The sequence below is a fragment of the Lutra lutra genome, chromosome 2 (assembly GCF_902655055.1).
Source record: "Lutra lutra chromosome 2, mLutLut1.2, whole genome shotgun sequence".
Lineage (NCBI taxonomy): Eukaryota > Metazoa > Chordata > Mammalia > Carnivora > Mustelidae > Lutra > Lutra lutra.
This window is the reverse complement of record NC_062279.1, coordinates 110,328,527-110,399,925: the sequence shown is the minus strand read 5'-3', so window position 1 is coordinate 110,399,925 and position 71,399 is coordinate 110,328,527. Positions and strand designations below refer to the sequence as shown.

At 44.9% G+C, this 71,399-nt stretch overlaps 1 protein-coding gene and 1 long non-coding RNA gene across 4 annotated transcripts; both read left to right on the top strand.

The window, feature by feature from the left end:
* The first annotated feature begins 40,055 nt into the window (after window positions 1–40,055).
* Window positions 40,056–59,918, top strand: PITX2 (paired like homeodomain 2). Of its 3 annotated transcripts, XM_047718221.1 has the most exons (5): window positions 40,056–40,309; window positions 44,091–44,146; window positions 44,631–44,768; window positions 55,986–56,191; window positions 58,665–59,918. In XM_047718221.1, exons 2-5 carry the CDS (start codon window positions 44,101–44,103, stop codon window positions 59,226–59,228), a joined length of 954 nt encoding a protein of 317 aa, XP_047574177.1. In that variant the 5' UTR covers window positions 40,056–40,309; window positions 44,091–44,100; the 3' UTR covers window positions 59,229–59,918. The 3 variants fall into 3 exon arrangements, with proteins under 3 accessions (XP_047574177.1, XP_047574178.1, XP_047574176.1); XM_047718222.1 differs by lacking the exon at window positions 44,631–44,768 and having other exon boundaries at window positions 40,057–40,309; XM_047718220.1 differs by lacking the exons at window positions 40,056–40,309; window positions 44,091–44,146; window positions 44,631–44,768 and adding an exon at window positions 53,937–55,124.
* A 1,382-nt stretch (window positions 59,919–61,300) lies between these two features.
* LOC125093286 (uncharacterized) lies at window positions 61,301–69,469 on the top strand. Its single transcript, XR_007125197.1, has 3 exons — window positions 61,301–61,441; window positions 61,555–62,026; window positions 64,977–69,469. It is a non-coding gene; the product is annotated as an uncharacterized LOC125093286 (long non-coding RNA).
* The last annotated feature ends 1,930 nt before the right edge of the window (window positions 69,470–71,399 follow it).

Sequence of the window (71,399 nt, the reverse complement as noted above, 5' to 3'; positions counted from 1 at the left end):
CACGGCTTAAAAATTGCTTACAAAGACCCTGTTCCAAAGTGACTAGCCTCACGAATATGTTACTGATGTTTTTTTAGTGCTTGCCCTTAAGGCAGTCTAAGAATTAATTTGTAACCAAAAGAAGTATGATCTGATGGGGCGCCTGGGTGGCTCAGTAGGTTAAGCCGCTTCCTTCGGCTCAGGTCATGATCCCAGGTCCTGGGTTCAAGCCCCACATCGGGCTTTCCGCTCAGCGGGGAGCCTGCTTCCTCCTCTCTCTCTGCCTGCCTCTCTGCCTACTTGTGATTTCTCTCTGTCAAATAAATAAATAAAATCTTTAAAAAAAAAAAAGAAGTATGATCTGCTTGGATGTGTGAGCAATCTGGTTGCGACATCTGTCATCCCACTGATGGCTAGGGTTGATTCGGCAGATCTGGTAGGCTAGGCAGGTGTCCCCTTCCTTCCTCACCACTCCATGTGCGTCCCTTCAGAAGCTTCGCACTGGGTGGGTGAGGACAAATTTCCCCCATAGAAGAGAGTATATCAGGAGCTGTGCTCTCCTGTTAGAACCTCCAAACAAGGTCTCAGGGTCCATTTGTAGGAGAACATAGCGTAGTCAAGCTTCCAAGACTGCAGACACATCCAAATGAGGCTTTGCCTGGGGTAGTCTGCCTTTAAAAAAAATAAACCCTTAATAGGGCATATCAATCCATGAGAAATAAATGGTCTCTGCCCCCTCTTAGAGAAATCATGTACTGTTTGGCATGTTAAGAACATCATATCCCTTTAACACTTTAGATATGAAAAAAATGAAGGAAGTGTTAGCAGCTCTTTTAATGCTAGTTTTAAAGTGAGGGTTAAAACACATTTCTTCAATTCTCTGTCCATTTAACTATCGCAATAGGTCACTACCTTCATAAAGGGAGAGAGCCCCAAATCCGGGGTTAAAATGAATCGTGCCTAGTTCCAATCAAAATTGTGTTGAATGGGGGCACCTGTGTGGCTCAGTGGGTTAAGCCACTGCCTTTGGCTCAGGTCATGATCTCAGGGTCCTGGGATCAGGCTCTCTGCTCAGCGGGGAGCCTGCTTTCCCCCTCTCTCTGCCTGCCTCTCTGCCTATTTGTGATCTCTCTCTCTCTCTCTCTGTCAAATAAATTTTAAAAAAAGAAAAAAAATTGTGTTGAATGCATGTATGGAATGTATTTGAATTAATATTACTCACAGAAAAAATACCAAAGATACCATGTGACAGGAAATCTGAGGTTCTCACCAGTGTCCGAAGATGTATACATACCCTCCCGGTAGTTAGGTTACATTGTCAGGGTGCTGTCAAACATCTTGTATGGCAACATTAAATATGGGTCTGGAAGCCAGTAAGAAAATTCCTAAACCGAGTTTGAGAGCTTAACAATATAAATTGCAGAAGAAGAGAGGATCTCCTAGAGAAACTTCTCTACAATATAACACTACGAACAGCCATGCAGAAACATATTCCATCAACTGAGTAAAGATCCCCTTGGCAGGCCATCTCCCAGTGTAAGCTACAAACACCTGTAACGTCTCCAACTCTGGGAGAAAGATGGCATTCTTTGAATCCTGGAGGAACTGTGTTTTCCCCTTAGGACAGAAAACACCATCCTACAGCCCTGTCAGCTTTTTACCACTGCCGGACCCCGCCTTCTCCCTTCCTCCAAATACACTGTCACATTCATACACACACATACACACCCACACAGCAATCACCATGAAGGCAGAATTTCTTTTTCTTTTTTGAAAGCATAATTTTTAATAAGACAATTATATTACTCATTAGTGCTTTTTGGAGTCAAGTAATTAAGGTTATCTGATCACTGGGGTGATGAGACGGTTCACCATTTATCTTTCCACTGGAAAAGGAACAAAACATCGTGATAAAGCCCAGCAGCTGCTTAACCTTGATGTCCTCCTTGGGAACAGAACTCTGATTTTACGTGGGTGTATCATCCCCCCCAAATAACAGATTATGTTTCCCAGCCTCCTTTCAGCTAGTTGTGATCACGGATCATGGACCAAAGTTCTGCCCAATGAGAGGGTCAATGGATGATGTCCAACATGGCTTTTGAAAGGACCTGACTCAGATAGGAGAGCGCTTTGTCCTTCTACTTACCCTCCTCCTGATTTGCAAAATGGATATGATAACTGGGACTGTCATATACAGATGGCTCAAGTGGCCATCTTAGACCAAGAGGTGGGTCTGAGAATGGAAATCAGCCCTTGGATGATACCTTAGGTAAAGTAGGCTAAACTGCTGTAACGATGAAAATCCAAACTTGGTGATTTGGGAGAGAGATGATTTCTCTCTTGTATAAAGTGAGGGCTCCCACAATGGGCAGGTTTGCTCCAGTCATTCAAGGACTTAGGCTCATAGTGACTTTATCATCTCTGTTGTGTGGCTTCCACGGCCACTCTAGCTATTACCATCTAGCCAAAGTCAAAATGGGGAAAGAGTGGAAAGCCAGGCTCAGAGATCTCCTCTTAGGCAAACGAGGAGGAAGCTGCTTACATAATTTCTCCTCATATCCCATTGGCAAGAGCCAAATCCAGTTAGGAGGGAGACTGGGAAATTCAGTGAGCCCAACTGGAGAGCCACATCTCGGCTACAATTCCATTACTAAGGGAAAAGAGAAGAAATGGATTTTAATAAACAGATACCAGTCTCCAGACAGAAAGTAAGGTGGGATGATGATCGGAGTCTGGGCCCTGAAGATCCCAGGGGTATGTGCTCCATACTGACCACATCAACATTCCTTTTAGCTGAAAGAAAAATCAATGTGTATGTTGTCAAGCCACTTTTATTTTGAAGGGTATTTTTCCCTTCTTTAGAGCCAAACATAATCCTAAATGGTACAAATTATCAGATTTTATTTTTAAACATAGGAACATTTTGGTTTATGAGTACAAAATGCATATGGTCCAGTTAAACAATTACTGAATTTAAACTATAAAGGAATACTCTAATGAGACATTGGAGATGATGGCCGCAATTTTGAGTTAGCATTTAAAGTGGAACTTTTTCTTATCTTCCCCCATATTACTTGTCCTTTTACATTGTAATACACCCTGTGATTTCTCTGTGGCTAAATATTAATGATATTGATATAACAACTGATTCATTTTTATGTTTTTGTGATTTCAGAGTGAGGTACATATATTTGTTCTAACCATATTTTGCAAGAGAGCACATGCACCCATAAAACTTGCACTTGGGGGATAATGAGCCTCATAAATAAAAAATTCAGTCAGATTTTCCTCAATGCCTCAGTCAGTGTGTTAACCGTTTTAAGTGATCGGAACTGCATTTAGCGCCCGTCACCACAACAGAAAATTAAAATGACTTAGAAAATCAGTTCAATGGAGATTTTTAGGTACAAGAACCAGAAGATATGGGTTCAGGTCTTACTTACTAGAACTCCAATTTCTGAGCTTAAGCCAGTCCCTTACATGCTTTTGATCTCATTTTCTCCAAATTGTTAAAAAGCACTTTCAAATTCAACCATCTCTATAATCTTGCTCTACTTTACTAATTATTCTCCCAGTTTGACCCTGTGATGACAAGGCCAAGCTTGTAGCAGGGACAGCAAATGGCATAACCTCACACTAAAAATCCTTAGGAACTTGGGAGTAGCCCACGTATTAGTCAGAAATGGTTACACGATTGTGTAAGTCATAAGGCTATGTTTTCCACCCTCCATGACAACTTTTAGTAACACTGGTAGTTACCTTTTACTGGGAGTTTATGATTTGTCAGACATTGTGCCAAGTGAATTACACATATCTCATTTAATCCTCCTGACAATCCCATGAGGGCATTGATATTGTCCCCATTGCAGAGATGAGGAATCAGAGGCTTAGAGTGATGAAATAATCTGCCCAAGCTACGCTGAGGGTTGACTAGAACTCAGGGCTCCTGGATCCCGAACACCGGCCCTCCAGCCCTGTGGGAGATGTCTCAGGAGGTCAGGTGGTCCTGGAAACTATTCTCCTGACCCCACTCCTAGGCATGCCATTTGGGTCACTCATATTTAATGACACCACAAAAGTCTCCACAGTAAACATTCTTTGTGTCCCTCTGGACTCCATTCCCTTACTTCTCCTAATAATAGATGCGAACATTAATTAAGCACTTGCCACAGAGCTCTGTTCTTTAAATAGATTGTCTCATTTCTCTTCACAACAATCCTCTGAGGTAGACACTATCATTTCCTCCATTTCACAGGGAAGGACACTGAGGTACAGAAAAGTTAAGTATGTTGCCCAAGCTACCCAGTGAATAAGTGAGAAATAAATGTGTTTGAACCTGGTTCTAATTATTAAGTAAATAAAAATTGATATGTTCTGGTAATAATTTAAAATAACATACATTGAGCCTTAACAGTGTGCTGGGCCCTGTGCTAATGATTCACATAGACCATCACATTTAATCCTGTAAGGGGGCATTACCTGATGTGAAAGATAACGAAACCCAGACAGTCTTGGGTAAGTCATGAGAGAAAGTCAAGCAGAGGCTGTAGAGCAAAATAAGATCAGGCTTTCCACATCAAACAGACAGCTGGTTGGAACTACCCCTCTTGGGGTGCCTGGATGGCTCAGTGGGTTAAGCCTCTGCCTCAGCTCAGGTCATGATCTCAGGGTCTTTGGATCGAGCCCCTCATCATCAGGCTCTCTGCTCAGCAGAGAGCTTGCTTCCTCCTCTCTCTCTCTCTCTGCCTGCCTCTCTGCCTACTTGTGATCTCTGTCTGTCAAATAAATAAATAAAATCTTAAAAAAAAAAACAGAAGTACCCCTTGTGTGCTCTCAACGAACTACTTAATTTTACTCTGTTAATTTTACTCTGCCTCGGTTTCCCCATACGTGAAATGGATGTGTTAGGAGGATGAAATGTGTTCATATATGTCAAGCTTTTGAAACAGTCTCTGCCACAGAGTAAGGACCACATGACTCTGAAGGCAAAAATCAGTAAAAGCCCAGAAATTGCTTTTTGCTACCAAAGTTGCTTTGTTTTTCTGTGCCCAGGTCTTGCCATTCGCCAAATAGGAGCAATACCGGGACTGACCTCGCAGTGTTATTCCGAGGAGGAAATGAGTAAATGTGTCCAGAGAGTAAATGAGTAGATACGTATTAGAACAGTGTCTGGCACTTAAATGTTCTTTTGTAGTGGCTGTTATTAGGATTATGGCGCGATTCCCATTTTGATCCTTTTCTCAGTCTCTCACACATACACACACACACACACACACACACGCACAAATCCTCCTCTGGTTCCGCAGGGATGAAGTCGGCCCCACCTGAACTCTTTTTTCCTCCAGGGAACAGAAGTGATGCCTCTGGCGGCCAGCAACTTGAGTCCTTTCAGATGAGCAATTACATGCTGGTCACAGAGCGTCTTTGTCCATAGCGCTCGTCCCAGGAGGACAAGAATGACTCTAAGTACCCGGGCATGAATGGTACTCCGCACATCATGCCAGTAAGCACATAATTATACCCTGCCCTGAAATGTTTTCTAAGAACGTGCCTGACCTGCAGGACGGCGAGTCTCTCGGGCTCCTGCCGCACCCAGCTGTAGTCCCAAGTATTGACTGTTTACTGGGTTGGCTAATTGATACAGAGCCCGGCCGTCCGGCTGCTCGGGGGAGATTGCAGGTGGCCTTGCTCCACAGAGGCGGGACTACGACTGCCTGAGTTCGAGACCTGCCTCTTCCGCTTTCGGAACTTAGGTAATTTATTTCACTTCTTTGTGCCTTCCAAATCTCTAAAATAGGAATCACACTAGTCTCTATTGGGAGGATTGGCTGAATTCATCCTGAAAGGATTTAAAAAGGTGTGTGGGTATAGTAAGTGCTCAGAACGTGTTAGCATTATTGCTGGGCCGGCTCGACCAACTTGAAGGAGTCTGGGTTGTCCAGTTACCTCACAGTCACATGGTGTGTCCCCTATCTGAACACAGAATGGAAGGGACCTTCCCTCCTTTTGTGGGTATAGGCTGTCCGTCCGGCAGGGAGAAACTTCCACAGCAGCTGTGCCCTGCCCGTCACTCCAGCCCCGGATGTGTGCCAAGCGTGCATACCTCCATGAATCATTTTGGCTGTTAAGAATCATTCACCAACATGACCTTCTCTTTTCTTCTTGAGCCATGCTAATAAGGCTATATCACTTACCACCCACACTTACATACACATGCAAAATAAAATTTAATCTTGCAACAATTATGTCATATAGACTTGTCCTTGGGCACTAAGAGTAAGATTTGTTCTATCTCTCCCTTCTTCTGTCCATAAACATTTACTCAGTCTCCCACTGCCTAGACACAGGACTAGGCACTATAATTATACCAGTAAAAATCGTTTGGGACCAGAGTTTATAATCTGGAAGGACGAGACACAGAGGAGTTGGAGTCTAAAGAGAAGTAAATAAGCAAACAGAAAACCATGTGACAAGAAAGCATAGAGTTTCAGGCAGGGTATGAGGGCAGGGGTGAGGGGGATGGCAAGGGGAGTTAAATCAGGCATTAAACTAAAAATCAGGATTTCAAAGAAGTCTTCCCCAAAGAAAATGGCATCTGAGCTGGGCCTTAAGCCAAGGTATGTTAATTTTCATAAGTATTCCATTATATAGGTAGAAAAACTGAGGCAGGCAGACACCAAACTACAGTTGTGAAAATGCCCAAGAGTCTTTAGGAATAAAACATGGTCTTGAAGACAAGGAGTTCTTTACATCCACCACCACACCGTGCTCCCTCCCTCCAAAAGATCTAAACATTTTAAGTTTATGAGTCTGACAACTTCAATGGCATTCCTTACTCAGGCTATAAAATTCTAGCCCTGCCACCACAGAGCTGTTTTTTTCTGAATTTCACAAACTTAGAGATAACGCTGACTCTCGTTTTCTGGCTAGCAACAGTAATGGAGCCCAGGAGCTCGGTTTATATTGGAAGACTAACTTTACAACTGGGGCGGGGGGGGGGGAAGCTGCTGCCTGTGAAATTCAGGCCAGGGGGTGAGGGTTGAGGAAGGAGCTTTCTCTGAAATTCCCTGCTTTGGGAAAGCTAGACCTTTCTACTTACTTTTGTAAATCTTGAATTTCCCTTCAAAGTTGTGTTTTTGAAGATTTTTGTTGCTTTGGAAAATATCATGTCATAGCAATATTGACAAAAATAGTAGTGAAATACTGTCTCTTTTCAAAAATAAATACTCCGTGTGAAAAAAATTAAGTAATGACAATGTAATTATTTCTCATGGATATTGACTATACAGTTAAAATAAAGAGGTTGGATCAAGAGGTCGGCTTTGCACAAAGCCATCAACACATAACCCTCTTCATAAAATAGAGTTTATAAGTACTTTTATAAGTAAGATTTTCCCTATATTTCACACGTATGCCTGTGTCCATCCTCTTGGCTCTGGTGACTTTGTACGGACGTTCGTTGATGGAGAAACTTTATGTGCATAGTAAAAATGGTTCAACCAAAATAGTTAATGAAGATCCTTTGCCAAGCATGTGAAAGCTATTGCTTTTAGAGCCAAATCTGGTTGACTTCCACTCTTACAATCATGTAATTCGACACATGAGATATCCTTGTTCCCACCCAATCCATTCCATCAGACTGACTCTGCTGGATCAGTCCAAGTGTATAAAGAAACAGAGAAATTATTATCAGAAGAGAGAAGGCCGTTATTTTGGCATAATTATAATCAGTAACCTGAGGCGTGCCAAAGTTAAGTCAATAAAGGTTATTTATAAAGCATGAGGTACCATAGTACTGTTAGGAATAAATAGAACCCAGGACTTCAATCCCTAACTTCAGCTAACAACTTTCTCAACTGAAAGAAAGAATTGTCTCTGAAGTTCTAGAAAAGGAATAATGGGAAGAATAACAGTGAGATCTATCTTTTGCATTCTTTGTTGAAAGAATATTTTAGAAATGAAATGTGATGGTTATAATCAGATGCTCGCTTCTCGGGGAAAAATGGATTCCGCTCAACTTTTGCTTTCATCACCTGGTAGTAAACACTCGGCCTGTAGAGCTGAATATAGACCTACATGCATGGGAAGCACAGAGAGAGCTGAAAGCTAGAAAAGCATTGTTCACTTAGGGGAGTTCTTCTCTTTACTGAACACTTTACAGTTCGCAAAGTTTGTTTTAATTTTGCCAAAACTCATCAGGTGTCTTCTGCATGCTGGCATTGTTCTAGGCCTTCTGTTGTCAGGGGCCAACAAGGAAAGCAAAGTCCTGTCCCGGCTGTCTTATTTAATCCTTGAAACAAACTCACAAGAGGGAGACATCACCCCTATTTTATGGTTAAGAAAAGTGAAATTGAACAGGATTAAGTGATTTTCCTAAAATCACAGAGCCATCAAGATTGAGAAAGTGGTTAAGAATCTAAACACCAGTCATTTGATTCCCAGGCCAAAAAATCAATCCACCTCCAGGGGGTGCCCTTGAGCCCTCTTGTGGCCATTCTTGGAGCTTTTTCTGTTCAGACCACTTTTTGTCTGGAGGACAGCTCTAGCGTCAGCCAATTGACCTTTGAACAAAAGGTTGGACCAAAAGAAGAAAGCTCAGAAACTGGAGAGGAGGGTAGGGTGGAAGGAGGTAATGTAAAGAAAGGTGGGGTGAGACTCCAGTCTCAACCCATCTCTCGTCCCCATTCCTGAATTAAGGGAAAATTATTATTTTCCTAAAGTAGCTATTAATTGTGATATTAATGTGTTAACATCTATTTTTAAAGTAAATTTGGCTTCCACCAAATTTGACAGTTGCTCAAAAAGCATTTAGCTGCATATGTACAGAATGCAAAAGTTACTCCTAGACTCAAAATAATTTCATATTCAGCCAAAAATCATCCAATAACAAATCCGATACTAGTGATTAATCTTTAGGCTGAACATTAGACTGGAGAGTTTTCAAGCATTACCAAATCCCTAGGACCTTCCACAGCCTAATTAAATTGGAAGTTCTGGGGATGGAGCCCCAGCCTAAGTTTGTTCAAAACTCTCCACATGATTCTGCTGGACAGAGATGGTTGATAACCTCAGCCTTTCAGTGGTTCTCAAAGTGTGGTCCTGGAGGCCAGCAGCAGCTGGAGCAACATTACTCAAGAACTTGTTAGAGATGCAAATTCTCAGGCCGCTAAATCCAAAAGTTAAAACTCTGAGGGTGAGGCCTTGCAAGATGCTTTACAGAGCTCCCAGGTGATTCTGACACACATTCAAGTTTGAGAACCGGTACCTTAAAATATTTTGTTAGTCAAGAACTATATGATCGATTCAGCCGACATCCAAAGCACCTCCTAAGCCATTTCATTTCCTAACATTAGAAGCAATGAACTACTTGGAAAAAAACATACTTCGCTTTTGAAAAAATGAAGGCCATAGTAAATAAATTTAAGCTAACTGATATAGGAAAAAATATATATATTAATTTTTTCTGAGTTTTTCTCATATCTTTCATTGATTTTCTTTTCCTTCTGTGTCTAGTGATCAGATGCTAAAGCTTCCAGAGTGCTGGCCTCATGTAAATGAGTTCCCTTTCTCTTTAATTGCATGAGACACATGTGAGCACAGAAATATGAGTTACAGATTTCTATGTACTAATCTTTGTGAGAGCAGCATTCTCTGAGGATCATGCAAGCCTCACGTGACAGTGCTGGGTGCCACAGGCAGGCATGAGTTGTTTACATTAGCAAATACATTTCTACAAAAACATATGTTGGCAGTTAGCACTCTCGCAGCTCCTCACACAAGCCATTCTGTGGGGAGCTAGACTTGGGTAGAAGAATGCAAAAAGTCCCTTTTTTATATTTGGTTCCTAACAACCATCTGAAGATCTCAAAGCATTTTGGATAGGCCAGATTCTCAATTCTCTGTAAATACAAATGGCTCACATGCCTGATCCAAAACCGTAGAGCAAAGTCAGAAACTGAGAGGTCTGCAGGCTATGCTCTGAATGAACATCTTAATACAAATGCTTTTGGAGAAAAGGCGTGAGGGTAACTTCTCATTCAGAAGCCAACAAAAACAGCCCATGCTGTGGAAAGGGGGACACAAATAGTCTAGTTAAGTGCAATTCTAAAGAGTTGAAGAATGTCGTTAAAGTGATGTAGGATGAGAACAAGCAAGCCATTTCCATAGACAGGACGAATACTCAGCCTGTGGGGTCAACCTGTTGGTCCAGGATGCAAATACTTCCATATTGATTGGTAAAGGGTTAATACCCTGAGCCCCCATAATTTTGTTTCACGGCCATGGCCAGCCCTAGTGCTTCCTCTCCTTCCTGGACACTCCTGCCTTCCCCACCCCAAACTTGCAGCTGCAGAGTTTCAGGTGATGTAACGTATCACTATTTTAACTTCACACCATGTGTCTCTGTACTTGTATGAAATCCCCATAAGCATATATACATTTTTTGAAGTGGGGGTCGATTCCGGCACAAGGGGCCCTGTTCCTAACAGTAGCACTGGCATCATCGGCAGTGTTCACGGTGGTCATCGCGGTGGCAGTCACAGTCACAGTTGCTCTGACATCCCACCTGCGTTGGCTTCTCCCGTTGTGCACATCTTCTAACCAGAGAGCGCCGTGGGCCACCAAACACCGAGAAAGGCTGTTCTCCCATCAGACCAAGCATATAAAGGGGCACACGATGGCTGGGGGAGAAAAATGCAACAAAATCTCAAACTTGAGAGCTTGAATGTGAAAACTCTTTTTTTTGCCTTTCATTTCAAACCATTCATTTCTGCTATATTGTCAGGAAAGGTCTCCCCAAGGGAGGGTCCCAGAAGGCTGTGGGTGAGCTGTGTTGCAGAGTCGCAAACCAGGAGGGGCCTCCTGACTGACCATCCCTGCCCTTCTCTTTCAAGACTTTTTGGCTACTCAAGAGAGAGGGGAAGGCAGGAAGAAACACGTGATACAGTGCAATCCAGCACAGAGTATAAACTCCTGCTTGACAGGACCTATCTGTCTGAAGCAGGCTCAGACACAGTCATGTAGCCTCAAAAACGTTTTTAAGCCCCCACCTCCCAAACCTGCTCATTCAGTTTTGCCTGTTGCCTGATCCACGCCCAGCATTTCTTTCCAGCTCTCCGTTTTCATTCTCTGCCAGCTCCCTTACCTGGAGGGAACTTCACCATTTCCCTTACTTCCCCTTTCCACGCTTGACCCCACTGCCCTGTGGCTTCGTGTTCTCGGGACAGTTGGTCTACACACGCAGTCATCAAAGTTCCTGGAAGCCCAGCCTGAGTCAAGCCCCCAGACCTGCTTGCTGGGCAGGGGAGTGAAGAAACCTGGTTTTGTCTGTGTCACTATGACATTTTCACGGGAGGAGTGGCTGACCACAGGATCACTCACTCCCCTCCACTTTGTGGTGTCTTGTAGTGGACCAACCACCTCTAAGTGCCAACTCTTTGCAAGTTACCTTCTCAGAGCTGTGAAATACACGCCTTACCAGGGCCTAAATCATTCATGACAGTACTGGTGAGTCAGAATAAACATAAAAGAAAAGAGATATTTTAAGATCTAAGCAGGAAAAAGTTACTATTTAAATAAATGTAAGTATCCGTGGTTTTCAGCATGGAAAAAGTCCACTTTACATACCTCTTTCTTCCATAGCTGTTAATAAAGAATTTCTGGTCAAAAGAAGCCTTGGGACGCCTGGGTGGCTCAGTTGGTTAAGCAGCTGCCTTCGGCTCAGGTCATGATCCCAGCGTCCTGGGATCGAGTCCCACATCGGGCTCCTTACTCGTCAGGGAGCCTGCTTCTCCCTCTGCCTCTGCTTGCCATTCTGTCTGCCTGTGCTTGCTCTCTCTCCCTCTCTCTCTCTGACAAATAAATAAATAAAATCTTTAAAAAGAAAAAAAAAGAAGAAGAAGAAGCCTCAAAGGCATGTATCCTATGGAAACTTCTCTTTCTCTTTTTCAGGCTACTCATTTATGAGAAATTCTAGGAAACAATATTAATTTAGTGCCCAAGACTTTAGTTTAGACTTAAGTCTTCTCATCTGAATTCTGATGAGGTTTATTGTGTAAAGGGGATTAACTTTAATATTTAATTTAAGTGCTCTAAGGACTATATTATCCATAAATCTCAGTAAATAAGTATTATCTTTCTCCTTTGGTATACAAGATGCAACACTCCTGTACACTTGTTTTCCAATAACAGCTAGCAAGTTTGGTGTGGGGTTGGGGTTTTTTAAGAAATTGGTGTGGAGGGACGCCTGGGTGGCTCAGTGGGTTAAGCAGCTGCCTTCAGCTCAGGTCATGATCCCAGTGTCCTGGGATCGAGTCCCACATCGGGCTCCTTGCTCGTCAGGGAGCCTGCTTCTGCCTGCCATTCTGTCTGCCTGTGCTCGCTCTCTCTCCCTCTCTCTCTCTGACAAATAAATAAAATCTTTAAAAAAAAAAAAAAAAAGAAAAGAAATTGGTGTGGAACCCACAATGTAGGTCTTAGATGTATCTGGCACTTAAATTCTTTTATTGTCAGGGGCTCCTGGGTGGCTCGGTGGGTTATATACCCTCTGCTTTCGGCTCAGGTCATGATCCCAGGGTCCTGGGATTGAGCCCCACGTCAAGCTCTCTGCTCCTTGGAGAGCCTGCTTCCTCCTCTCTCTCCCTGCCTGCCTCTCTTGCCTACTTGTAATCTTTGTCTGTCAAATAAATAAATAAAATATTTTTTTTAAATTCTTTTATTGTCTCCTATTTATTCTAGGCTTATATAATCTTTGGGTTTTAGTAATCGACCCCATAGTGATATCACTAATGTTTCTCAGAAGTAGGCATTTATGTCCTCTAGATTTTAGTATTTCAAATACCTTCTTTTTCAAAATCCCTGCTGATGAGAAACACTAATTAGATCTACATGACCAGCAGGAACATCTAAAAAATGTTGCTTATCAGTTTATTTACCATGAATATTTTCTTTTTGCTTCTTCCTAACTTTACTATCACATTGCCTGTTGTTACAACTCAGCTAACAGATCTGATTATAAATTCATTAAAACTAGTGCTTTCAAGAAATTTCCTGGGGTGCCTGGGTGGCTCAGGAGGTTAAGCAGCTGCCTTCAGCCCAGGTAATGATCCTACAGTCCTGGGACGGAGTCCTGCATCGGGCTCTCTGCTCAGTGGGGAGCCTGCTTCTCCCTCTGCCTGCTGTTCGCCCTGCTTGTGCTCTCTCTCTCTCTCTCTCTCTCTCTGTGTGCCAAAAAAAATAAATAAAACCTTTTTTTAAAATTCCAATAAAATCACTATCTCCAACCACTGTCCTAAATCTCACCTCCACCAAAATTATTAGGAAACCATTTGATTTCCAATATCATCCAAAATTCTTATTTTCTTTGTCAATTATTTCATTGTGGAGTTCTAGTATGATATAAACATCAAGGGTTTACTTCACTTATGAAACATTTGCAGAATCTCCTGGAACATTATGTAGAAGTATATTTAGGGCACCTGGGTGGCTCAGTGAGTTAAGGCTCTACCTTCAGCTCAGGTCATGATCTCAGGGTCCTAGGATCAAGTTCCCCCATCAGGCTCTCTGCTCAGCAGGGAAACTGCTCCCCTTCTCTCTGTCTACTGTGATCTCTCTGTGTCAAATAAATAAAATATTTTTTAAAAAGTATATTTATAAAATAAGATGACACATTAAAGATGTTACAAGGCAAAGAACTGGAATACCTAAAAACAAAAGAAGAGAGAGAAGAAATAACCGGTGCTTACTTGGTTTCTAACCAAAACTTCACTTTTGAAAACAGTAAAACATAAAGACCTGCTTTTTCATGGATTATCTTTACAACTGAAATTGAGGGACTCCTGCGTGGCTCAGTGGGTTAAAACTTCTGCCTTCGGCTCAAGTCATGAGCCCTGGGTCCTGGGATCCGGCTCTACATCAGGGTCTCTGCTCAGTGGGGAGCCTGCTTCTCCCTCTCTCTCTGCCCTTCCCCCTGTTTGTGTGCTCTCATCCTCTCTCTCTCTCTCTCTCTCTCTCTCTCTCTCTCTGACAAATAAAATCTTGAAAGAAAGAAAAGAAAAGAAAACTGAAATTGACTTCAATCAGTTCCCCCAAAAGGAATGAGCAATAATAGCTATGATTAATTAAAGCAGAGTATCCACCACCTCTTATATGTCTCCCCTGAGCATCAGTGCCTCTGTGACCCTAGACCACCGGGGATCCAGCTGCCTCCTCCTGGCCTCTTGGGGGCAACCCCTCTTCTCCCGGGCTCCTCCCAGCTGCCTGGGCTCCTGATGCCTCAGCACCACCACCAGCTCCTCCCCTCTCTGGCTGCACACCTCTCACCCCTCTTCCCTCAGCACCAGGTGCCCAGGGACTCGTTCTCCACCCCCAACCGGGAGTAAAAGGAGGTTAAGACTCATGGAGTAAACGTTTGACCAATGGAGGCTATGAAACAGGAAACTAGGAAAACAAAATTGTTTTGCCTTTGCCATCCCCACGAATTTCCCTAAGATGCAACAGTTCACATGTCCCTTCAGAAGACAGTGTCATGAGAGATTCTGTAGGCCAACCAGTCACAGGCTCGGTAGCCTTCACTTGTATTTGTCCTTCCTCCTTTGTCACCCTTTCCCCCTCACTCCTGTTTGCCTAGAATTGCGCTCCTGAGTCACAGCTCTATGTGAGAGGGGTGGCACATGGCTCTCTTTGCGGGGAAACTTGGGTACACTAGTCAACTGCTCGTGCATAATACAACACTACCGCACCTTGGTGGCATGGGACAAGCGTGTTTGATTCTCCCTCCCAACTTTGCCAGTGAGCTGGGCAGCTTCGCTTCAGGCTCTGGGTGCTGAGCTCTGCTCAGCTCTGCTGCTAGCTGTGGGTCCGACTGCAGGCTGGGCTGGAACCAGCTCCACCGGTACTGTGCATTTATCATGGAGCTCAGACATCAGGATCAGGGAGGGACGTTCCTCCCTCGGTGGCAGCAGTGGAAGAAGGCAGGACCACAGCCCCCGTCCAAGTCACATCCACTAACATCTCATAGACCAAAGCAAACCACATGACTGAATCCAACAGGGGAAGAAGCACGCCTAGTGAGGAACTGCAAAGTTACATGGCCTAGGGCCTGGATACAGGCAGCAGGTCAAGAAATTAGGCCACTCATGCAATTTTCCAGATCTGGCCAAGACAAGCAGTTTTGTAACAAATTTAAAAGGTACCTGTAGTTTGTAGATAAAGAAATAACCATCCCAAGAAACAAAGGAACTTTCTCAAAGTTTCCAGTTGTGACTGAGCCAGGATATTAACACAAGTCAAGTCTATCACACCCAGAAGTCCATTTATTCAGAAATTGATGTGGAGCGTCCACCATGCGCCAGAAATTTTGTAAAATATCGGGGATATCAAAGTCAATCAGAAGTATCATTCTGACATCAAAGAGTTTACAGACTAGTGGCAAGACACACTGTTATACAAGGACAACATAATCAGGTGATTGCTGTAAGGAAGTGTGGGCAAGCGTGGGAGACAGGGCATCTCAGCCAGGACTCCCAGAACAGTCAGAATGTCTTGTCTTCACATTTCCCCACCACAGCAAGCTGTTCATTTCACAGCACAGCACATTTCCTACCCACCCTAAGAGCATTTGTGCTGGTAACACTAAGAAATTCCAGCATGGTAATATCTGACTCCATAGGAATATCCTAGGCTTTATTTATGGAGACATAGAAATGTGGACATTCCTTCCCCAATTAAGATCAGTTTCTTGTATAAGAAATCAAATATAAGGTAGACCTTCCCGACACACTTTCTTGTTTTTCCAGAATTTAGGCTTATATACCTGCTTGTGGTAACAATCACAAAAGATATTCTTTTCTTAATCCGAAAGTACAATGCTGTTTATTCAATATAATTGCAATTTATGGCAAGGCTTTGTATATCTCACAACACAAAATATGCTGCAGATGTTTATGTCAAGGTAACTGGAAAATATTATGATTTTTATATAAATATATATTTTTTAAGATTGTATTTATTTATTTAACAGAGAGACAGCAAGAGGGAACACAAGCAGGGGGAGTGGGAGAGGAAGAAGCAGACTTTCTGCTTAGCAGGGACCCCGATTCTGGGGTCGATCCCAAGACCCCAGGATTATGACCTGAGCCAAAGGCAGACGCTTAACCGACTGAGCCACCAAGTAGCGCATATATATATATATATATATATATATATATATATATAATTTTATTTATTTTAGAAAAAGAGAGAGCATAAGCAGGGGGAGTAGGAGCAGAAGTGGGAAAGAGAGAAGCAGACTCCTCGCTGAGCAGGGAACCTGATGCAGGGCTCCATCCCAGTACCCCGGAATCATGACCTGAGCGGAAGGCAGACGTTTAACTGACTGAGCCACCCAGGCATCCCTATGATTTATATTTTTATCTTTCTTCCTCCCAATCATTGCCATCTTTGCTCAAAATACTTAGAATGAAATTACCAATAGCAATGAAATGAAAGAAGATACCAGAGGAAAAGAAGGTTTTGTCCTATTATTAGTTACCACCCAGATTCTGCAGTGGTTTTCTATCCTGGCTACATATCAGGTTCAGAACTCATTAAAAAAAAAAAAAAACTGTTCAGGCCACATAGACCAAATAAATCAGAATTTCTGGATGTGCTCTGGACATCATCCTTTTATAAAAGCTTCTTAGATGATTATAAGGACCACTAGGATTGAGAAACACTGTTCTTCCTAACCATCAACCTAGATTTTCCTTGTAATAACTTGGTTTCTTTCCTTAGTTAGCCTGAAGTTGCTATTTGAGATGTTAAGGTATATCCAGTATCCTAACTGAAAATGTTGTTGTAATACACTCATTCAACAAATATTTGCTGAGTGCCTGCTACATGCCCCCTGCTACATACAGAGGTGACGTAAAGAGTACTGAGCGGGAGCCATAGTCCCTTTCTTTAGAGAGATTATGGAACAAAAAGCAAACATTTAACAAGTAAACAAAGGCTATTTAAAAAGTAAACCAAAATATTATAAATTATAAGTGCCATGAAGTAAAAGCATGTCTGAGGGCACTGCATGGAAGCTGAGATTTGGGGGACAAATGGGAGTTTACCAGACAAGGAGCCAGAGAAAGAGTTTTCCAGGCAGAGGGAATAGCATGAGCAAAAGTACCGAGACAGAGCATTGGGCTTGTTCAGGGAACTGAAGACAGGAGCCTGTGCCTGGGGCAGTGGGAGGAGGGAGAGGGGGCTAGGTTGAGGGGCCCACCTAGTTAGAGACTCCTGTTGTGTTAGGAAGTGGATCTTATACTCTAAGTACAATAGGAAGCTTTCAGTATTCAGAAATAGGGAGAGGAGGTGAGGGACAGCAACGAGATACAATTTACCTCAGTTAAAGGGAGTGCTCCTCCTTAATCTACCAGGACACTCTTCAAGAGTCAAATGCTCACAAACTAGTGAATCATTTAATAAAATGTTTATGAATATAAGGCACATATTTGTAAATCACACACACACACACACACACACACACACACACACACCCCACCGTCACATAAAGTTTGTTCATACTAGTGGTAGATCAGTTCACATCAATACTCAGCCATACTGAGGCACCTGGGTGGCTCAATTGGTTAAGTGTCTGACTCTCTCTTGATTTGGGCCCAGGTCATGATCTCAAGGTCATGAGATCAATCCCCATGTGGGGCTCCCCTCTGCTTGTGGAACCTGCTTAATATTCTCTCTCTGTCCCTCTCCCTCTGCCCCTCCCCCTACACACCCACATGTGCACACACACTCTCTCTCTCTTTCTCAAAAAAAAAAAGAAAAAATATTCAGCTGTACTGTTTCTTTTAATAACTAATTTTTTTTTAAGATTTTATTTATTTATTTGACAGAGAGATCACAAGCAGGCAGAGAGGCAGGCAGAGAGAGGAGGAAGCAGGCTCCCTGCTGAGCAGAGAGCCCGATGCGGGGCTCGATCCCAGGACTCTGAGATCATGACCTGAGCCGAAGGCAGCGGCTTAACCCACTGAGCCACCCAGGTGCCCCAATAACTAATTTTTAATACAGTGTTGGCTACTCTGAAAAATTGATGAATGGTGTTTGTAATCATTCTTCTTTATTGCCAAACCTAACTGCTGTCTTTGTTACAGTAGAACCTGAGTTCCTTCTGAAGAGGATGAAACACTTCATCCATTTGCCCAGGAAAGGCAGCATCATTTTAAGCAAAATGTTACTTTGATTTTCATTGATGAACATTAGGCAGCTGATAAACCTTCAAAGAGAAACTTAGACCCACTTATAAGTATGATGGATTTCTGATACGTTCATAGGATTGGTCCTATGAAGAATCCCAGGAAAAAAAATATACTCTGGGAACAAATGGCTTTTTTTCTAAATGACAGGCTTATGGTTTTAATGACTTCCTCCAAGCTTTCCTTCCATAAATATGGTGCCCAAGAACAAGTTACCAGGTGTGTGTTTAAATTATCATTTTATGACTTAGATGAACCTTCTATTTCTTCCTTTAAAAAAATAAGTGTGATCTTTTATATTAATTTCCCAGGGCTTTCATAACAAATTCTACAAAGCTGGTGGCTTACAGCAACAGGAATGTATTTTCTCACAATTCTGGAGGCCAAAGTCCAATGTCACCATGTTAGCACACTTTAGAGAAAAATCCTTCCTTACCTCCTCTGATTTCTTATAAGCCCTGGCATTCCTTGACTTGTAGCAACATAACTCCACTCTGTCTTTATGAGGCCCTCTTCCTTGAGTCTCTGTGTCTCAAGTCTCCACCTTATAAGGACGCATCACTAGATTTAGAGCCCATCCAAAATCTAAAATGATCTCAGCTCAAGATTCTTTTTTTTTTTAAGATTTTATTCATTTATTTGTCAGAAAGAGAGAGAGAGAGGGAAAGATCACAAGTAGGCAGAGAGGCAGGCAGAGACAGAGGGAAAAGCAGGTTCCCTGTCGAGCAAGGAGCCCGATATGGGACTCGATCCCAGGACGCTGGGATCATGACCTGAGCCGAAGGCAGCCGCTTAACCAACTGAGCCACCCAGGCGTCCCTCAGCTCAAGATTCTTAACGGAATCTACAAAGACCCTGTTTCCAATAAAAGGTCGCTTTCATAGGTACCGAGAGCAGGACTTGAGTATATCTTTCTAGAACACACAGTTCAACACAGTTATACTCTTGCAAGCTCTGTAGTTAATATTATGTTTGGCTATAATTAAAAGAACTCTCAAAATAATAGCAGCTTGAACAAGAACAATTTATTTTTCTCACCAGGTAAAGCTCAAGTAGGAGGACAATGTTGATACAGCTCATACATAGCCCATGCTGTCAAGGAGTCAAACTATTTCTATCTTGTTTATTCTTAAATCTGCCTCGTGGACCAAGATAACTGCTCCATATCCACCCACTACTTCTGCACCCCAGACACACAGAAGGTAAAAAGATAAAGAGAAGAATACCTTTTCTTCTAACAAAACTTACGAAAATTTTTCATGTTATTACTATGTACATCTCATTGGCCAGAATTTAGTCATACAGCAAAACTAGCTGCAAGGGAAGCTAGGAGTTCTAGTTTCTATTCTGGGCAGGCATTTGCCCCAATAAAATTTAATGATTCTACTACTGAAGAAGAAAAAGTGCTATTGAAGAATACATAAACATCTCTGCCCCAAAGGCGAAATAACCTCCCAGGGTTGTTCTTGAAGAACTAAACATCCTGAATTGGTATGTTCTGTAAAAAATCAAAGCCTACACAAAACCCGGATTTACTCTAGTCTCTGAAATGATCACATTTTTATAATAGTTCCCCTTTATTTTGTATTTTTTTCCATAATTACTACCTTTTTGCTTGTTTGATCTCCATAGAATGCTGTGATGTCTCCACCAAATGTACCAGTTAAGAAGTTATTACACTTATTAACCGGTACAATAGTTATTCCAACTCCCTTGATTGCTAACCCTTTATTGAGGTACTATCCCCCTATATCTAGTTGGAGTAACGATCAAAAATGGCATGAATGAAAGCAAAGGAGCATGACTCAAGTAATAGGAGGTTGCATCCTAAAGAAGGAAATAAGTGGACTTAGTGGGGGGGGGGGGGGGGGAGAAGCAGCAGTAGCTTCCATCCTAACAGGAAATAAACAGTTCATTTCATCTCCAAAGGTGGCCAACAACAGCGCCAAAAGATGAACAACTTTCCAACAATAGAAACTTAGGACTGGTAACGGGAGTGGTAAGGAGACATCTCATCTGGATGACAGAAGAAAGAAATGCTTCAGGAGCTCCTATAATGGTAACAATCAGAATGAATTACAGACCATGGCATTAACTGGGGGAGTTAGCTTCATGTAATCTAAACGGGGTAGGGGAGGTAAATCTGCTCTACAAAATAGAATGTACTCGAATGAGATCAGGAAACAAGTCCCAGTAAGCCAGCCAGAGTAGTAGGTTGCCCTAAATCCCTACTAGACACAAAAAAGCTAAGACAAAGAAATCCAGAAATGAAAAAGAACTGGGAAGTGGGGAGACAGACTGTCAGAAGGCTCTACCAAAGATAGATTCAGAAAACTCTTGTCAGGTATTGCCAACCACAGCCACAGAATACAGTATCCTCTGTAACTCTGCCCACAGGAACAAGCAAGCAGAGGATATTTGCCAAGTAGTAAGTGAGGAAAATATTTCTTAATATCTTAATAGGAGAAGTTCCAGCACAACCTGCTGGTGACATCCATTTACCAATAGTGAGGACAAGTCCCAGCAAGACAAAAATTAACTACTACTTTCTCAAATACATGTACTTTTGTGTTTAAAGTAGTATATTCCTTTCTTCATGGACCCACATCCAAGGACTCCAGTGTTCATCCTAAAAATAAGATTGTTTTTGTAATAAAACCAACAGCTAAATCATTTCAGATATTTAATTTTTCCGTTCCTAGGCATACAACTTCTGCACTTACCAATGAAATCATTTTTTATTATTCCCTTAGGTCTAATTAGAAAGACAATCCTCTTCTTCTGAATCACTATTAAATTGAGCAAATCCATATCTCCCATTTATAAACCTATGAAGGGAAATTCTCTGAATGCAGGAACTGGGAGAAAATTCATGTGTTTCCCAAGAGGTAGAGAGTGAAAAATGTTTTTCAGTATCATAATTTGGGAGGCAGATTTCATAAAAAAGAAAAAGTAGGAACAACTGGGTGGCTCAGTCAGTTAAGAGGCTGCCTTTGGCTCAAGTCATAATCCCAGGGCCTTGCGCTTGAGCCACACTCCAGGGTCTCTGCTCAGTGGGGACACTGCTTCTCCCTCTCCCTCTGCCTGCTGCTCTGCCTACTTGTACTCTGTCTGTCAAATAAATAAATAAATAAAATCTTTTTTAAAATAAATTAATTAAATAAAATTTTAAAAATAAAAATAATGGAAAAATAGCTTAAGTACCATTCCAGCCATCAACCAAAGTGGTAAAAAACAGTTGTGTGATTAAAGAGAACAGCCTTCTTGTGGATCAGACACACGTCATCTGACCAGCTGTAGGTCAGATGATTTTTTCCTTCCTGAATGTCCTTTTTTTCTCACATCTATAATAAGGGGAGCAAATTCCCTACAAACACCAGAGTTCAGATAGAAATCATATAAGGAAACAGATATGAGGGCATTTGGTTCAGGACAATGTAATGTACAGATGCAAGATGTTCATATTTCTACAGGAATGAACACTTTCCTCTAGGAGTATTTTTCTGACTCTGACTCACCACAGGGCCAGTGTAATTGCCAGAGTGTTGAGAGGATTTTGTTTTATGTTCATTGTTATATAGTTCGTGTTCCCGTTTCATCTTTTAGGTCTTTATCTTGATTCTTTGATTTGTTTGCTGAATTTTCATTTTGCTTGCTCAGGAATAAAAATCTTCTGTTTGTGATCCCTCCTCAGCACAGTTTTCTCATTCCACAGCATGGAATTGTTGGTGTGTCTTTAAAGGCTTCTTTCAGGGGCGCACACAAGCTTAAATAAGGAGCGACTTCAGTTGTTCTTTCACTGCTGATCAATTTAGCAAGTTTCGGAAAGACGAGAGAACAAGTTAGCTCCGTGGAGGAATTGGCGGAAGAGGGAAGCATGGCTCCTCAGCCTTGCACTGTGCCCTCAAACACTGGGAAGCACTTGAAGTACACACTGAGACACGGATTTTTTTCCCCTCAAACAAGACCCCATCCACCTTGGCCTAAGATTTTCCTGACAATAATAATCACGCTGCTTTTTCTGAGGGCTCTCAACTTGAGTGCTGAACCAAGGAGTAAGACAAAAGAGTCAGCTAATGACCAAAAATACCAACTTCGTTACTGATACAGACTCGGTAAGACGACTTAGCTTACTGTGAGAACTGAAATGAGTTTGTTCGTTCCCAGCGTTCAGCCTTGTTTTCAGAACAGCCCACCTGAAGGAAAATGTGAGACCATGAGAAAGACGCACTTACCCAGGTCACTGTCTCCACTGCTCCAAGTGGAGAGTGAAAAGCAAGATACCAGCCCCCCTCACACTGAAGACTTTTAATAGAATAGTTCCCACAATCAAGGAAATTTGAGTAACGGATATCACTAGGCAACCACATCATCAGGAGGAGGAAGGAATTGGTCTAAAGGTTGGGAGTACATAGAGATGATGACTCCTCACAGAAAACAGGAATCAAAGGAGCTATTTCTCTCTAAGAAATACTAATAGCTTACATTTATTGAGTTATCAGTGTGCTAGGTACTACTCTAAAGGCTTTATATAGATTAACTCATTTGAGCCTCATAACAAGGTTTTCCTATAAGGGAAGTACCATTGTCATCTCCATTCTACAGATGAGGAAACTGAGGCACAGAAAGGTTAAGTAACTGAATGAGAGAAAAGAAAATTATGTCCAAATAGAAGGCTCACTGGGAGGAAAAGCAACATTATATCACCTATAGAAATTCATAGATCGTCCAGCCCAGATGGAAGAGTTTCTTTTCTTCTATGTTTAGGGATTCTATTCCCAATACAGCCACGGCTGTAAGAAAATCCGGACACACAGTGCTACTCCTGAACTGGGCTGGCCTCAATGTGTATGACAGGAAGATCAGGAAGAATTGTTCTCTCTTCAAAATGCTTCCCCCTTAGGCTGGTGTGGAACCTGCAGGAAGTCCCCACTGACTTCTCTGTTGGGGGTTAATCCATCCAAAACCTGTTGTAAAAAAATAAGCGGGATTACAACGAAGTAACAGTAAATTACAATCAGCCTTTATCTCCTTGCAACATATTAACGTGAAGGTGGGGATTAGCTCTAGGAAAAGATCCCTGAGGAAAGGAGATGGGTTAAGAAGGGTGAGAAGAAGGAAAGACAGTTCCCAGGCTGGGGAGCTCAGTGAGAAGGGCTCACAGGTGTCCAGGAGGCAGTGGTGAGGCCACCAAGATTGAGAGTGTAAACACAAAACAGGGAATGGTCGCGTCTCTCACACCTTCACTTTATTTGACTTGATGTTCCCAAGCTTTTTGAGGGGGAAATTTTCTTATAAAATCCCTATCATTTGCCAAAAGGTTGATATATCTATTGCTATAGAACGAGAACATTCACCTGTCCTTGAAACTCTTCAACTGTCCACTGCCACCAACAGACACCCACTCACCCTGAGAGTCTGTGAAGTCAGAAATGACAGAAAAGGGGGTGCCTGGGTGGCTCAGTGGGTTAAAGCCTCTGCCTTCAGCTCAGGTCATGATCCCAGGGTCCTGGGATCGAGCCCCACATCAGGCTCTCTGCTCAGCAGGGAGCCTGCTTCCTCCTCTCTCTCTTGGCCTGCCACTCTGCCTGCTTGTGATATCTGTCTATCAAATGAATAAATAAAAATCTTTTTTAAAAAAATGACAGAAAAGACATCAGTTCTCTGATGTGATATATATTTTTAAATATATGTAAAATATATTCATATATGTAAAATACGTGTGTGTGTATAACATCAGTTTTATAATATCAGTTCTTCCCTTCAGTGTATTAGTTTTCTGTGGCTGCTATAACAAATTATCACATGGCTTAAACAGAAATTTATTTTCTCACAGTTTCAGAACCAGAAGTCAGAAACCAAGGTGTTGGCAAGGCCATACATATTCCCTCCAGAGGCTCTAGCAGAGGATCCTTCCTCACCTCTCCCAGCTTCTGGAGGCTGCATGCATTCCTTTACTTCCTTGGCTTCTGGCCACACCACTCCAATCTCTGTCTCCATGTTCAGACCAAATTCTCTGCTATGTCTTCTCCTCTTCATTCAGTCTCAGGGTTTTTTTTTTTTTTTTTCCTGCCTTTCTGACAAAGCCACTTTATTAGCCTAAGGATCTACCCAGATAATCAAGGACGATTTCATCATCTCAAGATTTTTTTAACTTAATTACATCTGCAAAGACCATTTTTTCCAACTAAATTGACATTCACACCTTCCAGGGATTAAGATGGAGCCATATATTTCAGGGGACTACCATTCAGCCTACTATATTCCATCAGAGGAACAAGTGGGGATAAAAATGGGAAAATAAATGGAGGAGTACACTATTTTAGAACCTCACCCCTGCCCTCCCCTCCCCTGGCCACCTCATTGAGAAAAATACTAAAATGAGAGATCATATAGCAATCCTCTAAATAGCATCCCAGAAAAGAGCACTGGGGACCTGTCCCAACAATTTTAACAACCTGGAGTGTGATCTTAGGTGATTCATTCATGCTTTCAGGGCCTCAGTTTTCTAATCTGTAAAAGAGAGGTTGTTTGGATGCTCCTTGAGTATCTTCCAATCTCAACATCTTATGATCCTACAAGAAATTCCACACATGCACACTGCTAAAAAAAAACAGACAAAAGTAATGTCCTCATTCAGCAAATGCTCTGACTGCCTTTTCTGTGCCAGGAAAAGGAAGAGGCCTCGGTACATCAATACCTAAGCTATTGCACTAACTAAAACAATCACTGGAATCTCGGTGACTTAAAATCAACAAGCCCCCACAAAATTAAACTGTTTTATACAAAATCTCTCTTACCCAAAAGAAAAGAAAGAAGAAGAGAAGGAGAGGGAGTGGGAGGAAGAAGGGCAAGAAGAAAAGACGTAGGATAACTAATCAGAGGCAAAGCTGCCTGGCTTTCCCTAGGCATACCTGATTTTGTTCTGAGCTGGGGAGACACCGTGCTGGAAAAGAAAATGCGTGCATTCTGGAGATTTAGTTCAATCTGAAAGGGATCCCAATTCTGTGAGATCTTGAAAAAGTCATTTAACCTTCTCCGATCTGTGTGCTTCTGTGGAAAATGGGGGAAACCACAAGAATGTCATGGGGGAAATAGTGAGAACGCCAAGTGGAGAAGGTATGGAAGTCATTCAGAGGCAGCTGCCCAGCATGTGCTGTTTCCTTCTGTTTGCCCTGCCCAGGAGAGAGTAAATAGATCTGACCTTAAACAAAGCTGTAAAGTGTTTGAAGTTCACTTTCACCTGCTTGCCTGTACTTGTCTTTTCCCTCTTCATGGTAACCCTTCCAGGCAAGGAATTTGTCATTTATCCATGTTTATTGGACGATCTGAAATTATACCAAAATGCTACCTGTAGCAGACTTCCAGTTATTTTGTCTCTAACTGCAGAATGTTTGGATGTGAGCAAGAAGGTGACAGCTCAGGGTGTGGGAGCAGAGAAGCAGATTCTGAAGTCCTCTGAAATGAAACTCGGCCCCTCGCTGACCCAAAAGAGGACTCTCCGTTTGATATTTTAGAACCGCACACAAGGACTAAATGCAGTAGCACATAGATTCCCCTCTTGCTTACAAAGTCAGGCTGAGAGCTAGAAACTCATTCTAATCTGTTATGATTTAAATAAAATAATGACAGTACATATTCATAAGAATAAGAAGCCTATACCTTGTCACATTCACCTTCCCCACATTTGCTTATTGCAACCATTTCCTTTTCCCCCAAGATATCAAGATGTAAAATGAAAGTTTTCTGAAAGAAACTTAAGTTGTGTTAATATCTGATAAGTTTTTTAATGCCCAAACCTTCCCCACAGCTCTTATCCAAGAGGATAATAAATCAGATTTCTTGTTTCTCTTCATATAAATACATATATTTTTTTAAAGATTTTATTTATTTATTTGACAGAGAGAGACACAGTGAGAGGGGGAACACAAGAAGGAAGAGTGGAAGAGGGAGAAGCAGGCTTCCTGCCAAGCAGGAAGCCCAATGCAGGGCTCAATCCCAGGACCCTGAGATCATGACCTGAGCAGAAGGCAGAAGCCTAACAACTGAGCCACGTGGACGCCCCATATAAATACATTTAAAAAGCAAGTGGCAAAAGATACTGAATATAATTCAGACCAGTTAATGTTTATATGGAACACTGTATTCATAAGGAAAAAAAAATTCATAAATTCTAAATTTGTTGTATTTTCAATACAGTTTCAATACAGTAACATAATTAGCCAGTCCTTCTGACATCAAGTACTATGATGAATGAAAAGGGATTATTTTTACCTTCCCAGGGCCAAAACAATCTAGTGATTAGAACTGGCACAGGATATGTCATCTAAAAATATTTCAGTGCGTCATTTTATGCTACTAAGACTATGTCACTTATTTTTTTTAATTGGTCTGAGGCAAGGAGGTTTTCATTAACTCTTACCAACATTATTCCAAAGAAGAGTCAGCTTCAGATAAAGCCATATACTTTTTTAATTATGTGTAACCATGCCAAGGTATTCTTGGGGAGAAAAAATAAAAAGCTCCTTCATAACCCTTACTAAGAATCTTACCATGGGGACTTTGCTCTTATTTAAATTAAGAGTCAATCCTTTATTAAATATATTCTAACTAGCTATTACTATTATAGGAAAATCACCTCCATGAATGAGGAGATTAGGGGTAGGAGAGGCAGGGAGAGTTTAAACTGAATTGCTTATTCTTAACAATTCATCAACAGTTCAGAGCATGCTTCGTAAAAATATAAAGCGGTGTTTTTACGTTTTAAGTATTATCCTATAGCGAATTTAGTGTGCTGTTAAACTTGGTGCCAGAGCTTAAGGTCTTCCCGAGCTCACTAGGGAATGAGAAAACATCTTTGGTAAATAAATTAGAAGTATTTAAAGGATTTACATTTCAGTTCTCTATATAAGTTGGAGAGGTTATTATTTATCCTATTCTTTATTTGTTTTGGTTGTCAAAATTATAAGCAGATAGAACTTACAGGAAATGTTGGTATATAGAATATGTATATATGTGCATAAATATTTATCCACACATTTATACAGGGTGACCTATCTAAAATCATAATGCTTTACGTGGACCTCCTATTGGGAATATTGAAATACAATATTAATTTCTCTATATCTGGAAAACAATATAGATGGAGAGAATATATTCATAATTATATGACTCTTTTAAACTGTCTTTCTTAATTAAAAAGGGTGGAAAATTAAATGAAACAAAACACTATCATAAAGCTTAATCATTTTACTTCTAAGTAAGTAGCTCTGATTTAGCTTATGATGACTTGTTATAAGCTTTTTTTTTTTTAAGATTTTATTTATTTATTTGACAGAGAGACAGATCACATGTAGGCAGAGAGGCAGGCAGAGAGAGGGGGGAAGCAGGCTCCATGCTGAGCAGAGAGCCCGATGTGGGGCTTGATCCCAGGACCCTGGGATCATGACCTGAGCTGAAGCAGAGGTTTTAACCCACTGAGCCACCCAGGCGCCCCTATAAGCTTTTTTAAAATAGGTATGAACTCAAATATAAAGAATAAAAATCTGACAAGAATAAAACCCTCAAAAAAAATCCATTGTTCAAAATAAAAATGAAAACTACAATCAATGACTTCCAAAACAATGGGATATTTTTCAGCTCAACCGTAATGTTTATCAACTAACACCGAAGAGTTAAAAAAAAGAATTGGTAACTATTATATCATAGTCCCCTTGGTTATCAGTTGTTTTGAAGGTCTAGATTCACATCAATGCCATAGTTTTCAGATATCTGGTAGGCAGTCAGACATATGAAATCAATTAAAATCAATGAAATTTATCCAAATCAGTAATTCATCATCTTAGAGATTATTAAATGTTTGCAATTCACAAAGAAATGTTGTTTTTTGTTGTTTCTCCCTATTCTTCAACTCCACATATCATGTCTTTGTCTTTCACTATCTATAGGTCATAGGCAGGTTGGCAGAGGCCAATGACTCTGTAATAAATAGAATATAGAAGTAGGTTCCTGGGGGGCAGCAAGGACTTTATTACGCGGTAATAGAGGGATAATTGGAGGGCTCCGTTGTTTCTACTCCAGCACTGTGGCTCCAGTTCCTCCATCCTAGCAGGCTCCTCAGTCTACGTGAGTTGTATGACCACCAAACTTGGAACTTCTAGGATGTATCCTCTTTTGAGGAACTCTCACAAATGTCCTTACCTGTGGGAGAGTCCCGGTTGCTGGTTTGGTGGTAAAGCAAAGTGAGAGCAGCCTTGAACCTGATTTAAATCCTCATCCTTGCATTCCTTCAAATCCTAGGAGTCAGGATTTGACTCTGGTCAGGACAAGCTCACTGACTGGTTTAGAGTTTTTCAATGAAATAATCCTTGGAGGGTCCTGGAGATAATGTTATTGCCCAGTTTTTCCAAACTTCCTAAAGATATGTTTAAAGGAAAAAACTAAGATAGCAACATTAAAGCTAAATCACAGCATTTCTTATAATATAAATCATTATAACAAAATGATTGGGGAGGTGAGAAGTTAACTTCACCTGTGGTTAAAAGTAAATTTTCAATTTAAAAATGTAATATTCTTTAAATTCAATCTGGAGAACAAAAGCTTCAAAGAACAGTCTTCTAAAGTCAATCTGCAAACCATTCTGCTCCCTACTCTCTCATCTTCCCCAGCCCTGCATCCTACCACATCAGCGTAACCATCCCTCTTTTCTTTCCTTTTTCTGTGATCATTTGCATATAATTAAAAGATTTGGTTAGTCTTTTTTTTTTAATTCAGTTTATGCTCATTGAAGATCTAGAAATATTGTTTTTATCACCCAGAACTCTGCTTCATAAACTACCGCGAGGTAAATCTACTAAATTAACTGAATCATCTGGTTGAACCACAATTCTAGACCTTGAGTCTGCCTTTTTCTTCTCATTTTAGTTCTGTCATTCCTTTTCCTTTCTTGATTTTTTTCCCCTCTAATCAACACATTCATGTGCACTTGGCAAAGGTAGAGAATAAGGAAAGCATTTATGATTTGTGTGTGCCCTTTTAACACATAAGAAGACAATATTTCAGGATAAAAAGCATTATTTTCTTTCTTACTGACTTTTGCAGATCCTATTTGATTTTTGTAAATCAGAAACCAGTAGAATGACATTAATGCTTTTGGAAAAAAGGGATGAGTTGTCAACTGTAGCAAAAAGGATAAAGAACTACAGGATACAGCTTTAATGCCTACAATTAGCAGCTGCTCTCCAATGGGAGAGGAAAAGAATACAAAATGTTGGGATGCCTGGGTGGCTCAGCCAGTTGGGCATCTGCCTTTAGCTCTAGTTATGACCCCATGGTCCTGGGATCTAGCCCCACATCAGGCTTCCTGCTCAGTGAGGGGCCTGCTTCTCCCTCTGCCTGCTGCTCCCACTGCTTGTTCTCTCTCTCTCTGTGTGTGTCAAATAAATAAATTTTTAAAAATTTAACTTAAAAAAAGAGTACAAAATGTTCTCCATAAATACATCTCTTAGAAAATAAAGTTGATATTTCAGGGGAGAATAAGGAGAGCAAACGGAGGAAAGCAAACGTCAAAAAAAAAAAAAAAGAGTAAGAATACTATTGTTTCTGATTCATCCATTAGATTCAGGAAAGAGAACTTTTTCACATAGTCCAGCAAAAAATGTTGGACTACGTGGATTTGAAAGGAGATAGACATTTACACGCAGATAAGGACAATGATGGAAAATCATGCTTGCTCCGGGATTACTCCAACATGTTCTTTCAGGACATATAAATATCTTTCAGTGAATCAGTGATTTCAGTTTCTTGAAATCAGACTTCGGGAAACGTACTGAACACACCTGTGAGAAAACACACTGCTGAGCAGAAAGGCAGTTTTTATAACCTCACGAGTGACAGAGACAAAATGATCACCATCCTCCCAAGAGACCGTGTAAATATCAGAAGCGCTAATGAGTGGAGGCAGCACCCTTGAGACAGAAGGTGTGGTATGCGTACAATTTCCAGATAAGTATGAAATCATGGCATTTGAACAGTAGCAGCCATGTTAGTTACATGTAATATTTGAAAAATATGACAACCGTCTCAACCAGCTCAAATAGCTTTCAACCTGTTCAAGTAGCTTTCATGGGAAGGGTGAAATTTTATCAACATTGGTTAACTTATGGTGTATTAGAAAACTAGCGAGGAGGTAAACTGATGGATTAAAAGATAAACTACTCACAGGCAGACAAACAGAAGGACAGATAGAGTTACAATCAAACGTGCACTTTACTCAGATGGAAAGATAATAACTAGCCCCAAGAAGTGACCGGTCTGCTAGAAAAGCCTTGAACGTAGAGTTCTCGGACCTTGTTTTCAATTTAGTTCTCACAGGGTCATGCTGCATAACTGAGGATCAGTCTCTAAAAGTCTCTAGGACACTATTTTCCATGTGTTAAGTGAGGCTAATAATATTTCATGTAGTTTTGTGGGGTTTTTTACGGTAAAACACATAGGAAATATTTGAAAGACTCTGGGAGAAATGCCCTCTATTAATTCAGCTTTTCGATAGGACATGATTTTCTTCAGTAACTGGAGTTCAATCAATAGAGATGCAGTGTGGTAGGGAGAGGGGGGTGGGGTTATGGACAGTGGGGAAGGTATGTGCTATGGTGAGTGCTGTGAAGTGTGTAAACCTGGCGATTCACAGACTTGTACCCCTGGGGCCAATAATACATTATATGTTAATAAAAAATTAAAAACTTTAAAAAAATAGAGATGCAGTGTATATACGACGATCAAGCCTCAGAATGCATTGTGAAGGGACCTTAGGAGGTCCTTTGCTGAAAAGGGTGACTGGCTATACTTCTGGGAGTAATTTCAAATGTAAGCTGAGGAGGTCACCCTCTAGATCCTTCCCAGTTCTTGCTGTCTACGGATCCTAATTTTTCTTGCCCATTTAGAAAAATGCTGACTAAGAGACCCACAAGATAGAAATGGAAAATAAGACTATGCTTGCCCTCAAACTCTATCATAGAATTTGCAAGGGATAGTCTGGATTTCTGTGACAGCACAGGTGGGGATCCCCTTTAAAATAAACTCAGCTACCGGTTTTCATTAGATGAACCACTCCTCACATCACCTTCCTTTATACACGGCTCAAAGGAATGAGAGAATTTTCACCGGGAAACAGGAAATTGTACTCGTCTACCATTTCTTCTTCTCCTGTGCTTCTTAAAATTGGGAAGCCACACATATACACTTACATTTACTTACACCTATCCCTTCTGGAAAAGGTTACTATGTGCCCATTTTAAGTCATTTTTGATAATGGAACAAACTTGAATTGGGAACAACCTTGTAGGCCAGTATGCAGTCTGCTGTGATGAAATGGACCTTGTAGATGGCTCACTGGCCTTCTCTCATGGCTCACATTCTGCCACACAGCTAGTATATGGACCTGCACTGGTGCCCACAGATGACTGTGTCCTTGAGATCATTACCTTTCCCCCTCATTTGTCTCCTGACTCCCATCTGCCCAAGGTTTCTTCTTCAGCACAGGGAGTCAACTTCCTTAAAATTTCAAATGATTTTACTGCAGTAATAAAGGTATTAGGGTGCAAACTGGACAGGTAGGCAAGTAATGTAATGATAGGTAGGTAGGTAATGATAGGTAAAATCTCATTTCTCCCTTGAGTTTGGCGTGGTTTGGCACCAATAACCAGCTTCCTAACAGGTTTTTCTACATTTCCCTGCCCCACTCCATGTGCATGTTCTTGCAATGTGGATGTCCCTATTACTCAGTCCTTACTTGCATCTCTCTTTGGTTTTAGGATAAAACTACTCAAACTTCAAATTTGATATTTTTTTCTCCCTTGGAATATATAGGAAAGAGTTCTTGTAAACCAGATATCTGAGATCGTATACTAGGCTTAGGTCAACCTGACAATCTGAGCACTAATATTCCTACTGTTCAGAAATATCCCTGAACTTATCTTTCTCTTTCCTAGAATGACCTGCACAGGACAAATAGTAGAGATTGGTTTTTCTGTTCCCTTTAATTCAATCATTTCTCTTTCCCTCCTCTCTAGCACAGAAAACGTTTCTGACTTTCTCCGTCTCCCATGTAATATATTTGCTTTTCTTATCTTTGCATTTTCCTTTTATGTTTTCAAATGTTCCACATGGAAGTTCTCTATTTCTTTCCCCCAGAGGATTCTAACCCTCCAGTTATGGTCGCCATCCATTCAGTGTGCTAATTAACATTTGGCACTTCGGAGATAGACAGATCTAGATTCAAATTCCCACTGTGCCACTTAACGTCTATGTGATCTGAAGTAATTTCCTACTCACTCTGCACTCCAGTGGTTAAAAGCTAGGTGACCATGGGCCAGTGACATAATCACCCCAAATCTTACTGCCCCTATTTGTAAAATGACAGTGCCTACCTTATAACGTTGATGTAAGGAATAAACATGATGATCAATACAAAACTGTTTAGCATGATTGCTAAACAAAGCACCCTACAGATATTCGTTATTACCATTATTACTAAATGTAGATCCATAATGTGTATACCAAGTTTCCTGTCTTGACTTTGTCCCCGATACAAATGCTATTATATCTTAAACCCAGACTTCATCATACCTCTTTAGCCAGAGGCTTTCCCTCATGGTCCACATGAAGTTTAGAGTAGAAAGCTGGGAGAGCTCCAAGCATGGCCAGACTTTTAACACAGTCAGAGCCATTTAAACACATCTGAATCTGAGTGTTGACGGGTCCTCTCTTGGCCCATCTCTTCTGTGTGCTACACAGAGCGGCCTTCACCTAAATACACCGAAACCTAAACACTGAGATTATGATCATAAGTAAGAGACCTGCAACTACAAAACATCATTGAACCAGAGACTTTCTATATAAAACCACACTGTGAAGACCACAGGGGGAGAATCGACACATCCTTCAAGTGCTTTGGGATCCCACAGTGGGGGAGGCAGGCTTTAATTAAGGAGACACCCAGGATGGGAGATCTGACCACAGCATCAGTCAGTTCACCCACTCTGGCTTGTTTCAGCAGCAACTTCCAACATCTCCTCCCTCCTTCCTTGCTCTAAAGTCCATTCCTCCACAAATGAGAGCCCATCAAAGAGAATACTTTCTGTGAGAGAAGCTGTGCCAGTTGCTGCAAACTCTTGCTAGGAATTCCAAGAAAGTTTGCCAGGTACATTTATGGGATGATGTGGAGTCAAGCATTTCAAGCACCAGTTATGAGACAAGGAAACACTTATCTTTTCGATTTTGTTGTTTGAGGTGGTGGTGATGATGAAACCCAACCCATTTCCCCCAAAAGTAAAGGGAACAGATATAGTACTACAAATTATTACTTGTAACAATCAAAATGGAAGTTCTGAAATGAAAATTGGGAGCTGTGTATATTAAACTAAATTGTTTTTGTTATTTGTTTTTGTTATTTGAAAATCAAGATTATGCCTGCAGAAAGACCACTTTGAAATCAGCTCAGAAAGTTGAACTTTTGGGGTGCTCAGTGGGTTAAAGCCTCTGCCTTTGGCTCAGGTCATGGTCTCAGGGTCCTGGGATCAAGCGCCACGTAGGGCTCTCTGCTCAGCAGGGAGCTTGCTTTCTCCTCTCTGTCTGCCTGTTGACTTGTGATCTCTGTCTGTCAAATAAATAAATAAAATATTTAAAAAAAATAAAAGAAAGTTGAGCTTTTCCTATAACAATGTAGACAATGATGTCAAGTATGGTAAAGACTTGCAAACTCTCACAGTTTATCCAAAACCAAAACAGAACCAATACTATACTCTTGAACTTACGAGAACTGTCAGCTTAAGGGGTTTACCCAGTTCAGGGTGTCTCTGTGGCTTTATTTTCTGAAGTTGCCATCAGAAATTAAATTCTGTAGAGCTACTTTTTTAAAAAAGATTTTATTTATTTGACAGAAAGAGACAGAGTGAGAGAGGAAACACAAGCAGTGGGAGTGGGAGAGGGAGAAGCAGGCTTCCCTCTGGCAGGGAGCCCAATATGGGGCTTGATCCCAGGACCCTGAGACCATGACCAGAGCGGAAGGCAGGCGTCCAACGACTGAGCCATCCAGGTGCCCCTCTGTATAGCTACTTTTAATGGAAACTCAGATTGGTCAAACTACATGAAATAGATAGAGTAGTTCGTGTCTTAATTCCCACTATTATAAATGAAGCTAAACCACTGTAGACATTGGGTATCTTCTTTTCACTGATGATCCCAAGGTATTTACCCTCCCTAATGCCAATAACCATGTTGATACATCCTTTCCTGCCTCATTCTGCTTGTACTAAAACTAGGCAGTTACAAACGAAACCCTGAGACATAATTTGCATTTGAATGAAATGATCCTGAAATTATTCTGCTTTTTACTGTGGCATTACCTGTGGGCCTCCCACTTGCGATGACTCAGTGCAGACTACCGCCAGGGCTGATTGAGAAATCCTGAAATTGGGGATTCTGAATCCTGATGCAATCTATATCCACTACATTAGTTTCTCTTGATTCACAGTTTGGTAAAGAATGCAGGTAGAGATGCTGCGGGCCCAGCTGCACACATGTTCAAACTGCTTTGCAAATGGAATGGGCAAGAGAGTGGGTATCCAAGTTAAAAAAAGGCAGGCATTTCAGATTTCAAGAGACAACTGAAAAGGGAACATCTGTTAGATCCCCTGGGTTGGAGGGCAGTCTGTGTAAGTCTTCGTATTTCTGAGTGTGTGCACACTGTGGAAAGGGGGGAGTCTTCCATCCTCAAATCTAAAAAGACTGAGAGATTTCGGAAGGCCCAGATGTGCCAAAGGTCAGAGGGATCAATATACAGACCTTAACCGTGGAAGGGGGTGGGGGAAGATAGGAATAGAAAATCGCTACAAAAGGGAAGCCAATGAGAGGGAAGGAAGTTTCTGAATAATTAAAAAGTTAAGAATAAGCAAACTCAGTTGCCACGGGGGAAGGAGGTGGGGTGGGGGATAAAAAAAAGCAGTTGATGTGGTAATTAAGAATTTGGTGAGAGCCTGGGCAGGTCACCTCCTTTCTCAGATCAGAGCCCCATCAGAAATTCTTTCAAGTGTCCTTCTGCGTCGCCAAAGATGACAACAGCAAATCAATAAGTGCTTGAAATGAAAGGGGTTGTTGGCGAGCCCCCAGGCTACAGATTTCCCGCCGCCAGCCGTTTCTGAACTCCTAGCGTGCCTTTGCACCGCCTCTCTTAAGAAGAGCTACCTTTTATTCCTATTCTCAGGACGAAGGTAAGTGCTCAGTTAGCATATCTATTAAATGTCGGCTCTAGTTCCCGCTCCCCGCCCGCGCCGAGAGAGCGCGGCCGCAGTTTGTCGGTCGGCCCGCGAGGCAGGAGGAGAGGGGAAGACTGGCCAGGCTATCAGGGGGACCGCACACCTCCGGGCCTGGCCCAGCTTCTCCCGAGATTTAACGCTGCGGGCTTATAGCCTAACGGTCTCTGCCAGAGCAAAGGGCCTGAGCGACCGCCGCCACCAGAGCGCTCCTGCTCCTTCATTTATTTACAAGCAAGCACAAAATCATTAACAACAGGAAAGAACCAATGCTCCAAAATTAACGCTCGGAATCACAGGAAACTCCGTTCTGAGTTCCAGACTCCGCTCTCTTACCCTTCCAATATTCATCCCTCCCCGACTATGTCTCGATTTAACAATCTTTCCAGAGCCCAACATCCCCGGGACGTTTTAATGAGGTAATTCATTAGTGAGTCAATACAGACATTTATATATTCTTTTAGCTCGAGTGGTTAAGTACTAATTTCGAAATGATTATAAAACACCGGAATAGGCAACGCACAATAATCTTAATTTATATGCAAATCAATTGGTTCATCTTAATGCCTTAAAAAAAAAAAACAAAATTAAAAAAAACAATGCCTATATGGTAGCATCGAGGATACGAATCAAAGCGCCCGAATGGACAATTCGGAAACCGGACCTGGACTAGGGGGAAATTTTAGAACAGCCAACAAATCAATAATGTTTGAGGCAGTTAAACACCTCTAGCCATTGGTATTTACATACTCAGCTTGTTGTCAGATAAGGAGCTGGGGAAATTGCTTGCCAGGGTTGAGATCATAATCCAGAGTGAAGAAAGTGAATGATAGCACGCACCTCGTCATGGCGGGCTCTAAAATAATACTGTACCTTTCCCAAATGCTGACTTTTGGGTGAGAGTGAGTTGGTGGAGATCACTCCACATTCGTTCTCGGGTTTGCCCAGCTTTAATCACAAAATTGTATGTCCTCCCGGAGCTCCACAACTTGATTCTTGTTCTAACAGTTGTCACCTGCTTCAAAATATTAGAGGGAGGGGTATAACTTAGAATCTCACTAAAAATTCTCTGAACCCATTTAGCCAGCACCGCTCTTCTTATGCTGATGGGGGGAGGGGGTTATGTTTAATTCCCTGTGTCCTCCCACACATTAAATTAGATAACCAAAAAGACAGAAAAAAAACGACTGTGGGAAATGATCCAGTGCACTGGCTTATTGGAAGGTTATTATCTTTAGACATAGCTTAAAATTTTGGAAACATAAAGAGAATGTATTCTTCCGGGGAAAACAAAAATTTGAGATATTCTAGAACAGTGAGTCTCACTGGGGATTACCAGAAGATCCACGGAGTTGTTTATGTAAAAGTGTAACATCCTTGAAATTCACAGATACATAAGGTCAGTGTCTCCCCACCCCCAGGCTCCCAGCCCAGGCGATCTGGCCCTTAAGGAGCTGGTACCTTTGATGCTTCAATCTTGTTTACATCTGCAGGGCAGGGAATTGCTTGCTTTGCTTGGACCCTCCCTCCACCCCCTTCTAATTTGAAGTAATCGGAATCTAAATACAATCGCCACGGCCCACTCTTCCATTTCTGCTCTGACGAGGGAAAAACCTGAAATCCATGTCTTAAATCAGCTCGGTGGTTTGTAGCCCTTCAGCACCCTGCCTCTCCGCTGCATGCCTAATGTATTCCCTAGTGGTTCTGGGCATTAATTAGTTGTTTAATAGGAGTATGACTAAAAATGTAAAAGAAGGATTAGGAGCGTGAAACGTATGTCCAGCTCCTTCCACACACTCGAGGAGGGAATGAGAATCATTCTGTATCTTCTATTTCTCCAGGAGCCATTAGCATTTCCCACCAGCTGCTCACTTCAGCTGCACTGGCGCTGGGCGAGGCGAAGACCCAAAAGCTCAGCGCGATGTCTGAGGCGGCCGGGACTGGGGTTAACCAGCCCCTGGCGGACGAGACTCCAGACAGAAGGTGGGGTGAGGGGAACATGAGCTTCCACTAGCCCCTTCATCCCTGCCCGGGTTTGCAAACCTATGAATCTTGAAAGGGGGAGGGGGGTGCACGCGCTTATCTGCGCGTCTCTCCAGCGCTGCCCTTTCTCTTTCCCGTGTCTCTCCGCGAGTCTCTGAATCTTCCTGTCTCTGATTTTCTCACTCTTTTCCCACTTTTCCATGAGATTCCTCTTGCCACCAGATGAAAGGAGGTCGTTCTGCTATGAGCGTCTCTTAATCTCTATAAAATGAAAAGAAAAAAAGGGGGGGAAGGCATTAACCCAATACTCAGAGGATGGGGAGACAGCAAAATTCGATGATGGATAGAGATGAAAATGTCTTTCTCTGACTACATTCTCTGGTTTGCTGTGACTTTAGATTTCAGTTGTGGGACTTGTTGAAGAAATTTGAATGTCTTGATTCAGCACGATTTCAAAAACCAGAAATAACAATTCTCAGGAACAGAGGGGAAATAAAAATAAAAACTTGGGAATTTCCCCCCCTCTTTTCTCTCCCTTAAATATAACTGTCTTGAATTTCCAATGGGTTAAGAGAAAGTTCGAGTTTTCATAGATGTTAGGTGGAGGTTAGAAATGGCTTTAAAATGTGGATCTCTCAGTTAGTTTTCTTCGTGGCTGAAGAGGCTAACCCTTTCCATAAAATGAGTCCATCTGTCGACTGTTAGCTATTTCAAAGTGAAGGGATTTAGCACTCAAAACAAATTGAGCAAGTTTGTTTGCCTGTTTTTACTGCTAACTCAAATGAATTCAAAACACGGAGTAATTGGAGAAAACACATAACATGTTCCAGACAGCCGCCAAATGTAGGGAAAGCCCAGCACCTATGTGGTGACCTGGGTTATTTTAAACACCATGTTTTTTGTAATGCATGTATTTCTCACAGGTTCTCCCAACAAGTCATTATATTTTCCTAAAATTGAGAGAACTGGTATACTGGTTTAGGAAGAGCAATACAACTTTTAGAGGGAACTTTATTCTCCATTGAATACCAAAGGAGAGGGCTCTTTAATGGCGGGCCTGGGAGAGTGTTTTTCCTATGCAGAAATTAATATTGATGGGAAAACCAAACCGGAGGCTACGACTGCTTTCCGCGGCTTTCCAAAAACATACATTAACAGGATGCCCTTGAAATTGAAAGAACGTTGTCTAGTATGCCTGGCAGAAGCCTTCACACCTAGCCTTCCAGACGAATCATATTTATAGTCCTTATACCCGAAGGCAGGACAGAGCAAAAATATCCTGCTGGCTACCAAAGTACACGCCCTTGCTCTGGTGAAGAAATCGGAAAATCGGGGTTTAGAAGTAAGGCACACTTTTCGAATGAAAATGACTCCTCTAACTTCACGTGCTCATCGATTTTCAGGAGCAAATGTGGGTTTGAAGGTAGCTTCCCTTCCCACCCCCACCACCATCCTTTGCAATTTAATACCATGCTCGCCAGGAACCTTAACCTCGTCATTTTAAAAAATGAGATATCCGTGACCCGGGGTGAACTTGTTGAGTGTAGGTACAGCAGAGGAAATTCTAGACTCTATGAGCGCCCAAGCCTTGCCCAGCGCAATCCTTTCGTGTACGCTGGTCAGTGCGCGACCGTTCCCACCTGCGCAGGGACAGCGTGCTTGGTCCACCCGCCTTGACCTCGCGCGCGGTGTCCGGGCAGGCAGTGCTGGGCCAGACATCTCGGCCTTCTTTGGTTAACTAGTCTCGCTCGCCCCCAGCTGTCGCCCTCCCGACCCTCTTCCCCACCCTCCCCCCGCCCGCCCCACTTTTCCAGATTTCTCTTCAGTCATCCTCTCTCACCCCCACTCCGCCTACTTTCGCTCCAGCCTCCTGTGCGCCCCTTACGTCCCCACCACCCCCACTCCGCCATCCCTCGTTTCCGTGACCTCTTCTCTCAATCCTGCAGGCCTGCAAGAAGGTCACATACAGGCACTCTCATACTCACACCCCACATGCCTCGCCCCAAACTAACCCATGCACATGCACTCTGTCCTTTGTTCCATTTCTTGGGCCACTTTCCCTGTCCCTTCCTTATTCTCCGTCCTGGTTTGCTCCACAGGAGTACCTTCCCGTCTCCCGGACGCCCCAGTCCTCCCCCTGGGATTCTTTGAGCTCCCGGTCCCGCACAGATTCCTTTTTCCTCCATCCCATCCTCCCCTCCTGTCCTCCTTTCCACAGTGGGATTGCCTGTGCCTGCTGCTCCTCTGCTCCTGTCTCAGAGCCCTGCCCGGCTCCCTGCCCCTCTTTCGCTCTCGGGGCTTTTCCTCCGGCTCCCGACTCTCCGGCCTGGCGGCCTCACCTCCCTGCCCTGGCTCGCTTCCCTTCGCCCCTGCCCGCTCCCCCCCGCGCTCGCCCGAACGCTTTGCTCGCTCCTTGAACGCCCGCCGCGCTGCCGGGCTCGGCTGCCCGCCCGCCCGCCACTGTGCAGTGGAGTTTGGTGGAATCTCTGCTGACGTCACGTCGCTCCCCACACGGAGACCGAGCTGAGGCAAGAGAGAGGGATGAGAGCGAGGGAGGGGAGAGAGAGTGCGAGACAGCGAGAAAGCTGGAGAGGAGCAGAAAGAAACTGCCAGTGACGGCTAGATTCCTGCGGCCACCGCGCACCCGTGGACTCCCTCGGAACTTGGCACCCTCGGGAGCCCCGCAGTCCTCTCGAGCTCGGTTTTCAGGCGCTTGCGGTGCAGCCTGCGCCTCGGCTCGCTGGAAATCTCCCCGGAAAGCGGTGGGACGCAGAGACAGCAGCTCTCTCCCGGTAGCCGGTAAGTGGAGGCCGTCTCTTCTGCAGGGGTGTGAGATAATGCGAGTTTGGAAATTTGTTCCACTTTGGAGAATCTTCACCGTAGGTGATTTGTGGTTCTTGGGGCTGCCTTCCCCCCACCCCCCGAGGTAACTCAGTTGGCAAACAGACCTTGCAAAGCCCCGTTCCTCTTGTCCCCAGTCGCTGACACTACAATCTATGGGGTTGCCGAAGTCGAGTGGAGAGCAAGACCACGGCTGGCATTTAAAACGAAGTATCTTCCCTTAAATCTCGGTGCCAACACTGCGGGGACAAATCCTCAGGCTGAGGATTAGCATTCTCAAGATAAAGGGCCGGGTACAAAGTTTCAGCTACTGGAAGATTAGCCCCCTTCCCATTGTTACCAATTGGAAAAAAGATTCCATCTTAACAGGCAGTTAGTGACCTCTCAGGCCCAAGCGAATTACCTGGAAGCCAGGCCTGGATGCCACGCTCACACAATTACTTCGGATTATAAATCCTTTAAATTGATCACCAGTCAACTCCAATCTTGCACTTGAGGAGATAGGTTTTAAATGGTAAAGAGGAGAGGACTATTTTTCCAAGTGTCGAGTAAGAAAAAAATTATGTTTCTAAAGCTGGGACATACGGTTCTCTTTTAATTCCAATTCAGTGACTTTACTTTCCTAAGTAATTTAGAAATCATAGGGTAATATGTTATTTACTATTTTTTTGTGGGTGAGTATTATGTCTTACTAAAGTAAACTAAATGAAAAAAAAACTTTTACTATTATGAATTAAAATAAAACAGTCACTCATACATTCTAAAATATTTGTGTGAAAAAAATTATCTGATTTAAAGAGATTCCCATGCACTTTTTGGCCAGTAATAAGAATTAAACATGGTTTTAATATAATTTGGGGAGAAATTTATCTAAAATTCAAATACCAATTATGTCAAGGAAACAAAGCACATAAGTAAAATAGATTGAAGATTTTTATTGGTGTAACATAAAATAAGCATACAAGATTTTAATAATCAAACATTCCCTAAAAATTAAATAGCTACTTCATTTATGGAATGTTTTACTTTACCTCAGCAAAACTCCACTTAAATTATTCAGGTGCTTTGTTCCTCAAGTTGAGCATGTTTGTCTTCAAGTGTTCCTAAAGCATCAATATTAATTGGTTTAAAAGAAGGCTTAAACTGGTAAAATACAGAACTGTGTTAAGCAGTATTTTAATTTCCTTAAATGATTACCCACTGCAAATTAATTTACTGGCTAATCTCACCAATTTAGTTCATTTAAAACATATGTTCTTGTGCTGTTTATTTTTAAACTTTCCATTAAAGATTTTGTTATGGGGTAACAAAATAAATGGAAAGGGGAGAATCGTGAAAGGATTTGGAATTATTAGAACTGTATTTTATCCTGCAACTTCTACTTACAACAATCAGAAATTATTTTTAAGAAAATTGTTTTATTTCTTATGGCTTTACTGCCTGCCTTGGCCAGTGTCTTCAGTGTGCTTCGTTAACTATGTGGTGCTTTTTAGCACACTCACAATAGAAAACTCAACTTGGCCAAAACAAGATTGCCTGACATAAACATTAAAACCAGGACATGAACTTTTGGGGTGAGAACAACTTCCCATCAAAAAAAAGTTGTGCATCTTAATTTGTGAGATTAGCGGTGGAAGCCAGTCCCTAAATCCTACAGCCAAATTTGTCTAGTAAGACTTGTCTTCCTTGACAGGGCAGGTTTAAGGATCAGCAAGCGGGAATTGGAGGTTATTTTTAAAAATTATCTTCCCTAGTTAGTCAGGTTCAATTCATCTAGTAGGCCTGGTAATTACATGAAGCAAAATAAATAAATAAATAATGCAGGTCTCATGGCTCATTTTGACTGCAAAATAAATCCCCAAGTCACAAGGACACTTAGGAGTGAGCTAAGGAATACGCCTTGACCTTCTTTTCAGTCCTTAGAACAGAGTTCTTGAAGATTTGTTTTGTATTGCTTTGTTTGGTCTTCAGCACTGAAGCTTGGGAGTGGGGGGAGAATGTGTAATAATTGACTGACTTTACACTGAGCGACCCCATCTTTTTCTTTTGTATATTTCATTCCTTAAAAAAATAAATAAAAACGATTTGCAGTTACCATCTGCAATGCTTCGGCTACCCGTTAATAATGCAGCCAGTTCAGATGTTAAAAAAAAAAAAAAAGATTATCGAATTGATGATGACATGCAAATTTCCCCTGAAATTATCATAAGTAAACATTTGAAGTCTGGACTAATAAAATCCCATCTGTGTTACTTCATATCGAGTTAGTAGAAAGCTGTGATAATGAATTTTGTAATATCTCACGAACAGACATCTCAATCAGGGACTAATCCTGTGATTTTACTGCAGAATCACTAAATCTGGAGCCGCCAAACTGCTACTTCTGGGCCCCCGGGCCTGCAAGGATCCGCAGAGCCCCCGCCCACGTCCCAGATAGCGGGTGCGGGGAACCCCTGGATCCCCACGCCGCCGCGCTGGGCAGCCCCTCCTCTAAGCCACGACCTTGGCCAGAGGCCCCCGAGGCCCGGCTCGTTCCAGGAGAGGCCGAGGAGCCGGGAAATACGACCCAGACTAGAGCCAGACCGGCAGCTCCCTGCCCCGCCTCAGCACTTGGGCCAAAGGGGCAACGCCCGCTCCTACCCTTAGCCCCGGACCCGAGCGAAGGGGGCCCTCCCGCCGCCGGCGTACCCTGGTTAGTTTGAAGAGAGGCAGACGCCGAGATCCGAAGGGCCTGGGGAGCCCGAGACCTTCTTTCTTTTCTTCGGTCTTTAAAGCAGCCGTGGCTCTTCTACCCACCCGGACAGGGTCTCTCGCCACCCACCTCTCCCGGTTTGCCTGTGGCGGGAAAGGGGGCGCGCGTTAAAGGCTTGGCTCGCTGCGCTGTGGTTGGAAATTTGAAAAAGATTTGGTTCTCCGGGGAGAATCGGGGGAGCCGTTCTCTACGAGTTATTTCTACGTCCTTGGTGGAAAGAAAACCCTCTGGACTTTTGCCCTGTTCCCCTCTGTCTCACTCAGTCCACCACCGTTTCCCTCCTCTGCGATCTTAAATCTTACTTTAGGGTAAATAAATGGCCGGGTAAGTATCTCCAGGGAAAAGTGTGGCTAAATATGGAAAAGTGGCTCCTGACGGATGAGAGGCCCGAAGCCAGCTGGCTCCTGGAGCACCCTAGGCAAAGAACCTTAGAGTCCCGTTCATTTCAGAATTACAGAAAATCGAGGACAGCCTGTTGTATAGGACAGTTACAAGTTGACGCTGAGATTCTACAAAGGTTCACTGAGCTCCTACTCACGGAAAGCGCCGTGCTTAAAGGTGGCCTTCCACACAACTTCCTCAAGGGGCAAGTCCTCTTCACTCACCCCCAAATTTTTATCTAAATTTCGCCCCGTGTTCCGAAGGGCTCTTAAGGCCTGATACAAACATCTTGTAAGTAGCTCCACAGCCAAAGTCCCCCAGAACACGATGGATTTATCCCTCAAGAGGGCCTGGGCCCATTCACCGAAACTCTGGAGGGCGAGGTCCCCCTCAGGTCCGTCCAGATGTCTTGGGCCAGGGGCTAGGGTAGGGCTGAGGCTGGGCAGCCAGAGGCTGTCAGGTCAGAGAAACACGCCTGAAACCCAGCACCGAGTGGGCACTTAACAGCGAATTTGAGGTTGTCCGCCCCACAGGTAGCCTCGCTCCACGGAGCCCGGCACGCTTGGCGACCGCCGCTTCTCACCGCCCTCCTCCTTTATTTTGCAGATAACGGGGAATGGAGACCAACTGCCGCAAACTAGTGTCGGCGTGTGTGCAATTAGGTAAGAGTCGCTCCTCCTGCCCTGGGCACCCGACGGGAGACCGCATCGCGCGAGGGCGGCGAGAGGGCACTGGCCGCTTGGCGAGACAGCGGCTAGGGGCTCTTCCAGGAGGGGCAGGCCGGGACAGAAAGGGAATCAGAACCGGGACGCCGGTGGCCTCTCCCGGAGTATGGGGGTGAGGGGCTGCTGCGGATAGGGAGGGAGCCGCTCGCCGCGTCCCGACGCCCGGGGCCTACTTCTCCCGGAGGGAGCCGCTGGAAGCCCCAGGGAGGCGCGGAAAACTGTACGCTACCCTGCGCTGGGTTGTCAGAGGGTCCGGGAGACGGGAGTGCCCTCTGCCCTTTCCTCTAACTGGGTCTTTGCTCTTTGTCCCTCTTTCTCTTCTTCGTCCTGCTCCTGCCCCACCTCCCCACAACCCCGCTTCTTTCCGCGGCGGTCCCGGGCGTCTCTCTACCCGCTTGTGGGGCGGGCGCGCGTGGCCCAGGCGTGCAGCCGGCGGCCGTTGAATGCCTCTTCTCCAAAGACTCCGAAATCAAAAAGGTCGAGTTCACAGACTCTCCCGAGAGCCGGAAAGAGGCAGCCAGCAGCAAGCTCTTCCCGCGGCAGCATCCCGGCGCCACTGGTAAGGCCGGGAGCGAAGCGCAGGCCGCGCGCAGGGCACCCGCCTCCGGGCCTCTAAGGCTTCGGGTAAGGCGCACGCAGGCGAGGCCGCCAGACTTGGCGTGCCTGCTCCTTGACTTAGACACTTGGACTCTGGGTGGGACGGGAAATAGCCGTCCCAGGGACGTTAATTCCTTTCCCAAAATTATACTGCACTCCTGAGACCCAACACCTTCCCTCTTGCTCTTTCTCGCTTTCTCCTTGCGGCAGGATCTCCTGCCCACACCCCAACCTACTTCTGTGCCTCGAGCTGGCGCGGAAAAGTAGTCCAACAGCGACCTCTGTCGCCGGCCATGTCCCACTGCGTGCAGCACCACCAAGGGTCCACCCCGCCCCTGCGGCTCTTAGCAGAGCCCCGCCCAGGCTTGTGGGTGCGGGGTTTACCGCGGAAGGCAAGCACCGGAGGCTTGTGTTGGCAAAGATTCGCCTGGCCGAGGGGTGGAAGAGCTCACTGGAGCCCCGCTGAGCCTGAGGGCAGAGACTGTGCGCAGCAGTCAACGGTGTGCTGAAGTGTGTGCCCCTGTCGACGCGAACTTACCTGTTGTGCAGGTTGTAAGGCCTCGGGTCTTGGTGGTGTCGTTGCTGAATTAGCTGGTTTCATTGTGGACGAGTCAAGGGACACTGCTGCTCAAAGTCTGCAGGCTTGTGTAAAAGTTAAAACGTCTCCAACCCACTGCACAGACCTTTGCTGGACTGAAACTTACCCTTTAGTTGTGTGTGTGTGTGTGTGTGTGTGTGTGTGTGTGTGTGTATGAGGGGACAAGCTTTCCCTTAGAATTCATGAGAAACTTAAACTTAACTGTTCTGCTATTCTCCGGATTTTCCAGGTTACTATAATAATAAGTGCCTAGACTTAGGGAGTTGTTGACCTTTGATAGTGTGAGGAGATAAAGCTCCCCATCACCCTCAGCCCCTAACCCCCTCTTTCCGTATTAAAGTGTAAGGATACAAATGTAATGTGTGCCAGAGAGGGCCGAATTGGGACACCCCCCCCCCCCCCCCCCGTCAAGTAAACAAACCATATTACTAAGAAGAAAACAAAGGCCCTGCATTCGGGCTTCCCAGTAAATCTGAGAAAATTATCATTTGTCTAAATAAAACTTCTAAAGTGGTCTGGAGCAGAGCACTCCCGACACCACAATATCGGGAGTCCTCCTGCTGGGCCAGTTAAACGCTCACTTGTCCGGGATTAACCCCATGAGGTTAAATGGGGCCATGCAGAGATAACGTCAGGTGATTTCTGTCATTAAGATTGTGTTAAATTCTTCCTCTGTTTGATAATCGGTCGTAAAAATAAATTATTAGACCGAAGTATGTTTGGGATATGGTTAAAAATCAAGAACAGCAATGTCTCCCCTCAGGGAAATATTTTGTGCAGGTTCAGTCCTGGCTCTGGCCAGACTGGGGGAGCTCCCCAATTTCACTTTGCATAGGGTGGGCTGGCAGCCCCCAAGCTGAGACTGATGTTTTCCGATGCAATGGGAGCGGGAATGATACAGAATGTCTTCTATCCCCACCCCAACCCAGGGCTTCTAGAGCCCAGGCATGGTTTCTGAGGACAGGTGGTCTCCATCTAAACTAGGGAGGTAGGGCCTGTTGGAGGAGAGGCTTGAAATGGGATGGGGGGGGGGCCCTAGGTGGGCAAGAAGCTGTGGAAAGCTGCTCTTTTCTGCTTCTGTCACAGTTCCCACTCGGGCCACTGGGCATCCACTTTTGATAATTAGCAGGTAAATAAAGAACTAGAAATAGTGAACGATTGTTTTCTTAACCATTACTTTCAGGCCAGGATTATTTTAGTGCAAATGAAAGGCTCTACACTGGCAACAATCTGTTTTCTGCCTTTTGGACCAAAGAGGGAAATTGCTGCCTAAACATGTTTAATACCATTAATTAAGAAGAGGCATGTGATAGGGAGAAATGCCGAAAAACTTGATTTTATTGGCTTTTAGGGATGTGGTAGACCAAAAAAAAAAAAAAAAAAAAGTCACACACGAATAGCCAAAACTACAGTGCCTCACAAGGAGGTTGCCAGAGTCCCCTCTACTGAATACAGGTTAAGTTTAACTTATGTGATAAGCAAACTCCTGGACACAACCTGCTTTTAAAAGAAAAAAGTTTTCTCCTTTATTTTTTTATAAGTTTTGTTTTGTTTTTTGCTTTCAAAAAGAAAAAAATGTTTGCAATGACAGGCAGTTTTCAAAAGGAATCATGACACTTTATATTGGCACAACCCTCTCCTCAACCCCCCAAAACCAGTGTGTCCTCGTTGAAGACTGAAAACGGTCTCTAAGTAGACAAGGTTAACCTCTGGAAGGCCCCAACTCTGCCTTCCTTCCCAAGGGAAACCTTGTCCACTTGATAGCCATTGGGCTGACCCACAGCCTGGCTGGAACCCTGAAACTAGAGGAGGCATGAGGTCTGCTGGAGACCCTTAAGGCCAGGGGGGTGGAGAGAGGGTTGAAAGAGGAATGGCTAGGCACCCAGGTGGAGGGAGGGAGAGTTGGCAAGTTAAACTGTACCCCCAGAAAGAAGGGGCGGGAGTCTGCTGAGAACGTCCCCTAGGAGTCAAGGAAGGGAGATCCTTGACTTCTTGCTTTGGGTGGAAAGAAGCCTCCTTGCTGAAGTCGAAAAGTGCTCTTGACTTTAAGGAAGGGGAGGGAGTGATCCTCCCCTGTCAGTAACCCTTAAAGTTTCGGGGCGGTGGCTCTGGCTTGCGGGCTGAAATCGGACAGAGCTGCCGCCCCAAGGTCCCGGCGCCCAGCTTCCGCGAATACCTTGGCCGGGCCTTCCCCAAGGGACGCCATTAATTTTTAAATAGCTTTGGCTCAGTGGATGCTGCCAAGAGTCTCACCCAAGTCTCTGGTGTGTTCAGACCTCCTTCCCTTGGGAGGGGGATTCCAAGGCCCCTTGGGGCGCCCCCAGCTGCACACACACACCCTCAGCAAGCAGCTAGATCCCAGTCTTCTTCAGAGGACCCGGGCTAACCCCCGCCGCCTCGGCGGCCGCAAAGCCTGCATTCATTCAGTCAGCAAATGTTTGCCGAGCACATACTACTTGGATTCCTAATGTACCCCCTGAAAGCAAATAAGCCGGTTTCCCTTCGCCATCGTGAAGCCGCTTTCATGCTAACAAGGATCCAAGCGAGAGCGCAGTCCGGATCATCTCTAGAGAAACGCGAAATGGTGGGACAGGCTGCAGTGCCCCGGGCCGGAGCGTGGTCTGAAAGAAGGGGGATGTTCAGAGGGTCCAGGGCTCTTAGAGGTGAGGCCCGAGCAAGCGACAGGGGCAAGCAGAAGGGGCATGAAGTCTGAGGCAGAAACACCAGAGAGGGGAACAGGGTTAAGGAGAAGAGATTTCCATTTTCTTTACTACCGCCCCACCCCACCCCACCCCGCGCCAACTCTAGCTTATTGGTAGACGCTGCCTCTGCGTTTTGTGGGTTTTTTCCCCGTCGGGGGAAATTGTACCAGTTGTGCAATAGGTAGGCAGTCCCTGCGGATCCCCGCCTGCAGAGGTAGGCTTTAGAGGTCGTCGTGTACCTTGCTACCGACACCAGGCGCGCTCAAAGTTTTTCTCGAGGCTGGTTGGGCTGTTATTTCTCACCGCCCGCTGTTAATATATGCAGCAGTTGTTAGAGCGACTCGGGAGGGAAAAGGAAATGTATAACGAAAGCTTATTCGTGAGCAGGAATATACTAATGGAACAATCTGATGTCTTCTTAATCCTATGTAAAAAGCTTTGTCGTCTTCCTAATATTGACTGAATGGGTAATTAATGGCTCTTCATCTAGGCGAATACCCTGTAATCCAAAGATAGGCAAAAGACAACAAGCCCAAGGTAGAAGACAAAAGGCCCAACTGTGGCCGTCACCCCCCTCCCCCACCGGGGTCTCCAAATAGGAAAGTTTGCTCTTAGGAGGAAAAAGGCAGGAGTGAGAGAATATAGGTACCTTTCCTAGGCTAGACTTAACCGCAGAAACTGGTCGTCCAGGTCAGTTCACCACTCTGTCTGCCCCTGCCCCCACACCCCTAGTCCCCCTCTCTGCATTTCTTTCTTCTCAGTTCCTCTACGGAGTCACCCCCATTTGGATCCTGACGATAACCTTTTCTTCCCCCAAACCCCATCTTTCGTTTGGGGAAGTAATTGATGAAAGGACGAACACAGGAGGTCCTCAAAAGGCTCCGGCAGAGGATTCAACCTCTTTCTGATCCAGGTGGAGACTCCTTTCTTTTACAAGCTAAGGCAGAGTCTGGACAGACTAAGATAGGTGGGAGGGGAGGAAAGAAACTAATAGAAGGAAAATGAGCAGCAAAATGGTGTATGTGTGTTAAAGAGTGATCAGGAGTGGTGGAGTCAACTTCATTGTAAGAATCTGACAGGAAGAGTGCCCAAAATTCTCGCAGCATGTTTTTAAGAGGCTGACATTTTAATTTAAACCTTTAGAAGTAATATATTACTTGGGTTACTACGATGAGGTGGGTTCCTTTTTTTTTTTTTTTTTTTTGTCAGCTGACAGCTTTTAAAATATTATTTCACTAGGGAAATAAAAGCTTCATCTCAGATTATAGGTGGGTATTTTTGGATTTATGTGATTTATGGTCACCATGACAACTAATGCTGAATGTTAGCTACCAGCATGTCTGGGAGAGGGAAGACAGAAAGAAGGGAGAGCAAGAGAAATAGAAAAAGGAGACGGACAAGAGCTAGAGGGGAGAAACACAGAAAAGAGGAAAAGAGGCACGTTTTAATCCAGTTTTTAAAAGTGACTTTAGCCAGTCCCTCGCCAGTTCTCCTCTCTGGACCTGGATATTAATGTCTATCTCATTTTCTTTTACCGCTCTCTCTCTCTCTCTCTCTCTCTCTCTAACCCTATCTTTCCCCTTCGGCTTACACAAATTTATACCCTTCCCTTTATTTGACTTTACACAGCTAGCTGTTTTCTAAGATTAAATGATGGCCTAATAAAGCTGCAGAGTTAACAAACTAATGTGAAAAGGCATTAGCACGTGGGTTTCATGGTTTCAGAGGCATGCCCCCCACCCATCCTGCCTCGACTAATCCTTGCTTTTCTCTTCAGGCACCATTGTGGGGGTACCTCCCCCTGCCACCCCAAGCACCCCCAGCCAGTTACTCCAAACCTTAAGTGACTGAGTGTGTGAGACTAAAAAAATATGGATGCCATTTGCAGGGACCCAGAGAATGTGGGTGTTGCTCAGTACATGCACAGATTTATGATTCAGAAAAGAATCTGCCCCTTTTCACAAACCAGCACTTTTTTAATCCATTTAGAGAATGGTCTGGGGAAGGGGATCAGTCACAGTAAAGTTTTTAATTTCTGGGTGTTTCCACTTTGTGGCTGGAGTGGGTGGGGCGGAGGTGCAACTAAAGGGTCTTTCCAGCTCTATTTGTGTGTGAAGAAAGGGCAGGCAGAAGTAGGAGGGGAGGAAAGGCCACTTCTTGGGCAGGGGGCAAGGTCTCCATCTGACCTCTGTGCCTTACACCACATGCGCACTCACACACAATCATGCCCTTCACGGGACTCTGACCTGACTCTGGGTGGGCCAAGGCCTTGAGCTGGCCTGAACCAGAGCAAGACCCCCACCCCTATATGATCTAACAGCCAAAGGAGACACCTAATTGAGCCATCTGGCATGTGAGCTTTGAGGACAGATTTTTTCCCCGAAAGTTGTGGCTCAATTGGTTGGATATCAGTCCATACTTGGGCCACTGCACTAGAGTTTGGCCCCGCAGTCCAACCAATTTTGCCGCAAGGGCCAACCAGGCTTTGTGCAACTACCACTAAAGAGTGTGAAATTAAATAAGACCTTAAGACTGGTAATCGGTGGCAAATACCAGCAGCTCAAAACATGCCTGACCCTGTGTCACACATTTCCCTCCTCAAGGGTCTTGTCTTGAAAGAATAAGCAAGAAAACCCAACTGAGAATTCTTGAATATCTTTTGATTTGAAAACTCAAACCTGCACTGGGCTTCCTTCCATGGAGGCCTTACAGCAGCACCTCCAGTTTCCCTGAACTGAGCATCCTGATTTTTTTTCTGGATTGGAAATTTCTGTGACGGAGTCTAGGAAATCTTAGAAATTTCTAGAACCAGTCAAAGAAGAATGGGTGCGTGGGGAGCAAGGCTAGTGCTCAACCTGCAAAATACAAAGGATTACTTTCAACCCCTTCCTTGTCTGTACTACCAATATCTGTGCACTCACAAGTTTTTTGTAGATTAAGTCTCCAAAGTTGCCCACCACCACCACCACTGTTCCCATCGAAAAGTGTTTCTTGGTTTCCTCCTAGTTGGTTTTTGCCATCTAGACGTTTCATGTTGGCGTATTCCCACCATCCATGGAATGGATTCTGTTGGGCCTGAGAAGGGAGTCAGCCAGACTCGCCAAGTGTGAAGTGATTAGGACATCCGGAGAGAGTTGAAACTCTGGAAAACTGCAAAGAAATGTCTTTCCAGCTAAGTCGATGGTTGCGGGGAGGCATTATATATTATGTATGTGCATATCTAGATAGATGATTGATTGATTGTTAGATATGGTTATGTTCTTACTTTAACCAGAGATCTCCAGATAATTGTCTTTATTTTCTACTTGACTTTGCAATGGATAGATACAATTTAAGATTCTTCAACTCTTTAGGCTTTTAGGCTGCCTGGAGATCACCAGTACTTCCAATATCTCCCACAATTTGGTACTATGAGGAGCTGTCACTTGCCCTTGAGTTTTTCAACCACTTTGGAAGCTGATTTGGAGACTAGGTCTTTCATATGTGTATTTGCCCATGATGTGAGTTCTGTTAGTCAACAGAGCCACAGAATTTAAAATTCTGTAGATTTAATGAGAGATGAGCTTCAATATCAATATCGCTCTGTGGAGCTTCTCAGCTCTCCTGAGTAAGGAGTTTTGAGAAACACCAAGAGCCTCCGCCAAAAATTGCAACTCCGGGGTTTGACTCTCAAAGAAACCAATACTAAGAAAGAAAGTATGCTCATTATGGTGGGGAGTTTTTCGTTCTTTCATGCAATGGAGTTTCCTCATGAAATGAAGCCTTATGGGTTTGGTATTTTGGGGATCGCAGCTATGCTGAGGTTTAAAAAGAAGAAACTGGAATATGATTAGTAAACACATTGGGCAGAAAAGAGCTGGATTCATATTGACTTAGTTATAGGTCATCGGCTGGCAGTGCAATGGGAGGAAATATTTACTTTACACATATACTTTATGATCTTGGGGGAATCAGAGGAAATTCAATAAGAAAATGGCTAGAAACATTTAAAACCCTTATTTAAAAGACTTAAGCAAATTAGAGTCTTATCAGATTAAAAACCACTACAAATGTAAGAGCATTGTCTTCGGTGAAACGCTGTGGGGTCTGAGGAGATTCTCCGCCAAATCTCTGGGATAAAATGCGTCATTTAAGCACCAGATAATGAGCAGAATGTAAATTAATTTAACCTTCTTTACCAACAGGCTGCTGGTGTAATATGTATAATTTAGTGATAAGATTGCAGGACCTAATATAGCTGGATGTATGAGCCTTAGCTAATGCAGACCTGTCACATGGGGATGTGTTCTGAACTGAGCAGGTGTGTGTATGCTTGAAATGGGGTGAACTGGAATAAAAGGTTAAAACCAGAAATGCCGATTTAAACCTTACTATAAAGAAAATTCCTCCTTGCAGCTATATTTTTCTTAAAGTGGGATGATTCTTCTGGAGAGAGACTGAAGAACAATTCTCATTCGGTTCTCTGGATGGCTCTCAAGCATGTTTAAAACGGGGTAAGGAGTTGCAGATAGGGTTTGGAAGGGAGAGCCAGGCAAAGGAGAGACATATAGGTTCCAAATGTGTTCGTAGTCTGTTTCATCCACTCTGCCTCAGACTGCATACGTTTCCCAATCCTGTGAACAAGGACAAGGAGGGAGTTTTCTGAAGATACCTCATACTGGTGTTACAAATCATTGACTGTAATGTCAAACAAATACACATTCAGGGATGATAACACTAACTCCACAATAAAGCAATCACCAGTGCAAAAATCCAAAGGAGATTAGTTTTTGCTCTCTTGATGACCTAAGCAGAGGACAAAAGAACTTCCAAAAATTATTTTGAACAATACATTTGTGTTTCTTTAATTTATTTGGAAATTTAAGTTTTTTGGAAACAGTATTGTAAAGAGTTGGATGTCCCCAAAGGTGTGGGTTTTTTTTTTTCCTTTTTAAAAAATAAATGAATAAGAATTTGCTTTTCCTAGCTGAGTGCTCTCCTAGGCTTTTGCCCTTCGCCCCTACCACACTGCTTCTGCCTGCTTGGACTTTAAAGATTCAACAGCCTTGAGTTCCCTAGAAAAAGAAGTTTTAGATAACTTTAGAAGTTATCCTTGAAATTGGTTATTTGGCAACATTCTTAATTGTATAGAAATTCATTAAAGCATATTTTATATATAATTAGCTCAAGGTTGTTGATTCTGCAGGCTTTATGGATTTGAATCTGATTGATAATAAAGTAAACAAGAGAGTCGAATTTAAAGCGGGCTCTCTGTAGGGTTAGGACAAGCTTAATACAGTGTACAAGTAATTTGAAAGATCTAGGATATGTGTCTTAATCAACGCTAAGTAGAATGGATAAGCTTTCAGCATTTTGAAAATGCTGGGTTAGGGTTTCTATTCTGTTGTGTATTTTCTGTCTGGGGACTAATAACCATTACAGAAAACGTGATCTGAGGCGACTTTTTATTCTTGTATAAATCCAGAGTGAACCACCAAACAGTTGTTCGTTTAAAGTCAAGGTAATTTTCTTTTGACGGATCCATTTGCTTCTCGATTTCTAATTTATTAGCCTGCCTTCTCAGGGCTTTGTCTTCTTTGCAATTAAAGCAAAGCTTCTTCAGATTAGCACAGCATTCACTTGACAGGCTGTTTGGAAAATTTAAGCTCGGAGAGGTGATTTGTTGCTGTTTTTTAAATATTCTGGGTTTAAGTAGGATGTCTCCTTTCCATCCAGGAAGAGAAAAACATCTCTCAATTGGACTTGGATGTAGCGAGATACAAAAGAAAAGGGTGGGGAGGCTTGTTGATCCTTGTACCTTTCAGCCCTCGACCTTTCCGCTTCTTTCTCCAGAGCCTTTTACTCCCAGCCTCGCCTCTCTACCTCCTCGACTGAACTAAAAGCGCTTCGGCCGGGGTCAGAGCCGAATTCCCGGGAGCCGGCCGGTGTAGACTTGGTGGGCGCAGTGAGGTATTAGCCCGGCCCCACACAGCTGATAGGTGCAGACAGGGTTGCCCCTCCGCCGCAGCTCGGGGTCTCTTGATTGGTGCGGAGCCACGTCACTCCCGCTGGGCGAAGGGTCTGGGAGGAGGAGGAGGCGGAGGCGGAGGCGGAGGCGGGGAGGGTTGGGAGGACCTCGGCAAAGTGACGTCTGGACACCAGGAAGCCCGCCTCTGGTTTTAAGATGTTAGGCCAACAGGGAAGCTCGGAGCCGCAGAGCTGGTCGGTCGCTCGCCTAGGTGCCGGGAGTTGAGCTGCTGCGAGTCCGTGCTCGGGCTCGACGGCCCGAGGGGGTGTGCGTGTGCGCGCAGCGGAGGGTGCGCCCAGAGGCCCGCGCCGCTGCCGCAGCCGCTGCCGCCGCTGCGGGGGATCTAATATCAGCTACCTGTCCCTGTCACTCTTGACACTTCGCTGTCAGGGCTGCCGCGCGGGGGGCGGGCAGATCGCGAACGCCGTTAGCTTTCCTTATTGGAGGGGTACTTGGGGGAGGGAGGGAAGGAAGAAAGGGGTCTTTGCCCACTCTGGTTTTGCTTTGGAGCTTGGAAGCCTGCTGCCCAAAGACGCTCCGAGCTGTGCCCTCCTACCCACATCCCCATGTCTCCGTTTGCCCGCTGACTTTCCGCTGCCGGACCCTTTCGCTAGAGCCTTCTGAAGGAGACGGGGGCGGCTTGGTTCAAAGACTCAGCGGGGGTTGTTCTCCCTGGCTTGGCCCGCGGCGGCCACAGCGGGGAAACTCCGCGCCTAGAGAGCAAAGCGGAGCAGGCGGCGGCGGCCACGGGGTTTCGTCCGGGCGGCAACCCGGGACTCGTAGGGCGGCGCGCTCCTTCGTCCATGAACTGCATGAAAGGCCCGCTGCACTTGGAGCACCGAGCAGTAGGGACCAAGCTGTTGGCCACCTCCTCGTCTTCCTCCTGTCACCATCCCCAGCCACTGGCCATGGCTTCAGTCCTGGCTCCCGGTCAGACCCGCTCCCTGGACTCTTCCAAGCACAGGCTGGAGGTGCACACCATCTCTGACACCTCCAGCCCCGAGGCCGCAGGTAAGGCGCCGCGCGGCCCCGCAGATACTCGGGTCCAGCCGCCCCTTGCCACTCGGCCCTTCTCGCCCCCAAGGAAGTCGGCCCCTCCTGGGGGAGGCGTGGTGGGAGTGGTCGTTTAGTTTGCTTCCCGCAGAACTTCCGGAGCCAGGATTCTTCTGGCCCCGTGTTCCTTTCTCTCCTCTTCGACCGCCCGAGGTGGCGCGAACGACGCGAGCCATTCTCCTACTCTTCCCTATTCCCACCCTGGCCTCCCGAGGTTTCCTGGGTCACAAAAATCCCAGCATCTCCACTCGAAGACGGTCAGAGGCCGTCCCCCAACCTCCCAACCCTGTCCCTGTTCTCTCGGCTTTCAGCTCCCTAACAGAAGCTGCGCCTGTTAGAAAAGTATTTCCGAAATTACGCCGCAGAAGAAGCGGTATTTCTAAAGCGTAGAAGAACTTGGGTGGGTGGCCGAATCCCCAAATATACCTTTACTGGCCTTCCGAAACCGCATCGAGATCTGAGGGAGCTCTGTAAAAGGCGCGCGTGCGGGTGTCTGGGGAGATTTGCTGTGTCTGCGCAGAGGCGTGTAAATATACTTGAAAGCAGAGGCTATAAAAATGAAGGTGCCTTTGCTCTGAGATAAACATGTAAATAAAACGTGCGGCGCTGGGGGAGGGGAGGAGATGGGGCGCTCACACCCACACTCACGTCTGCACACCCTACAGTCGCAGCGCTCCCCGCGGCCCGGAGAGGCCGCGCACACACTCCTCCCCTGCATGGCAGCTCATTTCTCCCCCGGCCTCTGCCGCCGGGTCCAGCCGGAGTTCGCGGGTAGCAGGTGGACATGTTGACGGGAACCCTTGTGTGTTTCGTTTTCAGAGAAAGATAAGAGCCAGCCGGGAAAGAATGAGGACGTGGGCACCGAAGACCCGTCCAAGAAGAAGCGGCAACGGCGGCAGCGCACTCACTTCACCAGCCAGCAGCTGCAGGAACTGGAGGCCACTTTCCAGCGGAACCGCTACCCGGACATGTCCACGCGCGAGGAAATCGCCGTGTGGACCAACCTTACGGAAGCCCGAGTTCGGGTAGGACCCCTCGCGGAGCCTGGGAAGGCTGGGAAGGAAGCCATTGTAGAGATGCCGGCCGCGTAGACCCTGAGGGAGTGTGGAAGGCGGCGTCCCCCGGCGGGCGCGGGTGGTGTGCCTTTGCAGAGGCAGAAGGCCTCTCGGAGGCTCCATTGGGGAGCTTACTGCTCCCCCTTACGAGACGCGCGGTAGGCCTGGCGCTGGCGCCCGGAGCGGCACCCCGAGCCCTCCCGAACTGGGCCGCGTGGCATTCCCCTGTGCAGGGCATTGTGTTCCCGGCTTGCAGTCGCCAGATGAGCGCTAATAAAATCCCTCCCAGGCCGGGAGGCGAGAACAGGCTCCGACCTGTGCGCTTTTAACAAGAAATACCCGTCAGAGACATGCAAGGTTTGGTCCTCCTTGGGAAACTTAAACGCGGGCAGCCCAACCCCTGACTTCTCTCTCTCTACTCGGCTCATCCTCCTTACATAGTCTTTGAGGGGTTTTGGCCATTCAGTTCTTTCCCACACCCTATCCCTTAGTCTTTGTGATCTACGGAAGCAGTTTTGATACACCACCTACCATCCTGTTAGTCCTCTTAGAAAGAAAAGAAAGACTTTTCTGTTTGGTTTATTTATCTTTTCTTAGGAGATTGTTACTCATATCCTTCTTCCCAATGATAATAGTTTGTTTTTTTTTTCCTTAAAGGTGGGGGTGGCTTACCTTTGTAGCAAATCTGTACTTTATGGATTGGCAAAAGTGAACTTAAATAAATTACCCAGTAACAACATCCTGGTTTATGCTGGTCAGTGGGTAACTCCAAACGTGTTAGGATTCTGGAAGCAGAAACACACATAGCAGGATCCAGAGGCTTTGCTGTTAAGGGAGGAAAAAAAAAAAAGCTCTGGATAGAAAAATAGAGCCTCCAGTTAGAGCAGAGAAGAAAGAAGAAAACACTGTACAACAATAACGAAAAAAAAAAATAAAGACCAAAATGTTTTCCCAAAGCAGAGGGAACGAAGGCACTCTCTGGGTGGCATTTATGTAGGATATGAGGCTATGCTGGTGGATAACAGCTGGGATGAAGTTGAAAATGGTTTTAGTTTAACTGCTCAGAGCTAGAACTCTGGCTCTCCAGCCGCATGGTTTTGCGCAAGGTCAGTCTTTCGTTAGCTCTCCAGCGCATCAGGGGAACGGGACTTGCACATACTCTTCTTGCCTGGGCAAAGTTTAGATGGCCTAGGGTGGAAATTGCAAGTAACGAAGATAAAAACACCATCAGTAGGTTCTCTGGAATCCTTCGGAAAAGACCTCTTTCCTCCACACCCTCCGATTTTTCTGCAGTCCCTCCCAGGTTCCCTGTCACTACCATGCTGGGCTGTCTCTCCCTCTGGCTGCCTCCATCCAGGCCCGCTGTGTGTCCCTTCAAGTAGGAGTGAAGCGTGCTTTTTTATAGCAGGCGGGTGCAGAGAGGAAGGGGGATAAAAAAGGAAATTGAGAATGAAAGGAAAAAGGGGGGAAAAAGAGGATTAGGCGGCTGGGCCCGGCTGAGATGTGTAATGTGAAACATCACCGGTGTCAGCTCTGAAATCTGGAGCCAGGCCTCGCTCCAATACACAAAAGCCGCAGTCTGTGGCGACGGGCAGGCCCGATGTGGATTGAGAGAAGGGTTGCAATGGGGCCACCGGACGCGGGTGGGGGCTGACCGGGTTACGAGGCTGCTTGCAAAGCGGAGCAAAAGGTCTGGGCCCAGCAGGAGCACCACCGGGCGCAGGGGCCTGGCCTGGAGTGGGCAAAGGGAGGGAGAGGCTACTGAGCGGCCCACTTTGGGTTCCCAGAGATTTGCCAGCCAAGCTCGAGGAGTATATGAGGCCGTAGGGAAGGTGATCTTTTGCTTTTTGATACCTTTTTTTTGCTAGGCAAGGATGGGGGTCAAGGCCTGGCGCCAGTTGTGAAAGCACGTTCTGTGCAGTGGGGAGCGGCAGGGGAGTTCTGAGACAAGAGGGAGGAGCTGTGTGAAAGAGAGCCTGGGCCTCTGGTGCCCAGGATCTCCTTGTCCTCTTCACTGTGTCTGTGGCTTTGGAAGGGAAGCAAGTTTGCAAGGCCGCTGGGTAAGGGTTGGGCGGAAAACCCCCCTGCCCTGCGTTTATTTTACAGTAAGTGTTTTGGATCCTGAAGAGGGCCTGGGTTAGTGAACAAGCCGCCCACAGGCCGCCAGGTGTTGGACTGGGGTTTGTGGTGCCGCTCAGAGCCTGTGCTCTCTGGCCTCACCCCGCCAGGCTTCTCTTGCTTGGACAGGGCTTAGGCAGCTGGGGCCCCAGAGGCAGTAGGCGGTTGGGGAGAATTTGGGGGGCCGGGATGTGTGCGTGCGTGCACGCGCACATACGTGTGTGTCTCTGTCTTTCAGAGGTGGTGGCTTCTGGTGCTTTCTGGGATCGAGGTTTTACTAATCCGCTCTGTGGCATCTGTTTGCCCCCTTACCCTCCACCCTCAGGTTTGGTTCAAAAATCGCCGGGCCAAATGGAGAAAGCGGGAGCGGAACCAGCAGGCCGAGCTGTGCAAGAATGGCTTTGGGCCGCAGTTCAACGGCCTTATGCAGCCCTACGACGACATGTACCCGGGCTATTCCTACAACAACTGGGCCGCCAAGGGTCTCACGTCAGCCTCTCTGTCCACCAAGAGCTTTCCTTTCTTCAACTCTATGAACGTCAACCCCCTGTCATCGCAGAGCATGTTCTCCCCACCCAATTCCATCTCCTCCATGAGCATGTCGTCCAGCATGGTGCCCTCAGCTGTGACCGGCGTCCCGGGCTCCAGCCTCAATAGCCTGAATAACTTGAACAACCTGAGCAGCCCCTCGCTGAATTCCGCGGTGCCGACACCCGCCTGTCCTTACGCGCCGCCGACTCCTCCGTACGTTTACAGGGACACGTGTAACTCGAGCCTGGCCAGCCTGAGACTGAAAGCAAAGCAGCACTCCAGCTTCGGCTACGCCAGCGTGCAGAACCCGGCGTCCAACCTGAGTGCTTGCCAGTATGCGGTGGACCGGCCGGTGTGAGCCTCGGCCACGGCACCCGGATCCTAGGACCGTGCCGGCTGGGGCAGCTCTGCCCTTGAAAGACTGGGAGTTACGCGAGAAGGTCGTGGGCACTCAAGAAAGGGAGAGAAAGAGAAGATATAAAGAGAAAAGGAAACCACTGAATTAAAGAGAGCTCCTTTGATTTCAAAGGAATTTCCTCAATGTCTGACATCTTTCACTAAAAGTATTTCCAACAGTTGCAAGGACACACACAAATGTTTGACTGGATATGACATTTTAACATTACTATAAGCTTGTTATTTTTTAAGTTTAGCATTGTTAACATTAAAATGACTGAAAGGATGTATATATATCGAAATGTCAAATTAATTTTATAAAAAGCAGTTGTTAGTACTATCACAACAGTGTTTTTAAAGGTTAGGCTTTAAAATAAAGCATGTTATACAGAAGCGATTAGGGTTTTTCGCTTGTGAGCAAAGGAATGTATATACTAAATGCCACACTGTATGTTTCTAACATATTATTATTATAAAAAATGTGTGAATATCAGTTTTAGAATAGTTTCTCTGGTGGATGCAATGATGTTTCTGAAACTGCTATGTACAACCTACCCTGTGTATAACATTTCGTACAATATTATTGTTTTACTTTTCAGCAAATATGAAAAATGTGTTTTATTTCATGGGAGTAAAATATACTACATACAAATTGGTCTGGATTCTTTCTGCCCTCCTCTGTCGCCTGGCCAGGGTTTCTCAGTCACTGCTTCCTAAAAAAACCAGTTCCCTCTGCCTGCCTAGTTAAACACACAAGGCAGCAGCAGGACTTATTTAAATTTGGTAGAAATAAATTATAGTCATTCATCAGAAACTAAAAAGAAAATAAGAAAAGCCACTCCCAGGGGAAAAAAAAAAAGGCTGCAAAGTCTGGTCTTGTCTCCCAGATATTTCTTTGGCTGAAACCCAGAGGATTCCATTATTGCTAGCAAATAATAGAGAGAGAGAGAAGAAAGGAGAGAGAAATTTAGAAAGTATGTCAGCTTGGAATGACTTCTTTGGGGGGGGGGGTCTCCATATCCAGTAAATTGTTCTGGAGAATTACGTGTGTATGTATACATGTACAGTTTATATACATTCCTCTCGAGAGGCATACATCTATAATAAATTTACAAGGAAACACCTCCAGTTCAAAATATTTAGGCCTCTACGTTTATCTTTCAGGCTTAAGTAGAGAGATTCTTCATGTTATATTGCATTCTATTTCCAAATCCTTTCGAGACATTAAAAGAAACAAAGACCATTTCTAATAACTACAGCCCTTCAGTTTCCCAAAGAGCCCAGGGGTTGAGAGGTTAGAGTGGAGTTTCCTGAGTCTTGTAGAGCAATATGTAGTTGAGGCAAAGGTCATGATCCCCGTGTTTTGTTTTAAATAATATTGACCCATTAATTCTAAACCTGCTTGTTCCTGAAATTATACAGGATTATGGTTTGCAAACTGCGGGACAATGAAGCAAATCAAGATGAATTACAGCCCTGGCCCTCCCTCCCATCCTCTGACATCTAAACGGGGAATGAGGTCGGTGTGAGTGTTTAAAAGAACTTTAAGCACCCGCTCTTCCTTTGTTGTTGGTTTTCAGCTTTTTTTTTTTTTAATGTGAAATTTGATTTCGTAACAAATCGTAGCAAATACGACTTAGTCCAAAGGAATTCATTACCGAGGCGCTGGGGGAGGGGGGGTGAAGGGTAAATTCTGAGGTCCTTTGCTATTCTGGTCACCCTCCTCCCCGCAGTGGGCGAGGACAAACACACCCTGGGGAATAGGGAGCGAAAAGTAGCCACCAGTTTTCTGGAACCGAGAAAACCTGTGTTTTTGCGCTTAGGTTACTTTTATCTGGCTGAAACTTTACCTATAAGCTTTTGAGGCTCAAACACAGTCTTTGTTCTGCATGGGACTGCCGCTGCCACTTAAAGAGATCGCAGATAATGTCCCCGATTTAAGATCAGTGCTCAATGCACATTAACTTTCTTTCTTTCTTTCTTTTTTAAGCTCTGCCTCTAACCTACGGAGGGATCACGCGGCAGTGGGGGGCAGATAAAAGTCCTTTGGCCGAGGGTCACCTCCGTCCTTGTTGTTCACTTGAGAGCAGTGGAGAGGAAAACGGTCCCCACGGGCGGACTTTGGCTTCTGGAGCGGCGGAGCCCAGCGGTCCGGGCCTCCCCGAGCTCCGCCTGGTATGGGGGGAGGGGCGGTAGGGGAGGGGAGGGAGGGGACTGGGAGAGGGGATTTGGGGATGGGGGCTGGAAACGCTAATGAGACCTGCTGGGAGGATTTGCGTCTCCTGCAGGTCCAAGAGTGACTTGGGAGAGCTGGCTCCAGGAGGCGGACCTCGGCCTAGTTTGCTGGCTGGAATAAAAGTCTATTTCGAGGCAATCAATCAATCTGCAGAAAACAAAAATGGAAGTCGAGGTTTGGGAAGAGTTGTCTCATCCCCAACTTGAGTGGTGCGGGCTGGGGGCGGAGACTCGGGACTGATGAGAAGCCCTTTTTCCCACCTCAGCTCCTTTCCCTGGACTTCCAGAAGGAAGAATTACCCTCTTCAGCCCCCTTGTTCCCCATACCCATCCTCGCTTGGCCCCCGACCCTTTTCCGCCCCTCTTTTTCCTTTCAAGCGAGAAAAGCCTAATTCCCTCCCGAGCCAGTGGAGTCGGTCCTCTCGCCCCTCCCGCTCCCACGCGGGTCCCCCCTTCAGCCATCGCTACTGCCACCACCTCGGTTCCACTCAATCGATTTTTGCTGCATGTCAACACTTATTACCGGTGAGTGTGAGGGTATTTTTTCTCCTTCTCTAGGTCTCTTAATGATTTCTGAGCTAGTTGTGTATTAAAGTGTTTAAAGGAAACTTTAAGGTAATCTATAGCATGGACACCAACCTCCCCTGCCTGGGATCAAAGATGGCGAGCAGGAGGTCGGGCCCCCAGGAGCCTAGGCTAGGCCTCAGGGCTCTGTCCCCCACTTCTGCGTGCCCAGAGGCTGGGGCGGGGGTGCTGGATCAGGAATCCCGCACAATGTGCGCTCTAAGGGCTTTCTCCCCACCCCACCCCCACCCCAGTCACCCCTCACCTGTTACTCTAATCCTTTCTTTCGCCTGTCCCCGGTTTTTAAACTTTTAAAACTCTTAAGTCCTCAAACTCTTCATTCCCCTAATAGAGAATTCAAATTGGTGGAGACCTGGGAAAAGGTGTATGTGGCCCACGTTTGTCTCAATTTCCTCGCAGTTCCTAAATCTGAGTTTTACTGCCCTTAACTTGGCTAGAAATTTAATTTTAAAAACGATGTTGGGCAACCTGAGCCATGTGGGCGGTTTGATTAGGAGACAAATCCTCCCCTTCGCCTCCCGGCCCTGCTCTGTCTTCCAGCCCCCACCCTTGTCCTGTGAGGTGCTGAAACCCGGGAGTGCCTTTAGGAGTGTAACAACAACAAAAATAATGGGGAAAAAATGAAGAGCATCTTAAAAGTCCCAGTATTCCTCGAAAGCCCTATAAATTAACCCTGAGAAGAGCAGCGAACTCTTTTTAAGGCAAGTCTATAAAAACCTGGCTCGGTGTCGAAGGAGGAGAAACTGCTGCGCCCCGCGCCCACCGCCCCCCCCCCCCCCCCCCCCCCGCCGCCCGGCGTCGCGAATGTGGCCAAACAAAGGTCTGCCCTGCAATCCACATCGTAATCCACGGGCGCCTTCGCCGCCGTCGCCGGGGCTCCCCAGCCTCCCGCCCGAAGCTCTCCGTCGACGCGGGCTACGCTGGGAGTCTCTGGCTCGCCGAGGTAAATTTTTTAGAGAGGGACCCAAAAAAGAGGGGGTGTAATCAGATCAGAGGCCTTTATGAATATAGTCTCTATTGATTGATTTATTAACACCCTCCCCAGCGCTCCCCCCCCCCCGCAAGCAGCAGTTAACTAAGCACATGGGGAACCAAGAAACGTGGCTGATGGAGGGAGGAGAAATAAACGGGAGAAGTTTCTTATAGCAGATTTTCAGAAGAAATATTTTAAGACTACCCTTCGTCCCCCAGCGTCCCTAATCTGACAATTGCATTTTCACTGAACTTGAGAAAGTGACAATTGAAGAAGAGATTCTTAAAAAAGAAGAAGAAGAATGTGTTACATAGAAACCTGATTTTCCTTTTCAGGTTTTAGCAGAGAAACCCGAGAAATTTCACTCTAATCTTAAAAGTTTATTTGTCACTCTGCTTCCCAAACCCCTCTTCCCCACCCCCCACGAAGAGAGGCCTTCTAGTTGTTGACATTCTATCTGAAAAGATAGAATCCAGAATTTATTGTGCTTGGGATGTATAACTTCATTCATTTCTTGCTGAGTATTTTATGTATTTTATGTAAATGTTGATTTTAGATTTTGAAGAATAGAGAAGGCCTGGAAAACATAAAAGGTACCATCAAAGTTGTATTTAATTCTACTTAATTGCGTTAAAAAATCATTGCTATTTCTTTTGTAACAATATATTAACAGTTCAGTGGCAACTGGAAAACAGGAGATAGTTGAAGCTTAAATTCCTCAGTCAAAAAATGACTAAAAGAACTATATAAATTTCTTTTTAGAAATATTTAAAAAATTAATAAATGTATGGTAAAGATGTTAATTTCTGAGAGCTGTGTGAGGGACTGCATTTTTTTTTCCTTCTCTCTGGAGGGCTAAGTTGAGACTCATTGGGCCCTCACTGAACAGGGTATGTGTCTGCGCCCTTTGACTTTGATGGATCTTTCCAGACCTAGTTCTCCCATTCTTCCTGCAAAAATGTTTAAGGTGCTTTCCTCCCTCCACTTTGCCCTGTCTCTTTTCCCCGTATCTTCCCCCTCTCCTGTTTTCTTTATCAACACCAAAGCTTTTTTGCTTGTTCTTGGTTTGCTTTGGTTTTTTGTTTTTTGGTGTTTTTTTTTCCCCCCGTTCTATCAACTTAGAAAATGGTTGGCTTACGCTGGGACCTCATATACCAGGGCTAAGGCTTGTCTGAGGTGGTTTCCCTAGACTCTCTACCAATGCTTCCTCTGTCCAGAAGTAGCAAAGCCTTCCTGTCTTCATCGACAGTTTGCAGCTGGGCTGGACCCCTCCCGCGCAATCCCCGGGCAGGAACATTTATCTTCACTCCCTGAAGGTGAGACCTAGAACCGTCTCAGCTGTCCCTGAGAAGGCAGTGGGGCAGCATGTTAAATGGGACTTGGATCCCAGACTAGTGACAACCCAATTCTTGGACTCTTTCCCCATTCTGCTTGCGTCAATAGCCCCCCTCAACTCTGCTTCTCTGGGTATCTGGGGAGGGTTGCTGCACCCAGTAGAAGCTTCATGGTATCTTTCTCTGTCGTCCGGGATGGACTAGCCAGGCCTTCTCTGGCTTCACTTAACGCGGCTGCCTGCGTTTGGTTGACGACCGGCGTGTGTGATTTCACGCGGCAGTGTGCTGGCACGGGGTGGGGTCGCTGATGTGAACAGAGGCAGAGACCCTGCAGGCCATTCCCAGTGCCAAGGAAGGGGCTTTGCCTGCAGGAGCCCAACGCTACAGACAACAGGTCACTTTGTTAGAAAATAATATAGTATCAAACAAAAGAAAGTAAAATAAAACCCTTCTGCGGGCCTCAGGCAATGTTCATTCACATTATTCTGCTAACCTCAGCGCCTCCAGCCCTCGCTTAAAGTCTCTGAAATCGTAGGAGCCAGTCTTATCTGATGAGGCAGGGTCTTGTTTGTTTCTTCGACAGAAAAAAGAGAGAGAGAAAGAAAGAAAGAAGAAGGGGAAAGAAAGAAAAAGAAAAAGTCCCGCCTGCGAATTCTAGGCTGCTGCTCAGAAGCTCCCCTCCCCAGCCCGGAACCTCCTTTTCCCTTGCAGCATCCCCCCAACCCCCGCCTTCTCAACTTCCCAGCTCTAGGGGACCGCAGTCTGGACATCTGACCAGGATCTTCTGGACGCAGCGGTTCTGCGGGAGCCACGCGGCCCAACTCTTAGAAGGACCCAGGGTGCCGCCGTTCCACCTGAACTTGCCTCGCCTTGGGCCTCGCTGAACTGTGGCTGGGGCACAATCCTGTCCTACCGCCTTCTACTGACCAGAACAGCTGCTTTATCTTAATGTTCATTTTTTTTGGCCGGGCAACAAGGGAGAAGGGCGGTGGCAAGACGTGCTGCTTCGCATTACCCTGACGCTATATTCAGAGGCGCCCGGAGAAGTGGCGGCCCAGAAGGCAACCCACGCACCTCCAAGGACCCCTTTCGTGTCCCCGCACTAGTGTTTGCACGTCCCTCGGGACAACAACACCCGAACCTAATCCTCAGCTGCCGCCGCACGCCCACCTCTCTCCGGCGTCTCGGAGCCGAAGCGCCAGGCTAGCATCGCCACCGGGTCTCTGGGGCAGCACAGAGCCGCCCCCAGGTCGCTCCGGGGCGAAGCACCCGCCTCCGCGCTCTCGTCGCCCCCAGCACGCGCCGCTCTCGGCTCAGGCTTCGGCGTCGTGGGCGGTCGGGGCCCAGGCTGAGCTTTGCCTGTTGGCTGTGCCTCAGGGGCGCCTGCCCGCCCGGGCCGCGGACAGCTTGGTTTCTCCGCAGTCTCGGAGTCGGCCCAGGGAGGCCCAGGCCCGAGCAGCGCCCCGCCCCACCCCCCGACTACCCGCCACAACCCTCCTCACCCTCTCTCGGGCTTCTGTGCCTTCATTCCCGAGCGGCCATATACTTTGAATGGGTCATCCCTGCCTGCCTCCCTAGAGCTGCCTCTCGAAACCCTGGGGTTGAACATTAACCAGCCAGAGCTATAGAGTGGAGTAAAACGTTACATATAAAAATGAATCATCTATCCGATCCTGGGAGAGAGGACCTATAGCGAGCTCTGCGCCAAGAGCTACCCTGGCAATGTCCCCGGCCCAATGCACAGACCCTTCTGGCATCCACTTCCTAGAGATCATTCGCCTGCCGTCCCGTGAGGTTAAGTGGAGGCGGGGGAAATGGGGGTTATCGAACCAGCCGATCTCCTTGAGTAACCTGACGTTTGAGCTTTCAAACGCAAGCGAATTTCCTTTCCTTTCACACTTGAGGTACACAGAAAGTCCAGAAACAGCCTTTCGTATCTTAAAATTAGCGAGAGTAGCTGAAGTTCTAGGAGAGGCTGCCTACATGGTCAAGAACCCAAGCTGATGGGGTCGACTCCGGGAATCCACCACCAGCCCTGGCGCACTGGATGGACCCTGGGAGGTAGGGCTAGGTGGGACGTGAGTGGAGCGGGAGCCCTCTGCAAGTCAGGCTGGAGCCTGAGTGGAGGCGCAAGGTGGGCGGTGCAAGGAGCGGGGGTGGGGGCTGCTCCTCCCCCCGGGCTGAACCCTTATGCCTGGTCCTACGGAAATCCGAAATCCGAAGCTCAGGTCCCACCCCGACTCCCCTCTCCTGGGCCCAACCTGTTTCCCACTCTGACTTATTTATTTCTTTAAACGTAAGTACTGGCTAGACCCACTTGCCCCGTCAAATATACAGAATTTATGAAAAGGTAACTACTGGGAAAGAATTCAAGATTAGTGCACCTCCTGAATTCTTATGCCCTTACCTGGAAACATTAGCATGTCGTGGTGTCAGCAAATCCCTGAATAGAAAGGTCATTCTGTTTCCAAATCTCTCACACACACCCTTTGTCGAACCTCTCCCTTCCCCTCTCCCCTATTCAAGGAAAGAGATAAAGAAGGTGCTAGCAAGAGAACGATGTAATGTTATATAAAACTTTCAGGAGCTGCCAACCAACCTGCAGAGTAATTCTCCTACTTCTAAGGCAGATTGGCTTCTTTCTATCCACAATAGTTGCTTTACTCAAAACACAGTGCCTGGCCCATAATAACCTCCTAGTAAAGATTTATTGACCGGGCAACACCCTGACTCCCCACTTTGGACTCTATCTATGACCTGCTCATTGAAGCAGCATAATTTTTTTAAAAAGATTTTATTTATTTATTTGACTGGGGTGGGGAGAGATATCACATGTAGGCAGAGAGGCAGGCAGAGAGTGAGGGGAAAGCAGGCTCCCTGCTGAGCAGAGAGCCCTATGCAGGGCTGGATCCCAGGACCCTGACATCATGACCTGAGCCCAAGGCAGAGGCTTAACCCACTGAGCCACCCAGGCACCCCGAAGCAGCATAATTTTTACTGAGAACCTTCACCCAAATCTTTGTACTCAGGGGTGTGAGAAAGTGACTTTTGCATCTGGTGTGGCTTATGCACCTGTCGTGAGCTGTGCAACGTTCCATTACTCTCACGGTCATGTCATAGCTTCTTCAGAAACCACTTCTCTAGTGTGTTTGCAGCCTGTACAGTGATTGTGAGAATTTCTGGTGGGAGGTAGAGGAGGGCAGCAGGGACATTCAGGGAACAAGGTTCCAGAGCCTTAGCAGGTATCAGGCATGTGGCGAATACCATGTATTTGTAATAGTTGAATATTAATCAGTTCTAGGAGAAAGGACTTTGAGGGTAAGATGTGGTTACAGAATATTCATCACAGTGCCCTAAGTTCAGAGCACACAGTATTTTTATGTGATTACTATAGAGCAATACAACCCACTTTTGTCATCACCCAACTTTGTGTTACCCCACTTCCCTTGGAAAAATAGAATTGACTCAAATGTTCTACCAGTCAGCTCCCCAGAGGGAATGAACACATCAAAGCAAATAAATAAAAAGAGACATGAGTCACACTCAGTTGCCCTGCAGTGACTTAGAGACTCAGAGAAACACAGGTGGGGAAAGGGCCTTTACTATTAAAGGTGCAGGTAGCTGGGGAAAGGGATAAGATAAAGGGTATTGCAGTGCTCACTCTGTCTTCTCCCCCCACAAAATTACCATGTTATCTGACACTCTCAACCTATTTGCGTCCTGGGTAACAGACAGTTTGACCAAGAGGTCATAGACTAGAGGGCTTGGGTGATTGGAAACAAGTTTGACAAGAAAGGAATCTGGGTGAGGTGCCACCGTGGAGGTGGAGAGAAGATGAGGCCATAGAGGCTGGAGCAGCTGCCAAGCCAAGACTCTGCTGGACTCAGTAGTCACGTGCAATGCCTTGTTGAGAACGGAGGGGTTTGGAAGAGCTGTCGCCAACACAACTTCATGGATGGGAGAAAGTTATGTCTCTCTCTGCATCCCTCTTCTTTACCTTCCCTTCATTTCCTGCCATCCCATTTCTTCCTTTGCTGTGGGCCCTTCTCCACCTCAGGAGGCTCTCCCCAGAATTTTGGCTGCTCCTGGATTATCCTCCTTTTGTCCCCTCTTTTGAACTAAGGCTTCCTAGTGTTTACTCTTCCAGATATGAAAAGTTGTTTTATCCAGTCTACTTGTAAACCATTTGTATTCATAAATATGGAGTGCTTGCCTGACCAGTAAAGGTGTCAGGACCGATAAGTAAAGCATGCAACATTGGAATATGCTTTTTCAAAGCAACAGAGGGACTGTGAACATTCTTTTAATAAAGCTATGCTGGAAACAGGATGTCCAGGAGGGGTCAGTGAATAGTGAACTTTTCATCCCAGGCGGTGTTGCCCTTGGTATTATGACCACCAAAGTGGGACATCTCAGTTCAGTTTACTGTTCTCAGTTTGGAAGTTCCTTTTGTCTGAAACTATCACTTACACATATTGTCAAAATTATATATTCTAAAAGAACCCAGATACAGTCCTGTGTAGAGTTTATGTGCTAATATGAATTCCTTTCTGCATCTCTCCAAACTAAGCTACTTATTTTTCTTGTGCTATATCCTATTGTTATTCACTCAGCAGTATTTTATGGTGATTTCTGTTCCTTTCATGGTTTGAAAACGCCTTCATTGTCATCCTGCATTTTCAGATTAGAATTTAGTAGAAAGATATCTTCCTCCACAGAAGAGTTGCCCTATTTCCAACCCTCATTGATTCCTTTTTCTTTCTAACTTCTTCCAACATCTCTTTTAGAGATACTTCTACCCTCACGATTCTCTCCTTTTTACCTTTAAATTTTCATTTCTGGGCATTCAGTGTTCCCATAACTGAAAACTATTTTTTTTTTTAATCTGTATTACTCTCTTGTCAATTACTCTCTTGTCAAACATCATGTGGGATGTTTTACCATGAGTTAAGATTTTGGGGTCATTTTCTTTTAAGTTTTTTTTGTTGGAGCCTGGAACCACACTTGCTAAGTAGTAGGTGTTCAATAAATGCCTATTGATCAAACGGTATAATTAAAAACCTTGTTCACAAAAAATCAAAGGCCTAAGATATTAAAACCTATCAAATTGGCATGAATTGAATCTCGGATTAATTCTAATGTTTTTCTAATTTTCTCTCAACAAATCAGATATGTAAAAGAATTCCATAGCAGATGTCACTGTCATCACTTTTTTTTAATATCAGAGCACTTTAAGATAATGAATCATATCATTTTTACGGTGATGATTAGGGTTCATATGGTACTGGACACATTTTAATGTTTCTTAGTAGCTTGGAGAATGTGTGTGGTGAGAGAGACAGGAAAGAGACATGTACATGGTGTTTGGAGGATGGGGGCACATAGATGACAAAAGTTCCAAGTTTATAATGTCAGAACCTAGGACCATTCTACTAGTTAAGAGGCCTCTAATCTTCACCATAATTTTACACTCCTAACAATTTAACTATTCATAATAAACAGCAAAATATAGTGCTTCACAACAAATGATGAACAATTTTTTTTTCATTTCATGTGAAAAGTTAAAAATGTTAGTCAACCTCAGAACAACAAAAAAGTACTAATCCAATCAGACTTTGACTAAAGTCATAGACCAAACAAACCATGGTTATTTCTACTTGTGCTAATTGTTGCCCCATAAACCTCAAATTTTTTTTAAAGATTTTATTTATTTACTTGACAGACAGAGATCCCAAGTAGGCAGAGATGCAGGCAGAGGCAGAGAGAGGAGGAAGCAGGCTCCCAGTGGAACAGAGAGCCTGATGTGGGGCTTGATCCCAGGACCCTAGGATTATGACCTGAGCCGAAGGCAGAGGCTTTAACCCACTGAGCCACCCAGGTGCCCCAAACTTCAAATATTTTTGATTAATTTACTGGTGGCAAAATATTCCTTAGATCATTTACCTTCTCCACTCCCACTTTCCAGCTGCTGTCATAAACAAAAAACACATTTCACCAGAACAAAGGGAAGATTGACATTACTTTTGGTGAGACATGTATGGAACATTTAATCAGTCTTGTTATATACCAGAAAAGATGTTTTACTTTATTATGTTAAATAAAGAAATGAATAATTATACGAACAAGTATATATATGCAGGAGCTGAAATGGTCGAGTTATAATTAGGTGAGTTTTGCAGTGCCTATATGGTTTTCAAAATCCCATCTCTACTGGATGAAGCACTCATCCTGGCTTTGCCATTTTTTAGAATCCCCTCTAGATGAGGCTGGGGATTCAAAAAATCAAAGGGGAAGATGACTGGGAAATTGCAACATGAGATAGAGTAGACAAATTATGTTTGACTGGTTCAGGCACTGTAATCAATTCGAAAATCATCTACAAATTCAAGAAACAACAGGCCATTATTCTTTTCACAGTACTCTAAATATATTTTGCCATTATTAGACCTGATTTTATGCATTATCTTTTCTAAACATAACTATAGGGTGATGCAAAGATCTGATGTATTGAATCTTTCTATGAGCCAAGCACTTTGCTAAATGCTGTTCACGTATTTCTTTTTTTTTTTTTAAGATTTTATTTATTTATTTGTCACACAGAGAGAGAAATCACAAGTAGGCAGAGAGGCAGGCAGAGAGAGAGGGGGAAGCAGGCTCTCTGCTGAGCAGAGAGCCCCATGTGAGACTTGATCCCAGGACCCTGAGATCATGACCTGAGCCTAAGGCAGAGGCTTAACCCACTGAGCCACCCAGGCGCCCCATGTTCACATATTTCAATCCGTTCTCACAACCATCCTATAAAATTGATACTGTTTTTTTCTTGTTTGTTTGTTTTTAAGATTTTATTTATTTATTTATTTGTCAGAGAGAGCAAGAGCGGGAGAACACAAGCAGGCAGAACTGAGGGCAGAGGCAGAGGCAGAGAGAGAAGCAGGCTCCCCACTGAGCAAGGAGCCCGATGCGGGACTCGATCCCAGGACCCTGGGATCATGATCTGAGCTGAAGG

What these genes read in the sequence shown, in the direction of transcription:
- PITX2 (XM_047718220.1), top strand. Translation starts at nt 54,917, where the DNA reads ATGAACTGCATGAAAGGCCCGCTGCACTTGGAGCACCGAGCAGTAGGG. An exon ending in CTCCAGCCCCGAGGCCGCAG is followed by an intron (nt 55,125 to 55,985) that starts GTAAGGCGCCGC and finishes TTTCGTTTTCAG; the next exon opens with AGAAAGATAAGAGCCAGCCG. An exon ending in TTACGGAAGCCCGAGTTCGG is followed by an intron (nt 56,192 to 58,664) that starts GTAGGACCCCTC and finishes CTCCACCCTCAG; the next exon opens with GTTTGGTTCAAAAATCGCCG.